Source organism: Mobula hypostoma, chromosome 15 (genome assembly GCF_963921235.1).
Source record: "Mobula hypostoma chromosome 15, sMobHyp1.1, whole genome shotgun sequence".
Classification (NCBI taxonomy): Eukaryota; Metazoa; Chordata; class Chondrichthyes; order Myliobatiformes; family Myliobatidae; genus Mobula; species Mobula hypostoma.
In genome coordinates, this window is record NC_086111.1 from 11189592 (window position 1) to 11261680 (window position 72089).

Here is a 72089-nt window from a genome sequence, read left to right on the forward strand (position 1 = left end):
AATTAACTTTCCACATGATTCTGAGTTGTGTGAAACTTGTTTCATGGCACTGCTCTGCAAGACAAAAAAGCTGTTTTCTCAGTGCACTCAATGAATGACATAACCAATAGAACACATTTCAGTTTCCCTACAAAGTACTGAGTGCAAACCTAATGGAAACATCTTAAATTAAGTTTGCACATGATTCTGAGTTGTGTAAAACTTGTTTCATGCCTCTACTCAGCCAGACAAAAAAGTGGTTTTCTCAGTGCTTACAATGCTTTGACTTTAGCAATGGTATCCATTTCAGTTTTCCACCATTGTACTCAGCGCAAACCAAATGGAAAAGCTTTAAATTAACTTTCCACATGATTCTGAGTTGTTTAAAACTTTTTTCATGCCTTTGCAATGCAAGACAAAAAAGTGGTTATCTCAGAGCATACAATGCTTTGAGATTAACAACAGTAGACATTCAGTTTTCCACCAAAGTACTGAATGGAAAACTAATGGAAACATCTTAAATTAACTTTCCACATGATTCTGAGTTGTGTGAAACTTGTTTCATGGCACTGCTCTGCAAGACAAAAAAGCTGTTTTCTCAGTGCACTCAATGAATGACATAACCAATAGAACACATTTCAGTTTCCCTACAAAGTACTGAGTGCAAACCTAATGGAAACATCTTAAATTAAGTTTGCACATGATTCTGAGTTGTGTAAAACTTGTTTCATGCCTCTACTCAGCAAGACAAAAAAGTGGTTTTCTCAGTGCAGACAATGCTCTGACATTAACAATGGTATACATTTCAGTTTTCCACCAATGCACTCAGTGCAAACCAAATGGAAATGCTTTAAATTAACTTTCCACATGATTCTGAGTTGTTTAAAACTTGTTTCATGCTTCTGCTCAGCAAGACAAAAAAGTGGTTTTCTCAGTGCATACAATGCTTTGACATTACCAACAGTATACATTTTAGTTTTCCACCAAAGTACTCAGTGCAAATCTAATGCAGACATCTTCAATTGACTTTCTACATGATTCTGAGTTGTTTAGAACTTGTTTCATGCCTCTACTCAGCCAGACAAAAAAGTGGTTTTCTCAGTGCAGACAATGCTGTGACATTAACAATGGTATACATTTCAGTTTTCCACCAATGCACTCAGTGCAAACCAAATGGAAATGCTTTAAATTAACTTTCCACATGATTCTGAGTTGTTTAAAACTTGTTTCATGCTTCTGCTCAGCAAGACAAAAAAGTGGTTTTCTCAGTGCATACAATGCTTTGACATTACCAACAGTATACATTTTAGTTTTAAACCAAAGTACTCAGTGCAAATCTAATGGAGACATCTTCAATTGACTTTCTACATGATTCTGAGTTGTTTAGAACTTGTTTCATGCCTTTATTCAGCAAGACAAAAAAGTGGTTTTCTCAGTGCATGCAATGCTGTGCCATTAACAATGGTATCCATTTCAGTTTTCCACCATTGTACTCAGTGCAAACCAAATGGAAACGCTTTAAATTAACTTTCCACATGATTCTGAGTTGTTTAAAACTTTTTTCATGCCTTTGCAATGCAAGACAAAAAAGTGGTTATCTCAGAGCATACAATGCTTTGAGATTACCAACAGTAGACATTCAGTTTTCCACCAAAGTACTGAACGGAAAACTAATGGAAACATCTTAAATTAACTTTCCACATGATTCTGAGTTGTGTGAAACTTGTTTCATGGCACTGCTCTGCAAGACAAAAAAGCTGTTTTCTCAGTGCACTCAATGAATGACATAACCAATAGAACACATTTCAGTTTCCCTACAAAGTACTGAGTGCAAACCTAATGGAAACATCTTAAATTAAGTTTGCACATGATTCTGAGTTGTGTAAAACTTGTTTCATGCCTCTACTCAGCCAGACAAAAAAGTGGTTTTCTCAGTGCTTACAATGCTTTGACTTTAGCAATGGTATCCATTTCAGTTTTCCACCATTGTACTCAGCGCAAACCAAATGGAAAAGCTTTAAATTAACTTTCCACATGATTCTGAGTTGTTTAGAACTTGTTTCATGCCTCTGCAATGCAAGACAAAAAAGTGGTTATCTCAGAGCATACAATGCTTTGAGATTACCAACAGTATACATTCAGTTTTCCACCAAAGTACTGAATGGAAAACTAATGGAAACATCTTAAATTAACTTTCCACATGATTCTGAGTTGTGTGAAACTTGTTTCATGGCACTGCTCTGCAAGGCAAAAAAGCTGTTTTCTCAGTGCACTCAATGAATGACATAACCAATAGAACACATTTCAGTTTCCCTACAAAGTACTGAGGGCAAACCTAATGGAAACATCTTCAATTAAGTTTGCACATCATTCTGAGTTGTGTAAAACTTGTTTCATGCCTGTACTCGCAAGACAAAAAAGTGGTTTTCTCAGTGCAGACAATGCTGTGACATTAACAATGGTATACATTTCAGTTTTCCACCAATGCACTCAGTGCAAACCAAATGGAAATGCTTTAAATTAACTTTCCACATGATTCTGAGTTGTTTAAAACTTGTTTCATGCTTCTGCTCAGCAAGACAAAACAGTGGTTTTCTCAGTGCATACAATGCTTTGACATTACCAACAGTATACATTTTAGTTTTCCACCAAAGTACTCAGTGCAAATCTAATGGAGACATCTTCAATTGACTTTCTACATGATTCTGAGTTGTTTAGAACTTGTTTCATGCCTTTATTCAGCAAGACAAAAAAGTAGTTTTCTCAGTGCATGCAATGCTGTGCCATTAACAATGGTATCCATTTCAGTTTTCCACCATTGTACTCAGTGCAAACCAAATGGAAACGCTTTAAATTAACTTTCCACATGATTCTGAGTTGTTTAAAACTTTTTTCATGCCTTTGCAATGCAAGACAAAAAAGTGGTTATCTCAGAGCATACAATGCTTTGAGATTAACAACAGTAGACATTCAGTTTTCCACCAAAGTACTGAATGGAAAACTAATGGAAACATCTTAAATTAACTTTCCACATGATTCTGAGTTGTGTGAAACTTGTTTCATGGCACTGCTCTGCAAGACAAAAAAGCTGTTTTCTCAGTGCACTCAATGAATGACATAACCAATAGAACACATTTCAGTTTCCCTACAAAGTACTGAGTGCAAACCTAATGGAAACATCTTAAATTAAGTTTGCACATCATTCTGAGTTGTGTAAAACTTGTTTCATGCCTCTACTCAGCCAGACAAAAAAGTGGTTTTCTCAGTGCTTACAATGCTTTGACTTTAGCAATGGTATACATTTCAGTTTTCCACCAATGCACTCAGTGCAAACCAAATGGAAATGCTTTAAATTAACTTTCCACATGATTCTGAGTTGTTTAAAACTTGTTTCATGCCTCTACTCAGTCAGACAAAAAAGTGGTTTTCTCAGTGCTTACAATGCTTTGACTTTAGCAATGGTATACATTTAAGTTTTCCACCAAAGTACTGAGTGCAAATCTAATGGAGACATCTTCAATTGACTTTCTACATGATTCTGAGTTGTTTAGAACTTGTTTCATGCCTCTACTCAGCCAGACAAAAAAGTGGTTTTCTCAGTGCAGACAATGCTCTGACATTAACAATGGTATACATTTCAGTTTTCCACCAATGCACTCAGTGCAAACCAAATGGAAATGCTTTAAATTAACTTTCCACATGATTCTGAGTTGTTTAAAACTTGTTTCATGCTTCTGCTCAGCAAGACAAAAAAGTGGTTTTCTCAGTGCTTACAATGCTTTGACATTACCAACAGTATACATTTTAGTTTTCCACCAAAGTACTCAGTGCAAATCTAATGCAGACATCTTCAATTGACTTTCTACATGATTCTGAGTTGTTTAGAACTTGTTTCATGCCTTTATTCAGCAAGACAAAAAAGTGGTTTTCTCAGTGCATGCAATGCTGTGCCATTAACAATGGTATCCATTTCAGTTTTCCACCATTGTACTCAGTGCAAACCAAATGGAAACGCTTTAAATTAACTTTCCACATGATTCTGAGTTGTTTAAAACTTTTTTCATGCCTTTGCAATGCAAGACAAAAAAGTGGTTATCTCAGAGCATACAATGCTTTGAGATTAACAACAGTATACATTCAGTTTTCCACCAAAGTACTGAACGGAAAACTAATGGAAACATCTTAAATTAACTTTCCACATGATTCTGAGTTGTGTGAAACTTGTTTCATGGCACTGCTCTGCAAGACAAAAAAGCTGTTTTCTCAGTGCACTCAATGAATGACATAACCAATAGAACACATTTCAGTTTCCCTACAAAGTACTGAGTGCAAACCTAATGGAAACATCTTAAATTAAGTTTGCACATGATTCTGAGTTGTGTAAAACTTGTTTCATGCCTCTACTCAGCCAGACAAAAAAGTGGTTTTCTCAGTGCAGACAATGCTTTGACTTTAGCAATGGTATACATTTCAGTTTTCCACCAATGCACTCAGTGCAAACCAAATGGAAATGCTTTAAATTAACTTTCCACATGATTCTGAGTTGTTTAAAACTTGTTTCATGCTTCTGCTCAGCAAGACAAAAAAGTGGTTTTCTCAGTGCATACAATGCTTTGACATTACCAACAGTATACATTTTAGTTTTCCACCAAAGTACTCAGTGCAAATCTAATGGAGACATCTTCAATTGACTTTCTACATGATTCTGAGTTGTTTAGAACTTGTTTCATGCCTTTATTCAGCAAGACAAAAAAGTGGTTTTCTCAGTGCATGCAATGCTGTGCCATTAACAATGGTATCCATTTCAGTTTTCCACCATTGTACTCAGTGCAAACCAAATGGAAACGCTTTAAATTAACTTTCCACATGATTCTGAGTTGTTTAAAACTTTTTTCATGCCTTTGCAATGCAAGACAAAAAAGTGGTTATCTCAGAGCATACAATGCTTTGAGATTACCAACAGTAGACATTCAGTTTTCCACCAAAGTACTGAATGGAAAACTAATGGAAACATCTTAAATTAACTTTCCACATGATTCTGAGTTGTGTGAAACTTGTTTCATGGCACTGCTCTGCAAGACAAAAAAGCTGTTTTCTCAGTGCACTCAATGAATGACATAACCAATAGAACACATTTCAGTTTCCCTACAAAGTACTGAGTGCAAACCTAATGGAAACATCTTAAATTAAGTTTGCACATCATTCTGAGTTGTGTAAAACTTGTTTCATGCCTCTACTCAGCCAGACAAAAAAGTGGTTTTCTCAGTGCTTACAATGCTTTGACTTTAGCAATGGTATCCATTTCAGTTTTCCGCCATTGTACTCAGCGCAAACCAAATGGAAAAGCTTTAAATTAACTTTCCACATGATTCCGAGTTGTTTAAAACTTTTTTCATGCCTTTGCAATGCAAGACAAAAAAGTGGTTATCTCAGAGCATACAATGCTTTGAGATTAACAACAGTAGACATTCAGTTTTCCACCAAAGTACTGAACGGAAAACTAATGGAAACATCTTAAATTAACTTTCCACATGATTCTGAGTTGTGTGAAACTTGTTTCATGGCACTGCTCTGCAAGACAAAAAAGCTGTTTTCTCAGTGCACTCAATGAATGACATAACCAATAGAACACATTTCAGTTTCCCTACAAAGTACTGAGTGCATCTTAAATTAAGTTTGCACATGATTCTGAGTTGTGTAAAACTTGTTTCATGCCTGTACTCAGCAAGACAAAAAAGTGGTTTTCTCAGTGCAGACAATGCTGTGACATTAACAATGGTATACATTTCAGTTTTCCACCAATGCACTCAGTGCAAACCAAATGGAAATGCTTTAAATTAACTTTCCACATGATTCTGAGTTGTTTAAAACTTGTTTCATGCTTCTGCTCAGCAAGACAAAAAAGTGGTTTTCTCAGTGCATACAATGCTTTGACATTACCAACAGTATACATTTTAGTTTTCCACCAAAGTACTCAGTGCAAATCTAATGGAGACATCTTCAATTGACTTTCTACATGATTCTGAGTTGTTTAGAACTTGTTTCATGCCTTTATTCAGCAAGACAAAAAAGTGGTTTTCTCAGTGCATGCAATGCTGTGCCATTAACAATGGTATCCATTTCAGTTTTTCACCATTGCACTCAGTGCAAACCAAATGGAAACGTTTTAAATTAACTTTCCACATGATTCTGAGTTGTTTAAAACTTTTTTCATGCCTTTGCAATGCAAGACAAAAAAGTGGTTATCTCAGAGCATACAATGCGTTGAGATTAACAACAGTATACATTCAGTTTTCTACCAAAGTACTGAATGGAAAACTAATGGAAACATCTTAAATTAACTTTCCACATGATTCTGAGTTGTGTGAAACTTGTTTCATGGCACTGCTCTGCAAGACAAAAAAGCTATTTTCTCAGTGCACTCAATGAATGACATAACCAATAGAACACATTTCAGTTTCCCTACAAAGTACTGAGTGCAAATCTAATGGAAACATCTTAAATTAAGTTTGCACATCATTCTGAGTTGTGTAAAACTTGTTTCATGCCTCTACTCAGCCAGACAAAAAAGTAGTTTTCTCAGTGCTTACAATGCTTTGACTTTAGCAATGGTATATATTTAAGTTTTCCACCAAAGTACTCAGTGCAAATCTAATGGAGACATCTTCAATTGACTTTCTACATGATTCTGAGTTGTTTAGAACTTGTTTCATGCCTCTATTCATCAAGACAAAAAAGTGGTTTTCTCAGAGCATACAATGCTTTGACATTACCAACAGTATACATTTCAGTTTTCCACCAAAGTACTGAGTGGAAAACTAATGCAAACATCTTAAATTACATTTCCACATGATTCTGAGTCCTGTAAAACTTCTTTCATGCCTCTACTCAGCCAGACAAAAAAGTGGTTTTCTCAGTGCTTACACTGCTTTGACTTTAGCAATGGTATACATTTAAGTTTTCCACCAAAGTACTGAGTGCAAATCTAATGGAGACATCTTCAATTGACTTTCTACATGATTCTGAGTTGTTTAGAACTTGTTTCATGCCTCTATTCATCAAGACAAAAAAGTGGTTATCTCAGAGCATACAATGCTTTGAGATTACCAACAGTATACATTCAGTTTTCCACCAAAGTACTGAATGGAAAACTAATGGAAACATCTTAAATTAACTTTCCACATGATTCTGAGTTGTGTGAAACTTGTTTCATGGCACTACTCTGCAAGACAAAAAAGCTGTTTTCTCAGTGCACTCAATGAATGACATAACCAATAGAACACATTTCATTTTCCCTACAAAGTACTGAGGGCAAACCTAATGGAAACATCTTAAATTAAGTTTGCACATGATTCTGAGTTGTGTGAAACTTGTTTCATGCCTGTACTCAGCAAGACAAAAAAGTGGTTTTCTCAGTGCAGACAATGCTGTGACATTAAGAATGGTATACATTTCAGTTTTCCACCAATGCACTCAGTGCAAACCAAATGGAAATGATTTAAATTAACTTTCCACATGATTCTGAGTTGTTTAAAACTTGTTTCATACTTCTGCTCAGCAAGACAAAAAAGTGGTTTTCTCAGTGCATACAATGCTTTGACATTACCAACAGTATACATTTTAGTTTTAAACCAAAGTACTCAGTGCAAATCTAATGGAGACATCTTCAATTGACTTTCTACATGATTCTGAGTTGTTTAGAACTTGTTTCATGCCTTTATTCAGCAAGACAAAAAAGTGGTTTTCTCAGTGCATGCAATGCTGTGCCATTAACAATGGTATCCATTTCAGTTTTCCACCATTGTACTCAGTGCAAACCAAATGGAAACGCTTTAAATTAACTTTCCACATGATTCTGAGTTGTTTAAAACTTTTTTCATGCCTTTGCAATGCAAGACAAAAAAGTGGTTATCTCAGAGCATACAATGCTTTGAGATTAACAACAGTAGACATTCAGTTTTCCACCAAACTACTGAATGGAAAACTAATGGAAACATCTTAAATTAACTTTCCACATGATTCTGAGTTGTGTGAAACTTGTTTCATGGCACTGCTCTGCAAGACAAAAAAGCTGTTTTCTCAGTGCACTCAATGAATGACATAACCAATAGAACACATTTCAGTTTCCCTACAAAGTACTGAGTGCAAACCTAATGGAAACATCTTAAATTAAGTTTGCACATCATTCTGAGTTGTGTAAAACTTGTTTCATGCCTCCACTCAGCCAGACAAAAAAGTGGTTTTCTCAGTGCTTACAATGCTTTGACTTTAGCAATGGTATACATTTCAGTTTTCCACCAATGCACTCAGTGCAAACCAAATGGAAATGCTTTAAATTAACTTTCCACATGATTCTGAGTTGTTTAAAACTTGTTTCATGCTTCTGCTCAGCAAGACAAAAAAGTGGTTTTCTCAGTGCATACAATGCTTTGACTTTAGCAATGGTATACATTTAAGTTTTCCACCAAAGTACTGAGTGCAAATCTAATGGAGACATCTTCAATTGACTTTCTACATGATTCTGAGTTGTTTAGAACTTGTTTCATGCCTCTACTCAGCCAGACAAAAAAGTGGTTTTCTCAGTGCAGACAATGCTCTGACATTAACAATGGTATACATTTCAGTTTTCCACCAATGCACTCAGTGCAAACCAAATGGAAACATCTTAAATTAACTTTCCACATGATTCTGAGTTGTTTAAAACTTGTTTCATGCTTCTGCTCAGCAAGACAAAAAAGTGGTTTTCTCAGTGCATACAATGCTTTGACATTACCAACAGTATACATTTTAGTTTTCCACCAAAGTACTCAGTGCAAATCTAATGGAGACATCTTCAATTGACTTTCTACATGATTCTGAGTTGTTTAGAACTTGTTTCATGCCTTTATTCAGCAAGACAAAAAAGTAGTTTTCTCAGTGCATGCAATGCTGTGACATTAACAATGGTATACATTTCAGTTTTCCACCAATGCACTCAGTGCAAACCAAATGGAAATGCTTTAAATTAACTTTCCACATAATTCTGAGTTGTTTAAAACTTTTTTCATGCCTTTGCTCAGCAAGACAAAAAAGTGGTTTTCTCAGTGCATACAATGCTTTGACATTAACAACAGTAGACATTCAGTTTTCCACCAAAGTACTGAATGGAAAACTAATGGAAACATCTTAAATTAACTTTCCACATGATTCTGAGTTGTGTGAAACTTGTTTCATGTGTTACGTACCCCGTAACTGGGTTGCCAAACCGGCAGAAATGGATCACTCAGTTGGAGTCTGGAATACTAGAACTAAGGAAGTTTTATTAAAGAAACAAGCAACACAGTAATCGAAAGGATAATAAATGCAACAATTCAACAATGATAACCACACATGTGCACAGAATTAAGATAACAGCATCAATCAAGCTCTATCGTTGTCTAGGGGTAAATGACCAATTTCAAAATGACTCAAAGTTCAGTTCGCAGTAATCGTTGCCATGGCGATGGACAAGGTGGGGGAAGAGAGACAGAGAGAACAACTCATCATTCAGCACAGCTTCACTCACAGACCAGCGAGATTGCTCACGAGCAACTTTTGGGCGGGTCCTTGGTGATGTCACCTGAGGTCACCGACTGTGACCCCTCCTCCAGATGCGGTCGATCCTCTGCAGTGAACCCCGCACCCAGGCAAGGGCGGACACACACCGGGTTCCCGCTGATCGTACCTTTCCACCCTGTGCGTTGTCCGGTACTTCTCACCACTCGTGAGAGGCGCACCGCTTCCAGGGTCTCGTTACCTCGGGTGGCGTGTGTGTCCGTCTTAGCGAACCTGTCCCTTTTTATCCCCCTGCTGGGGTATCGCCTGTCCATCACTTCAAACAGTTCAGGGTTCAAAGGGGGGAGCCGCTCCAGACAGCTCTCCCTCCCACATCCCTTCATTACACATCTCCAGACGCTGCTCCATTGTTCCTTATCTCTCCTTCCCCTGAGGGCAGGTGGCAGACCAACTGCTGATGCCACTGATGCTAGCCCAGGCCAGTAAACATCTTAATTTTATGTGTATTCTCGTAACACTTCCCCCCTTTAAGGATTTTTACCGGGAGGTAAAAATTACAAACATGACTACATTATCTGATACATACACAATATACATCTTTAACAGTTCTTTAGCTAATACAGAGAATTTGAAGCTGTCAACACCTTGACAGACAGTCATCACATTTTCTGTTCCTTTTACACGTGTTATTAATAATCCCTTAGACCAGGCTCCAACTCAGCAAATTTCATAGTGGCCAAAAACACTGATGAATTGCGACCAATGTAACCTCTCATTTGGTTTTGTCCTGGACCACAACAACAAGGGTCGTCCCATTCCGACTCAATTTTCTCTCGCAAGGGCTTAGTAGGAGGGGGACGGGTATTGACCGCAGAGTTATTGCAAAACTTCCTGCAGTACCCCACCATCTCCAAAAGCCTTCTGAGGGCCCTCTTGTCTGTCGGGGTTGGGAGGTCAGCGATAGCCTGCACTGTAGCTTGCATCACTGCCAGCTGCCCCTGTGTCACCACAATTCCCAGGTCAGTGACATTCGTGTGGCCGAATTCATTTTTTCCAAGGTTCACTATCAAGCTGGCTTCAGACAGCCGTGTTAAATTGCCAATACACACCTCTGTGTTCATCAGCCCTTTAGTCACTGAATTACTCGAAAAATATGGGTGTTGTTTACTTGGCTGCCCTATTGTAACCACAATCGCCCAACATCCCAGTTCTTTGCATTTCCTCGGGACAATCAAACACATAGGTGCGAGTCGTTTAATTACTCCTTCGGGGATTAAGGGAGAGACCTTATCAGTAGACCTGGCCAAAACAATAGCCTTCTCCCATCTGACCGATCCCATCCTAATCTTTTCAAAATGGTTTTTTTCTCTTAGCAGGGGGCCCCTAGCTTCATTGATTTCCACGCTAACACCGACTAGGTTTGTTAGCATATCAAAAGCCGGTGACCGTCTCAGTTCGCGTCGGTCATGATCAATAACATTTTTCCCCCTGGGCAGCCGGTAACTCTCTTTCATGATTCCACCAACTGTTTCCTCCAGCACCGCAAAATGTCCACCGGGGGGTACCTCGTGGGCCATATTAAAAACCTCATCCCCATAACTCTTTTGCACCACCCCCCATTCCTCATCTGCGGGTACTGTACTTGATTTCCCTTTCTTCCTTAGCACTTCCTCCTCCGCACAATAGCTTGTCAAGGCTGTGTCAGAGAGAGCGGTCTCGGCAAAAACCATCAGCCCCTCGTCTCGCTCCGGCGTCTGCACAAATTCTTTCCTGGCTACTGCTACGTCCGTCCCAGCTCCCTCACTACCTCTTATCTCACTACACCCTGTCTCATACAAGGTTGGCAGAAATGTTTCAGCCAAATTCACCATCGCGGGCGGGGCCTCCATGCTGGCAGGCTGACCCGTCAATCTCACGACTGGGAACACGATTCCTCCGGCGATGTCATTACCGAGCAAGACTTCCACGTCTTTCATCGGTAATTCGGACCTCACCCCGACCGTGACTAGTCCAGAGACCAGGTTGCTCTGTAAGTGTATCTGGTGCAAAGGGACTGACTCTGTCCCTTCCCCAACACCTTTGACCTCTACCTCCCCAGTCTGGGTCTCTGAGCTAAACTCTAATACACTCTTCAGTATTAGTGACTGACACGCTCCCGTGTCTCTCCAGATCCGCACTGGAACTGGTTTTAACCTCTCCTTCACTGACACCAGTCCAGTCGAGATAAACCTCTCGCGCCCTTCCTGGACTTTTTCAGACCTGTCCTTCCCTCGCGGTTCGCTTAACAGCTCAATACAGCCATTCAAAATTTCCGCTTTTCCTTTCCCCGTCTCCTTCCTTGGGGCAAAGCACCTGGACGCAAAGTGTCCGACTTTCCCACAATTATAACAGACGACCCCAGGAGACTTCCTACCAGACTGCTCCCGGTCTACCTTATCCTTTTCACGAGTCCCCGGCTTACTTTCTGACTTTTCCGGTGGACTCTCCCCGCCGTCCTGACTACCCTTCTGGTAGCCTTTACTCGGGGCAACCTTCATTTTATGCGTCAACGCATACTCATCCGCTAACTTAGCAGTTGCGGCTAACGTGGCTGCCTCTTTCTCATCGAGGTAGGGTCTCATACCCTCAGGGACACAACCTTTAAACTGCTCAATCAGAATCAGTTGCAGCAGTCTGTCATAATCCCCCTCTACCCCTTTCGAGGCGCACCAACGCTCACAATATGTTTGCATCTCACGAGCAAACTCCAAATACGTGCGGTCCCACCGCTTCCTCGCATTCCGGAACCTCTGCCGGTATGCCTCCGGGACCAACTCATAAATCCTGAGGATGGCCTCCTTCACCACCTCATACTTCTGGGCATCTTCCGGGGATAAAGCGGAGTAAGCTTGTTGGGCTTTCCCTTTCAGTACACTCTGAAGTAAAACAACCCACTTATCCCTCGGCCAGTCCTGACTTATAGCTACTTTTTCGAAGTGGATAAAGTACCGATCCACATCGGTATCGTCAAATGGGGGAACCAGCCTAACCTCCTGGGTCGCCCGGAACCCTCCACCTTGGTTCGGCACGAGCCCCTGCTCGGCCCTTATCTTTAACTTCTCCAGCTCAAATTCCCTTTCCCTCTGTTTCTCCTCTCTCTCCAACTGTCTGTCCCTCTCTCTCTCTTCTCTCTCCAACTGTCTTTCTCTCTCTTGCCTTTCTACCTCTTTCTCTTTCTCCTGCCTTTCTAACTGCTTCTCTTCGTGTTCTAACTGCCGTACCCGGAACTCGTGCTCGAGTCTCAGTTTTTCAAGCTGTACCTGTACCGCGTCTCCAGCAGGTTTTTCAATAGACACCTCCCCCAGCTCACCTTGGGGAAACACACCTTTAGATACATAGTGCTCTACAATAGCTCTGTGTATCTCCTCTCTCCTCATTGTCGACTTCACCTTAGCAAGATTCACCCGTTTTGCCACAGCTATCAATTCCGATTTCCTGGCATCCTCTAATGCCTCCAAGGTCGGCGCCTTTATAAATTCCTCAACCTCCATTTCTGCTGTTTGTCTTTTCTTTCTTTCGGGAATTTTAACCCAATCAATTTACTCCGTCCCAAATTTAGCGTTCAAAATCGCGGACGAGAACCCCACTTATGTTACGTACCCCGTAACTGGGTTGCCAAACCAGCAGAAATAGATCACTCAGTTGGAGTCTGGAGTACTAGAACTAAGAAAGTTTTATTAAAGAAACAAGCAACACAGTAATCGAAAGGATAATAAATGCAACAATTCAACAATGATAACCACACATGTGCACAGAATTAAGATAACAGCATCAATCAAGCTCTATCGTTGTCTAGGGGTAAATGACCAATTTCAAAATGACTCAAAGTTCAGTTCGCAGTAATCGTTGCCATGGCGATGGACAAGGTGGGGGAAGAGAGACAGAGAGAACAACTCATCATTCAGCACAGCTTCACTCACAGACCAGCGAGATTGCTCACGAGCAACTTTTGGGCGGGTCCTTGGTGATGTCACCTGAGGTCACCGACTGTGACCCCTCCTCCAGATGCGGTCGATCCTCTGCAGTGAACCCCGCACCCAGGCAAGGGCGGACACACACCGGGTTCCCGCTGATCGTACCTTTCCACCCTGTGCGTTGTCCGATACTTCTCACCACTCGTGAGAGGCGCACCGCTTCCAGGGTCTCGTTACCTCGGGTGGCGTGTGTGTCCGTCTTAGCGAACCTGTCCCTTTTTATCCCCCTGCTGGGGTATCGCCTGTCCATCACTTCAAACAGTTCAGGGTTCAAGGGGGGAGCCGCTCCAGACAGCTCTCCCTCCCACATCCCTTCATTACACATCTCCAGACGCTGCTCCATTGTTCCTTATCTCTCCTTCCCCTGAGGGCAGGTGGCAGACCAACTGCTGATGCCACTGATGCAAGCCCAGGCCAGCAAACATCTTAATTTTATGTGTATTCTCGTAACACATGGCACTGCTCTGCAAGACAAAAAAGCTGTTTTCTCAGTGCACTCAATGAATGACATAACTAATAGAACACATTTCAGTTTCCCTACAAAGTACTGAGTGCAAACCTAATGGAAACATCTTAAATTAAGTTTGCACATGATAGTGAGTTGTGTAAAACTTGTTTCATGCCTGTACTCAGCAAGACAAAAAAGTGGCTTTCTCAGTGCAGACAATGCTGTGACATTAACAATGGTATACATTTCAGTTTTCCACCAATGCACTCAGTGCAAACCAAATGGAAATGCTTTAAATTAACTTTCCACATGATTCTGAGTTGTTTAAAACTTGTTTCATACTTCTGCTCAGCAAGACAAAAAAGTGGTTTTCTCAGTGCATACAATGCTTCGACATTACCAACAGTATACATTTTAGTTTTCCACCAAAGTACTCAGTGCAAATCTAATGGAGACATCTTCAATTGACTTTCTACATGATTCTGAGTTGTTTAGAACTTGTTTCATGCCTTTATTCAGCAAGACAAAAAAGTGGTTTTCTCAGTGCATGCAATGATGTGCCATTAACAATGGTATCCATTTCAGTTTTCCACCATTGTACTCAGTGCAAACCAAATGGAAATGCTTTAAATTAACTTTCCACATGATTCTGAGTTGTTTAAAACTTGTTTCATGCCTTTGCAATGCAAGACCAAAAAGTGGTTTTCTCAGAACATACAATGCTTTGAGATTACCAACAGTATACATTTCAGTTTTCCACCAAAGTACTGAGTGGAAAACTAATGGAAACATCTTAAATTAACTTTCCACATGATTCTGAGTTGTGTGAAACTTGTTTCATGGCACTGCTCTGCAAGACAAAAAAGCTGTTTTCTCAGTGCACTCAATGAATGACATAACCAATAGAACACATTTCAGTTTCCCTACAAAGTACTGAGTGCAAACCTAATGGAAACATCTTAAATTAAGTTTGCACATCATTCTGAGTTGTGTAAAACTTGTTTCATGCCTCTACTCAGCCAGACAAAAAAGTGGTTTTCTCAGTGTATACAATGCTTTGACATTACCAATGGTATACATTTAAGTTTTCCACCAAAGTACTGAGTGCCAATCTAATGGAGACATCTTAAATTGACTTTCTACATGATTCTGAGTTGTTTAGAACTTGTTTCATGCCTCTATTCATCAAGACAAAAAAGTGGTTTTCTCAGTGCATGCAAAGCTGTGACATTAACAATGGTATCCATTTCAGTTTTCCACCAATGTACTCAGTGCAAACCAAATGGAAACGCTTTAAATTAACTTTCCACATGATTCTGAGTTGTTTAAGACTTTTTTCATGCCTTTGCAATGCAAGACAAAAAAGTGGTTGTCTCAGAGCATACAATGCTTTGAGATTACCGATAGTGTACATTCAGTTTTCCACCAAAGTACTGAATGGAAAACTAATGGAACCATCTTAAATTAACTTTACACATGATTCTGAGTTGTTTAAAACTTGTTTCATGCCTCTGCTCAGCAAGACAAAAAAGTGGTTTTCTCAGAGCATACAATGCTTTGACATTACCAACAGTATACATTTCAGTTTTCCACCAAAGTACTGAGTGGAAAACTAATGGAAACATCTTAAATTAACTTTCCACATGATTCTGAGTTGTGTAAAACTTGTTTCATGCCGCTACTCAGCCAGACAAAAAAGTGGTTTTCTCAGTGCATACAATGCTGTGACATTAACAATGGTATACATTTCAGTTTTCCACCAATGCACTCAGTGCAAATCTAATGGAGACATCTTCAATTGACTTTCTACATGATTCTGAGTTGTTTAGAACTTGTTTCATGCCTTTATTCAGCAAGACAAAAAAGTGGTTTTCTCAGTGCATGCAATGCTGAGCCATTAACAATGGTATCCATTTCAGTTTTCCACCATTGTACTCAGTGCAAACCAAATGGAAACGCTTTAAATTAACTTTCCACATGATTCTGAGTTGTTTAAAACTTGTTTCATGCTTCTGCTCAGCAAGACAAAAAAGTGGTTTTCTCAGTGCATACAATGCTTTGACATTACCAACAGTATACATTCAGTTTTCCACCAAAGTACTGAATGGAAAACTAATGGAAACATCTTAAATTAACTTTCCACATGATTCTGAGTTGTGTGAAACTTGTTTCATGGCACTGCTCTGCAAGACAAAAAAGCTGTTTTCTCAGTGCACTCAATGAATGACATAACCAATAGAACACATTTCAGTTTCCCTACAAAGTACTGAGTGCAAACCTAATGGAAACATCTTAAATTAAGTTTGCACATGATTCTGAGTTGTGTAAAACTTGTTTCATGCCTCTACTCAGCCAGACAAAAAAGTGGTTTTCTCAGAGCATACAATGCTTTGACATTAACAATGGTAGACATTTCAGTTTTCCACCAAAGTACTGAGTGAAAATCTAATGGAGACATCTTCAATTAACTTTCTACATGATTCTGAGTTGTTTAAAACTTGTTTCATGCCTCTACTCAGCAAGACAAAAAAGTGGTTTTCTCAGTGCATACAATGCTGTGACATTAACAATGGTATACATTTCAGTTTTCCACCAATGTACTCAGTGCAAACCAAATGGAAACGCTTTAAATTAACTTTCCACATGATTCTGAGTTGTTTAAAACTTTTTTCATGCCTTTGCAATGCAAGACAAAAAAGTGGTTTTCTCAGAGCATACAATGCTTTGACATTACCAACAGTATACATTCAGTTTTCCACCAAAGTACTGAATGGAAAACTAATGGAACCATCTTAAATTAACTTTACACATGATTCTGAGTTGTGCAAAACTTGTTTCATGCCTCTGCTCAGCAAGACAAAAAAGTGGTTTTCTCAGAGCATACAATGCTTTGACATTACCAACAGTATACATTTCAGTATTCCACCAAATTACTGAGTGGAAACCAAATGGAACCATCTTAAATTAACTTTCCACATGATTCTGAGTTGTGTAAAACTTGTTTCATGCCTCTACTCAGCCAGACAAAAAAGTGGTTTTCTCAGTGCAGACAATGCTGTGACATTAACAATGGTATACATTTCAGTTTTCCACCAATGCACTCAGTGCAAACCAAATGGAAATGCTTTAAATTAACTTTCCACATGATTCTGAGTTGTTTAAAACTTGTTTCATGCTTCTGCTCAGCAAGACAAAAAAGTGGTTTTCTCAGTGCATACAATGCTTTGACATTACCAACAGTATACATTTTAGTTTTCCACCAAAGTACTCAGTGCAAACCTAATGGAAACATCTTAAATTAAGTTTGCACATGATTCTGAGTTGTGTAAAACTTGTTTCATGCCTCTACTCAGCAAGACAAAAAAGTGGTTTTCTCAGTGCAGACAATGCTGTGACATTAACAATGGTATACATTTCAGTTTTCCACCAATGCACTCAGTGCAAACCAAATGGAAATGCTTTAAATTAACTTTCCACATGATTCTGAGTTGTTTAAAACTTGTTTCATGCTTCTGCTCAGCAAGACAAAAAAGTGGTTTTCTCAGTGCATACAATGCTTTGACATTACCAACAGTATACATTCAGTTTTCCACCAAAGTACTGAATGGAAAACTAATGGAAACATCTTAAATTAACTTTCCACATGATTCTGAGTTGTGTGAAACTTGTTTCATGGCACTGCTCTGCAAGACAAAAAAGCTGTTTTCTCAGTGCACTCAATGAATGACATAACCAATAGAACACATTTCAGTTTCCCTACAAAGTACTGAGTGCAAACCTAATGGAAACATCTTAAATTAAGTTTGCACATGATTCTGAGTTGTGTAAAACTTGTTTCATGCCTCTACTCAGCAAGACAAAAAAGTGGTTTTCTCAGTGCAGACAATGCTGTGACATTAACAATGGTATACATTTCAGTTTTCCACCAATGCACTCAGTGCAAACCAAATGGAAATGCTTTAAATTAACTTTCCACATGATTCTGAGTTGTTTAAAACTTGTTTCATGCCTCTGCTCAGCAAGACAAAAAAGTGGTTTTCTCAGTGCATACAATGCTTTGACATTACCAACAGTATACATTCAGTTTTCCACCAAAGTACTGAATGGAAAACTAATGGAAACATCTTAAATTAACTTTCCACATGATTCTGAGTTCTGTAAAACTTGTTTCATGGCCCTGCTCTGCAAGACAAAAAAGCTGTTTTCTCAGTGCACTCAATGATTTGACATAACCAATAGAACACATTTCAGTTTCCCTACAAAGTACTGAGTGCAAACCTAATGGAAACATCTTAAATTAAGTTTGCACATGATTCTGAGTTGTGTAAAACTTGTTTCATGCCTCTACTCAGCCAGACAAAAAAGTGGTTTTCTCAGTGCATACAATGCTTTGACATTACGAACAGTATAAATTTTAGTTTTCCACCAAAGTACTCAGTGAAACCTAATCGACGCACCTTAAATTAACTTTCCACATGATTCTGAGTTGTTTAAAACTTGTTTCATGCCTTTATTCAGCAAGACAAAAAAGTGGTTTTCTCAGTGCATGCAATGCTGTGACATTAACAATGGTATCCATTTCAGTTTTCCACCAATGTACTCAGTGCAAACCAAATGGAAACGCTTTAAATTAACTTTCCACATGATTCTGAGTTGTTTAAAACTTTTTTCATGCCTTTGCAATGCCAGACAAAAAAGTGGTTTTCTCAGAGCATACAATGCTTTGACATTACCAACAGTATACATTTCAGTTTTCCACCAAAGTACTGAGTGGAAACCTAATGGAACCATCTTAAATTAACTTTCCACATGATTCTGAGTTGTTTAAAACTTGTTTCATGCCTCTGCTCAGCAAGACAAAAAAGTGGTTTTCTCAGAGCATACAATGCTTTGACATTACCAACAGTATACATTTCAGTATTCCACCAAATTACTGAGTGGAAACCAAATGGAACCATCTTAAATTAACTTTCCACATGATTCTGAGTTGTGTAAAACTTGTTTCATGCCGCTACTCAGCCAGACAAAAAAGTGGTTTTCTCAGTGCATACAATGCTGTGACATTAACAATGGTATACATTTCAGTTTTCCACCAATGCACTCAGTGCAAACCAAATGGAAATGCTTTAAATTAACTTTCCACATGATTCTGAGTTGTTTAAAACTTGTTTCATGCCTCTGCTCAGCAAGACAAAAAAGTGGTTTTCTCAGTGCATACAATGCTTTGACATTACCAACAGTATACATTTTAGTTTTCCACCAAAGTACTCAGTGCAAATCTAATGGAGACATCTTCAATTGACTTTCTGCATGATTCTGAGTTGTTTAGAACTTGTTTCATGCCTTTATTCAGCAAGACAAAAAAGTGGTTTGCTCAGTGCATGCAATGCTGTGACATTAACAATGGTATCCATTTCAGTTTTCCACCATTGTACTCAGTGCAAACCAAATGGAAACGCTTTAAATTAACTATCCACATGATTATTAGTTGTTTAAAACTTTTTTCATGCCTTTGCAATGCCAGACAAAAAGGTGGTTTTCTCAGAGCATACAATGCTTTGACATTACCAACAGTATACATTTCTGTTTTCCACCAAAGTACTGAGTGGAAAACTAATGGAAACATCTTAAATTTACTTTCCACATGATTCTGAGTTGTGTAAAACTTGTTTCATGCCACTGCTCTGCAAGACAAAAAAGCTGTTTTCTCAGTGCACTCAATGAATGACATAACCAATAGAACACATTTCAGTTTCCCTCCAAAGTATTGAGTGCAAACCTAATGCAAACATCTTAAATTAAGTTTGCACCTGATTCTGAGTTCTGTAACACTTGTTTCATGTCTTTACTCAGCCAGACAAAAAAGTGGTTTTCTCGGTGCATACAATGCTGTGACATTAACAATGGTATACATTTCAGTTTTCCACCAATGCACTCAGTGCAAACCAAATGGAAATGCTTTAAATTAACTTTCCACATGATTCTGAGTTGTTTAAAACTTGTTTCATGCCTCTGCTCAGCAAGACAAAAAAGTGGTTTTCTCAGTGCATACAATGCTTTGACATTACCAACAGTATACATTCAGTTTTCCACCAAAGTACTGAGTGGAAACCTAATGGAAACATCTTAAATTAAGTTTGCACATGATTCTGAGTTGTGTAAAACTTGTTTCATGCCTCTGCTCAGCAAGACAAAAAAGTGGTTTTCTCAGTGCTGTTTGACCTTAGCAATGGTATACATTTTAGTTTTCCACCAAAGTACTGAGTGCAAACCTAATGGAAACATCTTAAATTAACTTTCTACATGATTCTGAGTTGTTTAAAACTTGTTTCATGCCTCTGCTCAGCAAGACAAAAAAGTGGTTTTCTCAGAGCATACAATGCTTTGACATTACCAACAGTATACATTTCTGTTTTCCACCAAAGTACTGAGTGGAAAACTAATGGAAACATCTTAAATTAACTTTCCACATGATTCTGAGTTGTTTAAAACTTGTTTCATGCCTCTACTCAGCCAGACAAAAAAGTGGTTTTCTCAGTGCATACAATGCTGTGACATTAACAATGGTATACATTTCAGTTTTCCACCAATGTACTCAGTGCAAACCAAATGGAGACGCTTTAAATTAACTTTGCACATGATTCTGAGTTGTTTAAAACTTGTTTCATGCCTCTGCTCAGCAAGACAAAAAAGTGGTTTTCTCAGTGCATACAATGCTTTGACATTAACAACAGTATACATTTTAGTTTTCCACCAAAGTACTGAGTGCAAACCTAATGGAAACATCTTAAATTAACTTTCTACATGATTCTGAGTTGTTTAAAACTTGTTTCATGCCTCTGCTCAGCAAGACAAAAAAGTGGTTTTCTCAGTGCATACAATGCTTTGACAATTCCAACAGTATACATTTTAGTTTTCCACGAAAGTACTCAGTGCAAACCTAAGGGAGATATCTTCAATTGACTTTCTACATGATTCTGAGTTGTTTAGAACTTGTTTCATGCCTTCTATTCAGCAAGACAAAAAAGTGGTTTTCTCAGTGCATACAATGCTGTGACATTAACAATGGTATCCATTTCAGTTTTCCACCATTGTACTCAGTGCAAACCAAATGGAAACGCTTTAAATTAACTTTCCACATGATTCTGAGTTGTTTAAAACTTGTTTCATGCCTCTACTCAGCCAGACAAAAAAGTGGTTTTCTCAGTGCAAACAATGCTGTGACATTAGCAATGATATACATTTCAGTTTTCCACCAAAGTACTGAATGGAAAACTAATGGAAACATCTTAAATTAACTTTCCACATGATTCTGAGTTGTGTGAAACTTGTTTCATGGCACTGCTCTGCAAGACAAAAAAGCTGTTTTCTCAGTGCACTCAATGATTTGACATAACCAATAGAACACATTTCAGTTTCCCGACAAAGTACTGAGTGCAAACCTAATGGAAACATCTTAAATTAAGTTTGCACATGATTCTGAGTTGTTTAAAACTTGTTTCATGCCACTACTCAGCAAGACAAAAAAGTGGTTTTCACAGAGCATACAGTGCTTTGACATTACCAACAGTATACATTTCTGTTTTCCACCAAAGTACTGAGTGGAAAACTAATGGAAACATCTTAAATTTACTTTCCACATGATTCTGAGTTCTGTAAAACTTGTTTCATGCCTCTGCTCAGCCAGACAAAAAAGTGGTTTTCTCAGAGCACACAATGCTTTGATATCAGCAAGAGTATACATTTTAGTTTTCCACCAAAGTACTGAGTGCAAACCTAAGAGAAACATCTTCAATTGACTTTCTACATGATTCTGAGTTGTTTAAAACTATTTTCATGCCTTTGCAATGCCAGACAAAAAAGTGGTTTTCTCAGAGCATACAATGCTTTGACATTACCAACAGTATACATTTCAGTTTTCCACCAAAGTACTGAATGGAAAACTAATGGAAACATCTTAAATTAACTTTCCACATGATTCTGAGTTGTGTAAAACTTGTTTCATGGCACTGCTCTGCAAGACAAAAAAGCTGTTTTCTCAGTGCACTCAATGAATGACATAACCAATAGAACACATTTCAGTTTCCCTACAAAGTACTGAGTGCAAACCTAATGGAAACATCTTAAATTAAGTTTGCACATGATTCTGAGTTGTTTAAAACTTGTTTCATGCCTCTGCTCAGCAAGACAAAAAAGTGGTTTTCTCAGAGCATACAATGCTTTGACATTACCAACAGTATACATTTCAGTTTTCCACCAATGCACTCAGTGCAAACCAAATGCAAACGCTTTAAATTAACTTTCCACATGATTCTGAGTTGTTTAAAACTTGTTTCATGCCTCTACTCAGCCAGACAAAAAAGTGGTTTTCTCAGTGCATACAATGCTTTGACATTACGAACAGTATAAATTTTAGTTTTCCACCAAAGTACTCAGTGCAAACCTAATGGACGCACCTTAAATTAACTTTCCACATGATTCTGAGTTGTGTAAAACTTGTTTCATGCCTTTATTCAGCAAGACAAAAAAGTGGTTTTCTCAGTGCATGCAATGCTGTGACATTAACAATGGTATCCATTTCAGTTTTCCACCATTGTACTCAGTGCAAACCAAATGGAAACGCTTTAAATTAACTTTCCACATGATTCTGAGTTGTTTAAAACTTTTTTCATGCCTTTGCAATGCCAGACAAAAAAGTGGTTTTCTCAGAGCATACAATGCTTTGACATTACCAACAGTATACATTTCTGTTTTCCACCAAAGTACTGAGTGGAAAACTAATGGAAACATCTTAAATTAACTTTCCACATGATTCTGAGTTCTGTAAAACTTGTTTCATGGCCCTGCTCTGCAAGACAAAAAAGCTGTTTTCTCAGTGCACTCAATGATTAGACATAACCAATAGAACACATTTCAGTTTCCCGACCAAGTACTGAGTGCAAACCTAATGGAAACATCTTAAATTAAGTTTGCACATGATTCTGAGTTGTTTAAAACTTGTTTCATGCCTCTGCTCAGCAAGACAAAAAAGTGGTTTTCTCAGTGTATACAATGCTGAGACATTAACAACAGTATACATTTTAGATTTCCACCAAAGTACTGAGCGGAAACTAATGGAAACACCTTAAATTAACTTTCCACATGATTCTGAGTTGTTTAAAACTTGTTTCATGCCTTTATTCAGCAAGACAAAAAAGTGGTTTTCTCAGTGCATGCAATGCTGTGACATTAACAATGGTATACATTTCAGTTTTCCACCAATGTACTCAGTGCAAACCAAATGGAAACGCTTTAAATTAACTTTGCACATGATTCTGAGTTGTTTAAAACTTTTTTCATGCCTTTGCAATGCCAGACAAAAAAGTGGTTTTCTCAGAGCATACAATGCTTTGACATTACCAACAGTATACATTTCAGTTTTCCACCAAATTACTGAGTGGAAACCAAATGGAACCATCTTAAATTAACTTTCCACATGATTCTGAGTTGTGTAAAACTTGTTTCATGCCTCTGCTCAGCAAGACAAAAAAGTGGTTTTCTCAGAGCATAAAGTGCTTAGACATTACCAACAGTATACATTTCAGTATTCCACCAAATTACTGAGTGGAAACCAAATGGAACCATCTTAAATTAACTTTCCACATGATTCTGAGTTGTGTAAAACTTGTTTCATGCCGCTACTCAGCCAGACAAAAAAGTGGTTTTCTCAGTGCATACAATGCTGTGACATTAACAATGGTATACATTTCAGTTTTCCACCAATGTACTCAGTGCAAACCAAATGGAGACGCTTTAAATTAACTTTGCACATGATTCTGAGTTGTTTAAATCTTGTTTCATGTCACTACTCAGCCAGACAAAAAAGTGGTTTTCTCAGAGCATACAATGCATTGACATTACCAACAGTATACATTTCAGTTTTCCACCAAAGTACTGAGTGGAAACCTAATGGAAACATCTTCAATTGACTTTCTACATGTTTCTGACTTGTTTAAAACTTCTTCCATGCCTTCTACTCAGCAAGACAAAAAAGTGGTTTTCTCAGTGCATTCAATGCTGTGACATTAACAATGGTATCCATTTCAGTTTTCCACCATTGTACTCAGTGCAAACCAAATGGAAACGCTTTAAATTAACTTTCCACATGATTCTGAGTTGTTTAAAACTTTTTTCATGCCTTTGCAATGCAAGACAAAAAAGTGGTTTTCTCAGAGCATACAATGCTTTGACATTACCAACAGTATACATTCAGTTTTCCACCAAAGTACTAAATGGAAAACTAATGGAAACACCTTAAATTAACTTTCCACATGATTCTGAGTTGTGTAAAACTTGTTTCATGCCACTGCTCTGCAAGACAAAAAAGCTGTTTTCTCAGTGCACTCAATGATATGAAATCACCAATAGAACACATTTCAGTTTCCCTCCAAACTACTGAGTGCAAACCTAATAGAAACATCTTCAATTGACTTTCTACATGATTCTGAGTTGTGTAAAACTTGTTTCATGCCGCTACTCAGCCAGACAAAAAAGTGGTTTTCTCAGTGCATACAATGCTGTGACATTAACAATGGTATACATTTCAGTTTTCCACCAATGTACTCAGTGCAAACCAAATGGAGACGCTTTAAATTAACTTTGCACATGATTCTGAGTTGTTTAAAACTTGTTTCATGCCTCTGCTCAGCAAGACAAAAAAGTGGTTTTCTCAGAGCATACAATGCTTTGACATTACCAACAGTATACATTCAGTTTTCCACCAAAGTACTAAATGGAAAACTAATGGAAACATTTAAATTAACTTTCAACATGATTCTGAGTTGTGTGAAACTTGTTTCATGCCACTGATCTGCAAGACAAAAAAGCTGTTTTCTCAGTGCACTCAATGATTTGACATCACCAATAGAACACATTTCAGTTTCCCTCCAAACTACTGAGTGCAAACCTAATGGAAACATCTTAAATTAAGTTTGCACATGATTCTGAGTTGTTTAAAACTTGTTTCATGCCTCTACTCAGCAAGACAAAAAAGTGGTTTTCTCAGAGCATACAATGCATTGACATTACCAACAGTATACATTTCAGTTTTCCACCTAATTACTGAGTCGAAACCTAATGGAAACATCTTAAATTAACTTTCCACATGATTCTGAGTTGTTTAAAACTTGTTTCATGCCTCTACTCAGCAAGACAAAAAAGTGGTTTTCTCAGTGCATACAATGCTTTGACATTAGCAATAGTATACATTTTAGTTTTCCACCAAAGTACTCAGTGCAAACCAAATGGAAACACTTTAAATTAACTATCCACATGATTATTAGTTGTTTAAAACTTTTTTCATGCCTTTGCAATGCCAGACAAAAAGGTGGTTTTCTCAGAGCATACAATGCTTTGACATTACCAACAGTATACATTCAGTTTTCCACCAAAGTACTAAATGGAAAACTAATGGAAACATCTTAAATTTACTTTCCACATGATTCTGAGTTCTGTAAAACTTGTTTCATGGCCCTGCTCTGCAAGACAAAAAAGCTGTTTTGTCAGTGCACTCAATGATTTGACATAACCAAATGAACACATTTCAGTTTCCCTCCAAAGTACTGAGTGCAAACCTAATGGAAACATCTTAAATTAAGTTTGCACATGATTCTGAGTTGTTTAAAACTTGTTTCATGCCTGTACTCAGCAAGACAAAAAAGTGGTTTTCTCAGTGCATACAATGCTGTGACATTAACAATGGTATACATTTCAGTTTTCCACCAATGCACTCAGTGCAAACCAAATGGAAACGCTTTAAATTAACTTTCCACATGATTCTGAGTTGTTTAAAACTTGTTTCATGCCTCTACTCAGCCAGACAAAAAAGTGGTTTTCTCAGTGCATACAATGCTTTGACATTACGAACAGTATAAATTTTAGTTTTCCACCAAAGTACTCAGTGAAACCTAATCGACGCACCTTAAATTAACTTTCCACATGATTCTGAGTTGTGTAAAACTTGTTTCATGCCTCTACTCAGCCAGACAAAAAAGTGGTTTTCTCAGTGCATACAATGCTGTGACATTAACAATGGTATACATTTCAGTTTTCCACCAATGTACTCAGTGCAAACCAAATGGAGACGCTTTAAATTAACTTTGCACATGATTCTGAGTTGTTTAAAACTTTTTTCATGCCTTTGCAATGCCAGACAAAAAAGTGGTTTTCTCAGAGCATACAATGCTTTGACATTACCAACAGTATACATTCAGTTTTCCACCAAAGTACTCAGTGGAAACCTAATGGAAACATCTTAAATTAAGTTTGCACATGATTCTGAGTTGTTTAAAACTTGTTTCATGCCTCTGCTCAGCAAGACAAAAAAGTGGTTTTCTCAGAGCATACAATGCTTTGACATTACCAACAGTATACATTTCAGTTTTCCACCAAAGTACTGAATGGAAAACTAATGGAAACATCTTAAATTTACTTTCCACATGATTCTGAGTTCTGTAAAACTTGTTTCATGGCCCTGCTCTGCAAGACAAAAAAGCTGTTTTCTCAGTGCACTCAATGATTTGACATTACCAATAGAACACATTTCAGTTTCCCTCCAAAGTACTGAGTGCAAACCTAATGGAAACATCTTAAATTAAGTTTGCACATGATTCTGAGTTGTTTAAAACTTGTTTCATGCCACTACTCAGCAAGACAAAAAAGTGGTTTTCTCAGAGCATAAAGTGCTTAGACATTACCAACAGTATACATTTCAGTATTCCACCAAATTACTGAGTGGAAACCAAATGGAACCATCTTAAATTAACTTTCCACATGATTCTGAGTTGTGTAAAACTTGTTTCATGCCGCTACTCAGCCAGACAAAAAAGTGGTTTTCTCAGTGCATACAATGCTGTGACATTAACAATGGTATACATTTCAGTTTTCCACCAATGTACTCAGTGCAAACCAAATGGAGACGCTTTAAATTAACTTTGCACATGATTCTGAGTTGTTTAAAACTTTTTTCATGCCTTTGCAATGCCAGACAAAAAAGTGGTTTTCTCAGAGCATACAATGCTTTGACATTACCAACAGTATACATTTCAGTTTTCCACCAAATTACTGAGTCGAAACCTAATGGAACCATCTTAAATTAACTTTGCACATGATTCTGAGTTGTTTAAAACTTGTTTCATGCCTCTGCTCAGCAAGACAAAAAAGTGGTTTTCTCAGAGCATACAATGCTTTGACATTACCAACAGTATACATTTTAGTTTTCCACCAAAGTACTGAGTGGAAACCTAATGGACGCATCTTAAATTAACTTTCCACATGATTCTGAGTTGTGTAAAACTTGTTTCATGCCGCTACTCAGCCAGACAAAAAAGTGGTTTTCTCAGTGCATACAATGCTGTGACATTAACAATGGTATACATTTCAGTTTTCCACCAATGTACTCAGTGCAAACCAAATGGAAATGCTTTAAATTAACTTTCCACATGATTCTGAGTTGTGTAAAACTTGTTTCATGCCGCTACTCAGCCAGACAAAAAAGTGGTTTTCTCAGTGCATACAATGCTTTGACATTACGAACAGTATAAATTTTAGTTTTCCACCAAAGTACTCAGTGAAACCTAATGGAGACATCTTCAATTGACTTTCTACATGATTCTGAGTTGTTTAGAACTTGTTTCATGCCTTTATTCAGCAAGACAAAAAAGTGGTTTTCTCAGTGCATGCAATGCTGTGCCATTAACAATGGTATCCATTTCAGTTTTCCACCATTGTACTCAGTGCAAACCAAATGGAGACGCTTTAAATTAACTTTGCACATGATTCTGAGTTGTTTAAAACTTTTTTCATGCCTTTGCAATGCCAGACAAAAAAGTGGTTTTCTCAGAGCATACAATGCTTTGACATTACCAACAGTATACATTTCAGTTTTCCACCAAAGTACTGAGTGGAAAACTAATGGAAACATCTTAAATTTACTTTCCACATGATTCTGAGTTCTGTAAAACTTGTTTCATGGCCCTGCTCTGCAAGACAAAAAAGCTGTTTTGTCAGTGCACTCAATGATTTGACATAACCAAATGAACACATTTCAGTTTCCCTCCAAAGTACTGAGTGCAAACCTAATGGAAACATCTTAAATTAAGTTTGCACATGATTCTGAGTTGTTTAAAACTTGTTTCATGTCACTACTCAGCAAGACAAAAAAGTGGTTTTCTCAGAGCATACAATGCATTGACATTACCAACAGTATACATTTCAGTTTTCCACCTAATTACTGAGTCGAAACCTAATGGAAACATCTTAAATTAAGTTTCCACATGATTCTCAGTTGTTTAAAACTTGTTTCATGCCTCTGCTCAGCAAGACAAAAAAGTGGTTTTCTCAGTGCATACAATGCTGTGACATTAACAATGGTATACATTTCAGTTTTCCACCAATGTACTCAGTGCAAACCAAATGGAGACGCTTTAAATTAACTTTGCACATGATTCTGAGTTGTTTAAAACTTTTTTCATGCCTTTGCAATGCCAGACAAAAAAGTGGTTTTCTCAGAGCATACAATGCATTGACATTACCAACAGTATACATTTCAGTTTTCCACCAAATTACTGAGTCGAAACCTAATGGAACCATCTTAAATTAAGTTTGCACATGATTCTGAGTTGTTTAAAACTTGTTTCATGCCTCTGCTCAGCAAGACAAAAAAGTGGTTTTCACAGAGCATACAGTGCTTTGACATTACCAACAGTATACATTTCTGTTTTCCACCAAAGTACTGAGTGGAAAACTAATGGAAACACCTTAAATTAACTTTCCACATGATTCTGAGTTGTGTAAAACTTGTTTCATGCCACTGCTCTGCAAGACAAAAAAGCTGTTTTCTCAGTGCACTCAATGATTTGACATTACCAATAGAACACATTTCAGTTTCCCTCCAAAGTACTGAGTGCAAACCTAATGGAAACATCTTAAATTAAGTTTGCACATGATTCTGAGTTATTTAAAACTTGTTTCATGCCTCTGCTCAGCAAGACAAAAAAGTGGTTTTCTCAGAGCATAAAGTGCTTAGACATTACCAACAGTATACATTTCAGTATTCCACCAAATTACTGAGTGGAAACCAAATGGAACCATCTTAAATTAAGTTTCCACATGATTCTGAGTTGTTTAAAACTTGTTTCATGCCTCTGCTCAGCAAGACAAAAAAGTGGTTTTCTCAGTGCATACAATGCTGTGACATTAACAATGGTATACATTTCAGTTTTCCACCAATGTACTCAGTGCAAACCAAATGGAGACGCTTTAAATTAACTTTGCACATGATTCTGAGTTGTTTAAAACTTTTTTCATGCCTTTGCAATGCCAGACAAAAAAGTGGTTTTCTCAGAGCATACAATGCTTTGACATTACCAACAGTATACATTCAGTTTTCCACCAAAGTACTGAGTGGAAAACTAATGGAAACATCTTAAATTAACTTTCCACATGATTCTGAGTTGTGTAAAACTTGTTTCATGCCTCTGCTCAGCAAGACAAAAAAGTGGTTTTCTCAGAGCATACAATGCTTTGACATTACCAACAGTATACATTTCAGTATTCCACCAAATTACTGAGTGGAAACCAAATGGAACCATCTTAAATTAACTTTCCACATGATTCTGAGTTGTGTAAAACTTGTTTCATGCCGCTACTCAGCCAGACAAAAAAGTGGTTTTCTCAGTGCATACAATGCTGTGACATTAACAATGGTATACATTTCAGTTTTCCACCAATGCACTCAGTGCAAACCAAATGGAAATGCTTTAAATTAACTTTCCACATGATTCTGAGTTGTTTAAAACTTGTTTCATGCCTCTGCTCAGCAAGACAAAAAAGTGGTTTTCTCAGTGCATCCAAAGCTGAGACATTAGCAACAGTATACATTTTAGTTTTCCACCAAAGTACTCAGTGCAAACTAATGGAAACATCTTAAATTAACTTTCCACATGATTCTGAGTTGTTTAAAACTTGTTTCATGCCTTTATTCAGCAAGACAAAAAAGTGGTTTTCTCAGTGCATGCAATGCTGTGCCATTAACAATGGTATCCATTTCAGTTTTCCACCATTGTACTCAGTGCAAACCAAATGGAAACGCTTTAAATTAACTTTGCACATGATTCTGAGTTGTTTAAAACTTTTTTCATGCCTTTGCAATGCCAGACAAAAAAGTGGTTTTCTCAGAGCATACAATGCTTTGACATTACCAACAGTATACATTCAGTTTTCCACCAAAGTACTAAATGGAAAACTAATGGAAACATCTTAAATTAACTTTCCACATGATTCTGAGTTCTGTAAAACTTGTTTCATGGCCCTGCTCTGCAAGACAAAAAAGCTGTTTTCTCAGTGCACTCAATGATTTGACATAACCAAATGAACACATTTCAGTTTCCCTACAAAGTACTGAGTGCAAACCTAATGGAAACATCTTAAATTAAGTTTGCACATGATTCTGAGTTGTTTAAAACTTGTTTCATGCCTCTGCTCAGCAAGACAAAAAAGTGGTTTTCTCAGAGCATACAATGCTTAGACATTACCAACAGTATACATTTCAGTATTCCACCAAATTACTGAGTGGAAACCAAATGGAAACATCTTCAATTGACTTTCTACATGATTCTGAGTTGTTTAAAACTTCTTTCATGCCTTCTACTCAGCAAGACAAAAAAGTGGTTTTCTCAGTGCATACAATGCTGTGACATTAACAATGGTATACATTTCAGTTTTCCACCAATGTACTCAGTGCAAACCAAATGGAGACGCTTTAAATTAACTTTGCACATGATTCTGAGTTGTTTAAAACTTTTTTCATGCCTTTGCAATGCCAGACAAAAAAGTGGTTTTCTCAGAGCATACAATGCTTTGACATTACCAACAGTATACATTCAGTTTTCCACCAAAGTACTAAATGGAAAACTAATGGAAACATCTTAAATTAACTTTCCACATGATTCTGAGTTGTGTAAAACTTGTTTCATGCCTCTGCTCAGCAAGACAAAAAAGTGGTTTTCTCAGAGCATACAATGCTTTGACATTACCAACAGTATACATTTCAGTTTTCCACCAAATTACTGAGTGGAAACCTAATGGAACCATCTTAAATTAACTTTCCACATGATTCTGAGTTGTGTAAAACTTGTTTCATGCCGCTACTCAGCCAGACAAAAAAGTGGTTTTCTCAGTGCATACAATGCTTTGACATTAGCAATAGTATACATTTTAGTTTTCCACCAAAGTACTCAGTGAAACCTAATGGACACATCTTAAATTAAGTTTGCACATGATTCTGAGTTGTTTAAAACTTGTTTCATGCCTCTGCTCAGCAAGACAAAAAAGTGGTTTTCTCAGAGCATACAATGCTTTGACATTACCAACAGTATACATTCAGTTTTCCACCAAAGTACTAAATGGAAAACTAATGGAAACATTTAAATTAACTTTCAACATGATTCTGAGTTGTGTGAAACTTGTTTCATGCCACTGATCTGCAAGACAAAAAAGCTGTTTTCTCAGTGCACTCAATGATTTGACATCACCAATACAACACATCTCAGTTTCCCTCCAAACTGCTGAGTGCAAACGTAATAGAAACATCTTAAATTAAGTTTGCACATGATTCTGAGTTGTTTAAAACTTGTTTCATGCCTCTGCTCAGCAAGACAAAAAAGTGGTTTTCACAGAGCATACAGTGCTTTGACATTACCAACAGTATACATTTCTGTTTTCCACCAAAGTACTGAGTGGAAAACTAATGGAAACATCTTAAATTTACTTTCCACATGATTCTGAGTTCTGTAAAACTTGTTTCATGGCCCTGCTCTGCAAGACAAAAAAGCTGTTTTGTCAGTGCACTCAATGATTTGACATTAGCAATAGTATACATTTCAGATTTCCACCAAAGTACTGAGTGCAAACCGAATGGAAACATTTTAAATTAACTTTCCACATGATTCTGAGTTGTTTAAATCTTGTTTCATGTCACTACTCAGCAAGACAAAAAAGTGGTTTTCTCAGAGCATACAGTGCTTTGACATTACCAACAGTATACATTTCAGTTTTCCACCAAATTACTGAGTGAAACCTAATGGACGCATCTTAAATTAACTTTCCACATGATTCTGAGTTGTGTAAAACTTGTTTCATGCCTCTGCTCAGCAAGACAAAAAAGTGGTTTTCTCAGAGCATAAAGTGCTTAGACATTACCAACAGTATACATTTCAGTATTCCACCAAATTACTGAGTGGAAACCAAATGGAACCATCTTAAATTAACTTCCCACATGATTCTGAGTTGTGCAAAACTTGTTTCATGCCTCTGCTCAGCCAGACAAAAAAGTGGTTTTCTCAGTGCACACAATGCTTCGATATCAGCAATAGAATAAATTTTAGTTTTCCACCCAAGTACTGAGTGCAAACCTAATGGAAACATCTTAAATTAACTTTCCACATGATTCTGAGTTGTTTAAAACTTGTTTCATGCCTCTACTCAGCCAGACAAAAAAGTGGTTTTCTCAGTGCATACAATGCTTTGACATTAACAACAGTATACATTTTAGTTTTCCACCAAAGTACTCAGTGCAAATCTCATGCAGACATCTTCAATTGACTTTCTACATGATTCTGAGTTGTTTTGAGACTTGTTTCATGCCTCTATTCATCAAGACAAAAAAGTGGATTTCTCAGTGCATACAATGCTTTGACATTACCAACAGTATACATTCAGTTTTCCACCAAAGTACTAAATGGAAAACTAATGGAAACATTTAAATTAACTTTCAACATGATTCTGAGTTGTGTGAAACTTGTTTCATGCCACTGCTCTGCAAGACAAAAAAGCTGTTTTCTCAGTGCACTCAATGAATGACATAACCAATAGAACACATTTCAGTTTCCCTACAAAGTACTGAGTGCAAACCTAATGGAAACATCTTAAATTAAGTTTGCACATGATTCTGAGTTGTGTAAAACTTGTTTCATGCCTCTGCTCAGCCAGACAAAAAAGTGGTTTTCTCAGTGCTTACAATGCTTTGACTTTAGCAATGGTATACATTTAAGTTTTCCACCAAAGTACTGAGTGCAAATCTAATGGAGACATCTTCAATTGACTTTCTACATGATTCTGAGTTGTTTAGAACTTGTTTCATGCCTCTATTCATCAAGACAAAAAAGTGGTTTTCTCAGAGCATACAATGCTTTGACATTACCAACAGTATACATTTCAGTTTTCCACCAAAGTACTGAATGGAAAACTAATGGAAACATCTTAAATTAACTTTCCACATGATTCTGAGTTGTGTGAAACTTGTTTCATGGCACTGCTCTGCAAGACAAAAAAGCTGTTTTCTCAGTGCACTCAATGAATGACATAACCAATAGAACACATTTCAGTTTCCCTACAAAGTACTGAGTGCAAACCTAATGGAAACATCTTAAATTAAGTTTGCACATGATTCTGAGTTGTGTAAAACTTGTTTCATGCCTGTACTCAGCAAGACAAAAAAGTGGTTTTCTCAGAGCAGACAATGCTGTGACATTAACAATGGTATACATTTCAGTTTTCCACCAATGCACTCAGTGCAAACCAAATGGAAATGCTTTAAATTAACTTTCCACATGATTCTGAGTTGTTTAAAACTTGTTTCATGCTTCTGCTCAGCAAGACAAAAAAGTGGTTTTCTCAGTGCATACAATGCTGTGACATTAACAATGGTATACATTTCAGTTTTCCACCAATGTACTCAGTGCAAACCAAATGGAACCGCTTTAAATTAACTGTCCACATGATTCTGAGTTGTTTAAGACTTTTTTCATGCCTTTGCAATGCAAGACAAAAAAGTGGTTTTCTCAGAGCATACAATGCTTTGACATTACCAACAGTATACATTCAGTTTTCCACCAAACTACTGAATGGAAAACTAATGGAAACATCTTAAATTAACTTTACACATGATTCTGAGTTGTGCAAAACTTGTTTCATGCCTCTGCTCAGCAAGACAAAAAAGTGGTTTTCTCAGAGCATACAATGCTTTGACATTACCAACAGTATACATTTCAGTTTTCCACCAAAGTACTGAGTGGAAAACTAATGGAAACATCTTAAATTAACTTTCCACATGATTCTGAGTTGTGTAAAACTTGTTTCATGCCGCTACTCAGCCAGACAAAAAAGTGGTTTTCTCAGTGCATACAATGCTGTGACATTAACAATGGTATACATTTCAGTTTTCCACCAAAGCACTCAGTGCAAACCAAATGGAAATGCTTTAAATTAACTTTCCACATGATTCTGAGTTGTTTAAAACTTGTTTCATGCTTCTGCTCAGCAAGACAAAAAAGTGGTTTTCTCAGTGCATACAATGCTTTGACATCAGCAACAGTATACATTTTAGTTTTCCACCAAAGTACTCAGTGCAAATCTAATGGAGACATCTTCAATTGACTTTCTACATGATTCTGAGTTGTTTAGAACTTGTTTCATGCCTTTATTCAGCAAGACAAAAAAGTGGTTTTCTCAGTGCATGCAATGCTGTGCCATTAACAATGGTATCCATTTCAGTTTTCCACCATTGTACTCAGTGCAAACTAAATGGAACCGCTTTAAATTAACTTTCCACATGATTCTGAGTTGTTTAAAACTTTTTTCATGCCTTTGCAATGCAAGACAAAAAAGTGGTTTTCTCAGTGCATACAATGCTGTGCCATTAACAACAGTATACATTTCAGTTTTCCACCAAACTACTGAATGGAAAACTAATGGAAACATCTTAAATTAACTTTACACATGATTCTGAGTTGTGTGAAACTTGTTTCATGGCACTGCTCTGCAAGACAAAAAAGCTGTTTTCTCAGTGCACTCAATGAATGACATAACCAATAGAACACATTTCAGTTTCCCTACAAAGTACTGAGTGCAAACCTAATGGAAACATCTTAAATTAAGTTTGCACATGATTCTGAGTTGTGTAAAACTTGTTTCATGCCTCTACTCAGCCAGACAAAAAAGTGGTTTTCTCAGTGCTTACACTGCTTTGACATTAGCAATGGTATACATTTAAGTTTTCCACCAAAGTACTGAGTGCAAATCTAATGGAGACATCTTCAATTGACTTTCTACATGATTCTGAGTTGTTTAGAACTTGTTTCATGCCTCTATTCATCAAGACAAAAAAGTGGTTTTCTCAGTGCATGCAAAGCTGTGACATTAACAATGGTATCCATTTCAGTTTTCCACCAATGTACTCAGTGCAAACCAAATGGAAACGCTTTAAATTAACTTTCCACATGATTCTGAGTTGTTTAAGACTTTTTTCATGCCTTTGCAATGCAAGACAAAAAAGTGGTTTTCTCAGAGCACACAATGCTTTGAGATTACCAACAGTATACATTCAGTTTTCCACCAAAGTACTGAATGGAAAACTAATGGAAACATCTTAAATTAACTTTATACATAATTCTGAGTTGTGCAAAACTTGTTTCATGCCTCTGCTCAGCAATACAAAAAAGTGGTTTTCTCAGAGCATACAATGCTTTGACATTAACAACAGTATACATTTCAGTTTTCCACCAACGTACTGAGTGGAAAACTAATGCAAACATCTTAAATTTACTTTCCACATGATTCTGAGTCCTGTAAAACTTATTTCAGGCCTCTACTCAGCCAGACAAAAAAGTGGTTTTCTCAGTGCTTACAATGATTTGACTTTAGCAATGGTATACATTTAAGTTTTCCACCAAAGTACTGATTGCAAATCTAATGGAGACATCTTCAATTGACTTTCTACATGATTCTGAGTTGTTTAGAACTTGTTTCATGCCTCTATTCATCAAGACAAAAAAGTGGTTATCTCAGAGCATACAATGCTTTGAGATTACCAACAGTATACATTCAGTTTTCCACCAAAGTACTGAATGGAAAACTAATGGAAACATCTTAAATTAACTTTCCACATGATTCTGAGTTGTGTGAAACTTGTTTCATGGCACTGCTCTGCAAGACAAAAAAGCTGTTTTCTTCGTGCACTCAATGAATGACATAACCAATAGAACACATTTCAGTTTCCCTACAAAGTACTGAGTGCAAACCTAATGGAAACATCTTAAATTAAGTTTGCACATCATTCTGAGTTGTGTAAAACTTGTTTCATGCCTCTAATCAGCCAGACAAAAAAGTAGTTTTCTCAGAGCATACAATGCTTTGACATACCAACAGTATACATTTCAGTTTTCCACCAAAGTACTGAGTGGAAAACTAATGCAAACATCTTAAATTTACTTTCCACATGATTCTGAGTCCTGTAAAACTTCTTTCATGCCTCTGCTCAGCCAGACATAAAAGTGGTTTTCTCAGTGCACACAATGCTTTGATATCAGCAATAGTATACATTTTACTTTTCCACCAAAGTACTGAGTGCAAACCTAAGAGAAACATCTTCAATTGACTTTCTACATGATTCTGAGTTGTCTAAAACTTTTTTCATGCCATTGCAATGCAAGACAAAAAAGTGGTTTTCTCAGAGCATACAATGCTTTGAGATTACACACAGTATACATTCAGTTATCCACCAAAGTACTGAATGGAAAACTAATGGAAACATCTTAAATTAAATTTCCACATGATTCTGAGTTGTTTAAAACTTGTTTCATGGCACTGCTCTGCAAGACAAAAAAGCTGTTTTCTCAGTGCATACAATGCTTTGACATTACCAACAGTATACATTTTCGTTCTCCACCAAAGTACTCAGTGCAAATCTAATGGAGACATCTTCAATTGACTTTCTACATGATTCTGAGTTGTTTAGAACTTGTTTCATGCCTTTATTCAGCAAGACAAAAAAGTGGTTTTCTCAGTGCATGCAATGCTGTGCCATTAACAATGGTATCCATTTTAGTTTTCCACCATTGTACTGAGTGCAAACCAAATGGAACCGCTTTAAATTAACTTTCCACATGATTCTGAGTTGTTTAAAACTTTTTTCATGCCTTTGCAATGCAAGACAAAAAAGTGGTTATCTCATAGCATACAATGCTTTGAGATTAACAACAGTAGACATTCAGTTTTCCACCAAAGTACTGAATGGAAAACTAATGGAAACATCTTAAATTAACTTTCCACATGATTCTGAGTTGTGCAAAACTTGTTTCATGCCTCTGCTCAGCAAGACAAACAAGTGGTTTTCTCAGAGCATACAATGCTTTGACATTACCAACAGTATACATTTCAGTTTTCCACCAAAGTACTGAGTGGAAAACTAATGCAAACATCTTAAATTTACTTCCCACATGATTCTGAGTCCTGTAAAACTTGTTTCATGCCTCTACTCAGCCAGACAAAAAAGTGGTTTTCTCAGTGCTTACAATGCTGTGACATTAACAATGGTATACATTTCAGTTTTCCACCAATGCACTCAGTGCAAACCAAATGGAAATGCTTTAAATTAACTTTCCACATGATTCTGAGTTGTTTAAAACTTGTTTCATGCTTCTGCTCAGCAAGACAAAAAAGTGGTTTTCTCAGTGCATACAATGCTTTGATATCAGCAACAGTATACATTTTAGTTCTCCACCAAAGTACTCAGTGCAAATCTAATGGAGACATCTTCAATTGACTTTCTACATGATTCTGAGTTGTTTAGAAATTGTTTCATGCCTTTATTCAGCAAGACAAAAAAGTGGTTTTCTCAGTGCATGCAATGCTGTGCCATTAACAATGGTATCCATTTCAGTTTTCCACCATTGTACTCAGTGCAAACCAAATGGAACCGCTTTAAATTAACTTTCCACATGATTCTAAGTTGTTTAAAACTTTTTTCATGCCTTTGCAATGCAAGACAAAAAAGTGGTTATCTCATAGCATACAATGCTTTGAGATTAAAAACAGTAGACATTCAGTTTTCCACCAAAGTACGGAATGGAAAACTAATGGAAACATCTTAATTTAACTTTCCACATGATTCTGAGTTCTGTGAAACTTGTTTCATGGCACTGCTCTGCAAGACAAAAAAGCTGTTTTCTCAGTGCACTCAATGAATGACATAACCAATAGAACACATTTCAGTTTCCCTACAAAGTACTGAGTGCAAACCTAATGGAAACATCTTAAATTAAGTTTGCACATGATTCTGAGTTGTGTAAAACTTGTTTCATGCCTCTACTCAGCCAGACAAAAAAGTGGTTTTCTCAGTGCTTACACTGCTTTGACTTTAGCAATGGTATACATTTAAGTTTTCCACCAAAGTACTGAGTGAAAATCTAATGGAGACATCTTCAATTGACTTTCTACATGATTCTGAGTTGTTTAGAACTTGTTTCATGCCTTTATTCAGCAAGACAAAAAAGTGGTTTTCTCAGTGCATGCAATGCTGTGCCATTAACAATGGTATCCATTTCAGTTTTCCACCATTGTACTCAGTGCAAACTAAATGGAACCGCTTTAAATTAACTTTCCACATGATTCTGAGTTGTTTAAAACTTTTTTCATGCCTTTGCAATGCAAGACAAACAAGTGGTTATCTCATAGCATACAATGCTTTGAGATTAACAACAGTAGACATTCAGTTTTCCACCAAAGTACTGAATGGAAATGTAATGGAAACATCTTAATTTAACTTTCCACATGATTCTGAGTTGTGTGAAACTTGTTTCATGGCACTGCTCTGCAAGACAAAAAAGCTGTTTTCTCAGTGCACTCAATGAATGACATAACCAACTGAACACATTTCAGTTTCCCTACAAAGTACTGAGTGCAAACCTAATGCAAACATCTTAAATTAAGTTTGCACATGATTCTGAGTTGTGTAAAACTTGTTTCATGCCTGTACTCAGCAAGACAAAAAAGTGGTTTTCTCAGTGCAGACAATGCTGTGACATTAACAATGGTATACATTTCAGTTTTCCACCAATGCACTCAGTGCAAACCAAATGGAAATGCTTTAAATTAACTTTCCACATGATTCTGAGTTGTTTTAAACTTGTTTCATGCTTCTGCTCAGCAAGACAAAAAAGTGGTTTTCTCAGTGCATACAATGCTTTGACATTACCAACAGTATACATTTTAGTTTTCCACCAAAGTACTCAGTGCAAATCTAATGGAGACATCTTCAATTGACTTTCTACATGATTCTGAGTTGTTTAGAACTTGTTTCATGCCTGTATTCAGCAAGACAAAAAAGTGGTTTTCTCAGTGCATGCAATGCTGTGCCATTAACAATGGTATCCATTTCAGTTTTCCACCAATATACTCAGTGCAAACCAAATGGAAACGCTTTAAATTAACTTTCCACATGATTCTGAGTTGTTTAAGACTTTTTTCATGCCTTTGCAATGCAAGACAAAAAAGTGGTTGTCTCAGAGCATACAATGCTTTGAGATTACCAACAGTATACATTCAGTTTTCCACCAAAGTACTGAATGGAAAACTAATGGAACCATCTTAAATTAACTTTACACATGATTCTGAGTTGTGCAAAACTTGTTTCATGCCTCTGCTCAGCAAGACAAACAAGTGGTTTTCTCAGAGCATACAATGCTTTGACATTACCAACAGTATACATTTCAGTTTTCCACCAAAGTACTGAATGGAAAACTAATGGAAACATCTTAATTTAACTTTCCACATGATTCTGAGTTCTGTGAAACTTGTTTCATGGCACTGCTCTGCAAGACAAAAAAGCTGTTTTCTCAGTGCACTCAATGAATGACATAACCAATAGAACACATTTCAGTTTCCCTACAAAGTACTGAGTGCAAACCTAATGGAAACATCTTAAATTAAGTTTGCACATGATTCTGAGTTGTGTAAAACTTGTTTCATGCCTCTACTCAGCCAGACAAAAAAGTGGTTTTCTCAGTGCTTACACTGCTTTGACTTTAGCAATGGTATACATTTAAGTTTTCCACCAAAGTACTGAGTGAAAATCTAATGGAGACATCTTCAATTGACTTTCTACATGATTCTGAGTTGTTTAGAACTTGTTTCATGCCTCTATTCATCAAGACAAAAAAGTGGTTTTCTCAGTGCATGCAAAGCTGTGACATTAACAATGGTATCCATTTCAGTTTTCCACCAATGTACTCAGTGCAAACCAAATTGAAACGCTTTAAATTAACTTTCCACATGATTCTGAGTTGTTTAAGACTTTTTTCATGCCTTTGCAATGCAAGACAAAAAAGTGGTTGTCTCAGAGCATACAATGCTTTGAGATTACCAACAGTATACATTTCAGTTTTCCACCAAAGTACTGAATGGAAAACTAATGGAACCATCTTAAATTAACTTTACACATGATTCTGAGTTGTGCAAAATTTGTTTCATGCCTCTGCTCAGCAAGACAAACAAGTGGTTTTCTCAGAGCATACAATGCTTTGACATTACCAACAGTATACATTTCAGTTTTCCACCAAAGTACTGAGTGGAAAACTAATGCAAACATCTTAAATTTACTTCCCACATGATTCTGAGTCCTGTAAAACTTCTTTCATGCCTCTACTCAGCCAGACAAAAAAGTGGTTTTCTCAGTGCTTACAATGCTGTGACATTAACAATGGTATACATTTCAGTTTTCCACCAATGCACTCAGTGCAAACCAAATGGAAATGCTTTAAATTAACTTTCCACATGATTCTGAGTTGTTTAAAACTTGTTTCATGCTTCTGCTCAGCAAGACAAAAAAGTGGTTTTCTCAGTGCATACAATGCTTTGATATCAGCAACAGTATACATTTTAGTTCTCCACCAAAGTACTCAGTGCAAATCTAATGGAGACATCTTCAATTGACTTTCTACATGATTCTGAGTTGTTTAGAAATTGTTTCATGCCTTTATTCAGCAAGACAAAAAAGTGGTTTTCTCAGTGCATGCAATGCTGTGCCATTAACAATGGTATCCATTTCAGTTTTCCACCATTGTACTCAGTGCAAACCAAATGGAAACGCTTTAAATTAACTTTCCACATGATTCTGAGTTGTTTAAAACTTTTTTCATGCCTTTGCAATGCAAGACAAAAAAGTGGTTATCTCATAGCATACAATGCTTTGAGATTAACAACAGTAGACATTCAGTTTTCCACCAAAGTACTGAATGGAAAACTAATGGAAACATCTTAATTTAACTTTCCACATGATTCTGAGTTGTGTGAAACTTGTTTCATGGCACTGCTCTGCAAGACAAAAAAGCTGTTTTCTCAGTGCACTCAATGAATGACATAACCAATAGAACACATTTCAGTTTCCCTACAAAGTACTGAGTGCAAACCTAATGGAAACATCTTAAATTAAGTTTGCACATGATTCAGAGTTGTGTAAAACTTGTTTCATGCCTCTACTCAGCCAGACAAAAAAGTGGTTTTCTCAGTGCTTACACTGCTTTGACTTTAGCAATGGTATACATTTAAGTTTTCCACCAAAGTAATGAGTGAAAATCTAATGGAGACATCTTCAATTGACTTTCTACATGATTCTGAGTTGTTTAGAACTTGTTTCATGCCTCTATTCATCAAGACAAAAAAGTGGTTTTCTCAGTGCATGCAAAGCTGTGACATTAACAATGGTACCCATTTCAGTTTTCCACCAATGTACTCAGTGCAAACCAAATTGAAACGCTTTAAATTAACTTTCCACATGATTCTGAGTTGTTTAAGACTTTTTTCATGCCTTTGCAATGCAAGACAAAAAAGTGGTTGTCTCAGAGCATACAATGCTTTGAGATTACCAACAGTATACATTCAGTTTTCCACCAAAGTACTGAATGGAAAACTAATGGAACCATCTTAAATTAACTTTACACATGATTCTGAGTTGTGCAAAACTTGTTTCATGCCTCTGCTCAGCAAGACAAACAAGTGGTTTTCTCAGAGCATACAATGCTTTGACATTAACAACAGTATACATTTCAGTTTTCCACCAAAGTACTGAGTGGAAAACTAATGCAAACATCTTAAATTTACTTCCCACATGATTCTGAGTTGTGTGAAACTTGTTTCATGGCACTGCTCTGCAAGACAAAAAAGCTGTTTTCTCAGTGCACTCAATGAATGACATAACCAATAGAACACATTTCAGTTTCCCTACAAAGTACTGAGTGCAAACCTAATGGAAACATCTTAAATTAAGTTTGCACATGATTCTGAGTTGTGTAAAACTTGTTTCATGCCTCTACTCAGTCAGACAAAAAAGTGGTTTTCTCAGTGCTTACACTGCTTTGACTTTAGCAATGGTATACATTTAAGTTTTCCACTAAAGTAATGAGTGAAAATCTAATGGAGACATCTTCAATTGACTTTCTACATGATTCTGAGTTGTTTAGAACTTGTTTCATGCCTCTATTCATCAAGACAAAAAAGTGGTTTTCTCAGTGCATGCAAAGCTGTGACATTAACAATGGTACCCATTTCAGTTTTCCACCAATGTACTCAGTGCAAACCAAATTGAAACGCTTTAAATTAACTTTCCACATGATTCTGAGTTGTTTAAGACTTTTTTCATGCCTTTGCAATGCAAGACAAAAAAGTGGTTGTCTCAGAGCATACAATGCTTTGAGATTACCAACAGTATACATTCAGTTTTCCACCAAAGTACTGAATGGAAAACTAATGGAACCATCTTAAATTAACTTTACACATGATTCTGAGTTGTGCAAAACTTGTTTCATGCCTCTGCTCAGTAAGACAAAAAAGTGGTTTTCTCAGAGCATACAATGCTTTGACATTACCAACAGTATACATTTCAGTTTTCCACCAAAGTACTGAGTGGAAAACTAATGCAAACATCTTAAATTTACTTTCCACATGATTCTGAGTCCTGTAAAACTTCTTTCATGCCTCTACTCAGCCAGACAAAAAAGTGGTTTTCTCAGTGCTTACAATGCTGTGACATTAACAATGGTATACATTTCAGTTTTCCACCAATGCACTCAGTGCAAACCAAATGGAAATGCTTTAAATTAACTTTCCACATGATTCTGAGTTGTTTAAAACTTGTTTCATGCTTCTGCTCAGCAAGACAAAAAAGTGGTTTTCTCAGTGCATACAATGCTTTGATATCAGCAACAGTATACATTTTAGTTCTCCACCAAAGTACTCAGTGAAAATCTAATGGAGACATCTTCAATTGACTTTCTACATGATTCTGAGTTGTTTAGAACTTGTTTCATGCCTTTATTCAGCAAGACAAAAAAGTGGTTTTCTCAGTGCATGCAATGCTGTGCCATTAACAATGGTATCCATTTCAGTTTTCCACCATTGTACTCAGTGCAAACCAAATGGAACCGCTTTAAATTAACTTTCCACATGATTCTGAGTTGTTTAAAACTTTTTTCATGCCTTTGCAATGCAAGACAAAAAAGTGGTTATCTCATAGCATACAATGCTTTGAGATTAACAACAGTAGACATTCAGTTTTCCACCAAAGTACTGAATGGAAAACTAATGGAAACATCTTAATTTAACTTTCCACATGATTCTGAGTTGTGTGAAACTTGTTTCATGGCACTGCTCTGCAAGACAAAAAAGCTGTTTTCTCAGTACACTCAATGAATGACATAACCAATAGAACACATTTCAGTTTCCCTACAAAGTACTGAGTGCAAACCTAATGGAAACATCTTAAATTAAGTTTGCACATGATTCTGAGTTGTGTAAAACTTGTTTCATGCCTCTACTCAGCCAGACAAAAAAGTGGTTTTCTCAGTGCTTACACTGCTTTGACTTTAGCAACGGTATACATTTAAGTTTTCCACCAAAGTACTGAGTGCAAATCTAATGGAGACATCTTCAATTGACTTTCTACATGATTCTGAGTTGTTTATAACTTGTTTCATGCCTCTATTCATCAAGACAAAAAAGTGGTTTTCTCAGTGCATGCAAAGGTGTGACATTAACAATGGTATCCATTTCAGTTTTCCACCAATGTACTCAGTGCAAACCAAATGGAAACGCTTTAAATTAACTTTCCACATGGTTCTGAGTTGTTTAAGACTTTTTTCATGCCTTTGCAATGCAAGACAAAAAAGTGGTTGTCTCAGAGCACACAATGCTTTGAGATTACCAACAGTATACATTCAGTTTTCCACCAAAGTACTGAATGGAAAACTAATGGAAACATCTTAAATTAACTTTATACATAATTCTGAGTTGTGCAAAACTTGTTTCATGCCTCTGCTCAGCAATACAAAAAAGTGGTTTTCTCAGAGCATACAATGCTTTGACATTAACAACAGTATACATTTCAGTTTTCCACCAACGTACTGAGTGGAAAACTAATGCAAACATCTTAAATTTACTTTCCACATGATTCTGAGTCCTGTAAAACTTATTTCATGCCTCTACTCAGCCAGACATAAAAGTGGTTTTCTCAGTGCACACAATGCTTTGATATCAGCAATAGTATACATTTTACTTTTCCACCAAAGTACTGAGTGCAAACCTGAGAGAAACATCTTCAATTGACTTTCTACATGATTCTGAGTTGTCTAAAACTTTTTTCATGCCATTGCAATGCAAGACAAAGAAGTGGTTTTCTCAGAGCATACAATGCTTTGAGATTAACAACAGTATACATTCAGTTATCCACCAAAGTACTGAATGGAAAACTAATGGAACCATCTTAAATTAACTTTACACATGATTCTGAGTTGTTTAAGACTTTTTTCATGCCTTTGCAATGCAAGACAAAAAAGTGGTTGTCTCAGAGCATACAATGCTTAGAGATTACCAACAGTATACATTCAGTTTTCCACCAAAGTACTGAATGGAAAACTAATGGAACCATCTTAAATTAACTTTACACATGATTCTGAGTTGTGCAAAACTTGTTTCATGCCTCTGCTCAGCAAGACAAAAAAGTGGTTTTTTCAGTGCACACAATGCTTTGATATCAGCAATAGTATACATTTTACTTTTCCACCAAAGTACTGAGTGCAAACCTAAGAGAAACATCTTCAATTGACTTTCTACATGATTCTGAGTTGTTTAAAACTTGTTTCATGCTTCTGCTCAGCAAGACAAAAAAGTGGTTTTCTCAGTGCATACAATGCTTTGACATTACCAACAGTATACATTTTAGTTCTCCACCAAAGTACTCAGTGCAAATCTAATGCAGACATCTTCAATTGACTTTCTACATGATTCTGAGTTGTTTTGAGACTTGTTTCATGCCTCTATTCATCAAGACAAAAAAGTGGTTATCTCAGAGCATACAATGCTTTGAGATTAACAACAGTAGACATTCAGTTTTCCACCAAAGTACTGAATGGAAAACTAATGGAAACATCTTAAATTAACTTTCCACATGATTCTGAGTTGTGTGAAACTTGTTTCATGGCACTGCTCTGCAAGACAAAAAAGCTGTTTTCTCAGTGCACTCAATGAATGACATAACCAATAGAACACATTTCAGTTTCCCTACAAAGTACTGAGTGCAAACCTAATGGAAACATCTTAAATTAAGTTTGCACATGATTCTGAGTTGTGTAAAACTTGTTTCATGCCTCTACTCAGCCAGACAAAAAAGTGGTTTTCTCAGTGCTTACAATGCTTTGACTTTAGCAATGGTATACATTTAAGTTTTCCACCAAAGTACTGAGTGCAAATCTAATGGAGACATCTTCAATTGACTTTCTACATGATTCTGAGTTGTTTAGAACTTGTTTCATGCCTCTATTCATCAAGACAAAAAAGTGGCTATCTCAGAGCATACAATGCTTTGAGATTAACAACAGTAGACATTCAGTTTTCCACCAAAGTACTGAATGGAAAACTAATGGAAACATCTTAAATTAACTTTCCACATGATTCTGAGTTGTGTGAAACTTGTTTCATGGCACTGCTCTGCAAGGCAAAAAAGCTGTTTTCTCAGTGCACTCAATGAATGACATAACCAATAGAACACATTTCAGTTTCCCTACAAAGTACTGAGTGCAAACCTAATGGAAACATCTTAAATTAAGTTTGCACAGGATTCTGAGTTGTGTAAAACTTGTTTCATGCCTGTACTCAGCAAGGCAAAAAAGTAGTTTTCTCAGAGCAGACAATGCTGTGACATTAACAATGGTATACATTTCAGTTTTCCACCAATGCACTCAGTGCAATCCAAATGGAAATGCTTTAAATTAACTTTCCACATGATTCTAAGTTGTTTAAAACTTGTTTCATGCTTCTGCTCAGCAAGACAAAAAAGTGGTTTTCTCAGTGCATGCAATGCTGTGCCATTAACAATGGTATCCATTGCAGTTTTCCACCATTGTACTCAGTGCAAACCAAATGGAACCGCTTTAAATTAACTGTCCACATGATTCTGAGTTGTTTAAAACTTTTTTCATGCCTTTGCAATGCAAGACAAAAAAGTGGTTATCTCATAGCATACAATGCTTTGAGATTAACAACAGTAGACATTCAGTTTTCCACCAAAGTACTGAATGGAAAACTAATGGAAACATCTTAAATTAACTTTCCACATGAATCTGAGTTGTGTGAAACTTGTTTCATGGCACTGCTCTGCAAGACAAAAAAGCTGTTTTCTCAGTGCACTCAATGAATGACATAACCAATAGAACACATTTCAGTTTCCCTACAAAGTACTGAGTGCAAACCTAATGGAAACATCTTAAATTAAGTTTGCGCATGATTCTGAGTTGTGTAAAACTTGTTTCATGCCTCTACTCAGCCAGACAAAAAAGAGGTTTTCTCAGTGCTTACAATGCTTTGACTTTAGCAACGGTATACATTTAAGTTTTCCACCAAAGTACTGAGTGCAAATCTAATGGAGACATGTTCAATTGACTTTCTACATGATTTTGACTTGTTAGAACTTGTTTCATGCCTCTATTCATCAAGACAAAGAAGTGGTTTTCTCAGTGCATGCAAAGCGGTGACATTAACAATGGTATCCATTTCAGTTTTCCACCAATGTACTCAGTGCAAACCAAATGGAAACGCTTTAAATTAACTTTCCACATGATTCTGAGTTGTTTAAGACTTTTTTCATGCCTTTGCAATTGAAGACAAAAAAGTGGTTGTCTCAGAGCATACAATGCTTTGCGATTACCAACAGTATACATTCAGTTTTCCACCAAAGTACTGAATGGAAAACTAATGGAACCATCTTAAATTAACTTTACACATGATTCTGAGTTGTGCAAAACTTGTTTCATGCCTCTGCTCAGCAAGACAAAAAAGTGGTTTTCTCAGAGCATACAATGCTTTGACATTACCAACAGTATACATTTTAGTTTTCCACCAAAGTATTCAGTGCAAATCTAATGGAGACATCTTCAATTGACTTTCTACATGATTCTGAGTTGTTTAGAACTTGTTTCATGCCTCTATTCATCAAGACAAAAAAGTGGTTATCTCAGAGCATACAATGCTTTGAGATTACCAACAGTATACATTCAGTTTTCCACCAAAGTACTGAATGGAAAACTAATGGAAACATCTTAAATTAACTTTCCACATGATTCTGAGTTGTGTGAAACTTGTTTCATGGCACTGCTCTGCAAGACAAAAAAGCTGTTTTCTCAGTGCACTCAATGAATGACATAACCAATAGAACACATTTCAGTTTCCCTACAAAGTACTGAGTGCAAACCTAATGGAAACATCTTAAATTAAGTTTGCACATGATTCTGAGTTGTGTAAAACTTGTTTCATGCCTCTACTCAGCCAGACAAAAAAGTGGTTTTCTCAGTGCAGACAATGCTGTGACATTAACAATGGTATACATTTCAGTTTTCCACCAATGCACTCAGTGCAAACCAAATGGAAATGCTTTAAATTAACTTTCCACATGATTCTGAGTTGTTTAAAACTTGTTTCATGCTTCTGCTCAGCAAGAGAAAAAAGTGGTTTTCTCAGTGCACACAATGCTTTGACACCATAATAGTATACATTTTACTTTTCCACCAAAGTACTGAGTGCAAACCTAAGAGAAACATCTTCAATTGACTTTCTACATGATTCTGAGTTGTTTAGAACTTGTTTCATGCCTGTATTCAGCAAGACAAAAAAGTGGTTTTCTCAGTGCATGCAAAGCTGTGACATTAACAATGGTATCCATTTTAGTTTTCCACCAATGTACTCAGTGCAAAAAAAATGGAAACGCTTTAAATTAACTTTCCACATGATTCTGAGTTGTTTAAAACTTCTTTCATGCCTTTGCAATGCAAGACAAAAAACTGGTTATCTCACAGCATACAATGCTTTGAGATTACCAACAGTATACATTCAGTTTTCCACCAAAGTACTGAATGGAAAACTAATGGAAACATCTTAAGTTAACTTTCCACATGATTCTGAGTTGTGTGAAACTTGTTTCATGGCACTGCTCTGCAAGACAAAAAAGCTGTTTTCTCAGTGCACTCAATGAATGACATAACCAATAGAACACATTTTAGTTTCCCTACAAAGTACTGAGTGCAAACCTAATGGAAACATCTTAAATTAAGTTTGCACATGATTCTGAGTTGTGTAAAACTTGTTTCATGCCTCTACTCAGCCAGACAAAAAAGTGGTTTTCTCAGTGCAGACAATGCAGTGACATTAACAATGGTATACATTTCAGTTTTCCACCAATGCACTCAGTGCAAACCAAATGGAAATGCTTTAAATTAACTTTCCACATGATTCTGAGTTGTTTAAAACTTGTTTCATGCTTCTGCTCAGCAAGACAAAATTGGTTTTCTCAGTGCATACAATGCTTTGACGTAACCAACAGTATACATTTTAGTTTTCCACCAAAGTACTCAGTTTAAATCTAATGGAGACATCTTCAATTGACTTTCTACATGATTCTGAGTTGTTTAGAACTTGTTTCATGCCTTTATTCAGCAAGACAAAAAAGTGGTTTTCTCAGTGCATGCAATGCTGTGCCATTAACAATGGTATCCATTTCAGTTTTCCACCATTGTACTCAGTGCAAACCAAATGGAAACGCTTTAAATTAACTTTCCACATGATTCTGAGTTGTTTAAAACTTTTTTCATGCCTTTGCAATGCAAGACAAAAAAGTGGTTATCTCATAGCATACAATGCTTTGAGATTACCAACAGTATACATTCAGTTTTCCACCAAAGTACTGAATGGAAAACTAATGGAAACATCTTAAATTAACTTTCCACATGATTCTGAGTTGTGTGAAACTTGTTTCATGGCACTGCTCTGCAAGACAAAAAAGCTGTTTTCTCAGTGCACTCAATGAATGACATAACCAATAGAACACATTTCAGTTTCCCTACAAAGTACTGAGTGCAAACCTAATGGAAACATCTTAAATTAAGTTTGCACATGATTCTGAGTTGTGTAAAACTTGTTTCATGCCTCTACTCAGCCAGACAAAAAAGTGGTTTTCTCAGTGCTTACAATGCTTTGACTTTAGCAATGGTATACATTTAAGTTTTCCACCAAAGTACTGAGTTGAAATCTAATGGAGACATCTTCAATTGACTTTCTACATGATTCTGAGTTGTTTAGAACTTGTTTCATGCCTCTATTCATCAAGACAAAAAAGTGGTTTTCTCAGTGCATGCAAAGCTGTGACATTAACAATGGTATCCATTTCAGTTTTCCACCAATGTACTCAGTGCAAACCAAATGGAAACGCTTTAAATTAACTTTCCACATGATTCTGAGTTGTTTAAGACTTTTTTCATGCCTTTGCAATGCAAGACAAAAAAGTGGTTGTCTCAGAGCATACAATGCTTTGAGATTACCAACAGTATACATTCAGTTTTCCACCAAAGTACTGAATGGAAAACTAATGGAACCATCTTAAATTAACTTTACACATGATTCTGAGTTGTGCAAAACTTGTTTCATGCCTCTGCTCAGCAAGACAAAAAAGTGGTTTTCTCAGAGCATACAATACTTTGACATTACCAACAGTATACATTTCAGTTTTCCACCAAAGTACTGAGTGGAAAACTAATGCAAACATCTTAAATTTACTTTCCACATGATTCTGAGTCCTGTAAAACTTCTTTCATGCCTCTCCTCAGCCAGACAAAAAAGTGGTTTTCTCAGTGCTTACAATGCTTTGACTTTAGCAATGGTATACATTTAAGTTTTCCACCAAAGTACTGAGTGCAAATCTAATGGAGACATCTTCAATTGACTTTCTACATGATTCTGAGTTGTTTAGAACTTGTTTCATGCCTCTATTCATCAAGACAAAAAAGTGGTTATCTCAGAGCATACAATGCTTTGAGATTACCAACAGTATACATTCAGTTTTCCACTAAAGTACTGAATGGAAAACTAATGGAACCATCTTAAATTAACTTTACACATGGTTCTGAGTTGTGCAAAACTTGTTTCATGCCTCTGCTCAGCCAGACAAAAAAGTGGTTTTCTCAGAGCATACAATGCTTTGACATTACCAACAGTGTACATTTCAGTTTTCCACCAAAGTACTTAGTGGAAAACTAATGCAAACATCTTAAATTTACTTTCCACATGATTCTGAGTCCTGTAAAACTTCTTTCATGCCTCTGCTCAGCCAGACATAAAAGTGGTTTTTTCAGTGCACACAATGCTTTGATATCAGCAATAGTATACATTTTACTTTTCCAACAAAATACTGAGTGCAAACCTAAGAGAAACATCTTCAATTGACTTTCTACATGATTCTGAGTTGTCTAAAACTTTTTTCATGCCTTTGCAATGCAAGACAAAAAAGTGGTTTTCTCAGAGCATACAATGCTTTGAGATTACCCACAGTATACATTCAGTTATCCACCAAAGTACTGAATGGAAAACTAATGGAAACATCTTAAATTAAATTTCCACATGATTCTGAGTTGCGTGAAACTTGTTTGATGGCACTGCTCTGCAAGACAAAAAAGCTGTTTTCACAGTGCACTCAATGAATGACATAACCAATAGAACACATTTCAGTTTCCCTACAAAGTACTGAGTGAAAACCTAATGGAAACATCTTAAATTAAGTTTGCACATGATTCTGAGTTGTGTAAAACTTGTTTCATGCCTCTACTCAGCCAGACAAAAAAGTGGTTTTCTCAGTGCATACAATGCTTTGATATCAGCAATAGTATACATTTTACTTTTCCACCAAAGTACTGAGTGCAAACCTAAGAGAAACATCTTCAATTGACTTTCTACATGATTCTGAGTTGTTTAGAACTTGTTTCATGCCTGTATTCAGCAAGAGAAAAAAGTGGTTTTCTCAGTGCATACAAAGCTGTGACATTAACAATGGCATCCATTTCAGTTTTCCACCAATGTACTCAGTGCAAACCAAATGGAAACGCTTTAAATTAACTTTCCACATGATTCTGAGTTGTTTAAAACTTTTTTCATGCCTTTGCAATGCAAGACAAAAAAGTGGTTATCTCAGAGCATACAATGCTTTGAGATTACCAACAGTATACATTCAGTTTTCCACCAAAGTACTGAATGGAAAACTAATGGAAACATCTTAAATTAACTTTCCACATGATTCTGAGTTGTGTGAAACTTGTTTCATGGCACTGCTCTGCAAGACAAAAAAGCTGTTTTCTCAGTGCACTCAATGAATGACATAACCAATAGAACACATTTCAGTTTCCCTACAAAGTACTGAGTGCAAACCTAATGGAGACATCTTAAATTGACTTTCTACATGATTCTGAGTTGTTTAGAACTTGTTTCATGCCTCTACTCAGCCAGACAAAAAAGTGGTTTTCTCAGTGCAGACAATGCTGTGACATTAACAATGGTATACATTTCAGTTTTCCACCAATGCACTCAGTGCAAACCAAATGGAAATGCTTTAAATTAACTTTCCACATGATTCTGAGTTGTTTAAAACTTGTTTCATGCTTCTGCTCAGCAAGACAAAAAAGTGGTTTTCTCAGTGCATACAATGCTTTGACATTACCAACAGTATAAATTTTAGTTTTCCACCAAAGTACTCAGTGCAAATCTAATGGAGACATCTTCAATTGACTTTCTACATGATTCTGAGTTGTTTAGAACTTGTTTCATGCCTTTATTCAGCAAGACAAAAAAGTGGTTTTCTCAGTGCATGCAATGCTGTGCCATTAACAATGGTATCCATTTCAGTTTTCCACCATTGTACTCAGTGCAAACCAAATGGAAACGCTTTAAATTAACTTTCCACATGATTCTGAGTTGTTTAAAACTTTTTTCATGCCTTTGCAATGCAAGACAAAAAAGTGGTTATCTCAGAGCATACAATTCTTTGAGATTACCAACAGTATACATTCAGTTTTCCACCAAAGTACTGAATGGAAAACTAATGGAAACATCTTAAATTAACTTTCCGCATGATTCTGAGTTGTGTGAAACTTGTTTCATGGCACTGCTCTGCAAGACAAAAAAGCTGTTTTCTCAGTGCACTCAATGAATGACATAACCAAAAGAACACATTCCAGTTTCCCTACAAAGTACTGAGTGCAAACCTAATGGAAAAATCTTAAATTAAGTTTGCACATGATTCTGAGTTGTGTAAAATTTGTTTCATGCCTGTACTCAGCAAGACAAAAAAGTGGTTTTCTCAGTGCAGACAATGCTGCGACATTAACAATGGTATACATTTCAGTTTTCCACCAATGCACTCAGTGCAAACCAAATGGAAATGCTTTAAATTAACTTTCCACATGATTCTGAGTTGTTTAAAACTTGTTTCATGCTTCTGCTCAGCAAGACAAAAAAGTGGTTTTCTCAGTGCATACAATGCTTTGACATTACCAACAGTATACATTTTTGTTTTCCACCAAAGTACTCAGTGCAAATCTAATGGAGACATCTTCAATTGACTTTCTACATGATTCTGAGTTGTTTAGAACTTGTTTCATGCCTTTATTCAGCAAGACAAAAAAGTGGTTTTCTCAGTGCATGCAATGCTGTGCCCTTAACAATGGTATCCATTTCAGTTTTCCACCATTGTACTCAGTGCAAACCAAATGGAAACATCTTAAATTAACTTTCCACATGATTCTGAGTTGTGTGAAACTTGTTTCATGGCACTGCTCTGCAAGACAAAAAAGCTGTTTTCTCAGTGCACTCAATGAATGACATAACCAATAGAACACATTTCAGTTTCCCTACAAAGTACTGAAAACCTAATGGAAACATCTTAAATTAAGTTTGCACATGATTCTGAGTTGTGTAAAACTTGTTTCATTCCTCTACTCAACAAGACAAAAAAGTGGTTTTCTCAGTGCATACAATGCTTTGACATTAGCAATGGTATACATTTAAGTTTTCCATCAAAGTACTGAGTGCCAATCTAATGGAGACATCTTCAATTGACTTTCTACATGATTCTGAGTTGTTTAGAACTTGTTTCATGCCTGTATTCAGCAAGACAAAAAAGTGGTTTTCTCAGTGCACACAATGCTTTGATATCAGCAATAGTATACATTTTACTTTTCCACCAACGTACTGAGTGCAAACCTAAGAGAAACATGTTCAATTGACTTCCTCCATGATTCTGAGTTGTTTAGAACTTGTTTCATGCCTGCATTCAGCAAGACAAAAAAGTGCTTTTCTCAGTGCATGCAAAGCTGTGACATTAACAATGGTATCCATTTCAGTTTTCCACCAATGTACTCAGTGCAAACCAAATGGAAACGCTTTAAATTAACTTTCCACATGATTCTGAGTTGTTTAAAACTTTTTTCTTGCCTTTGCAGTGCAAGACAAAAAAGTGGCTATCTCAGAGCATACAATGCTTTGAGATTAACAACAGTAGACATTCAGTTTTCCACCAAATTACTGAATGGAAAACTAATGGAAACATCTTAAATTAACTTTCCACATGATTCTGAGTTGTGTGAAACTTGTTTCATGGCACTGCTCTGCAAGACAAAAAAGCTGTTTTCTCAGTGCACTCATGCTTTGACATTACCAACAGTATACATTTCAGTTTTCCACTAAAGTACTCAGTGGAAAACTAATGCAAACATCTTAAATTTACTTTCCACATGAGTCTGAGTCCTGTAAAACTTCTTTCATGCCTCTGCTCAGCCAGACATAAAAGTGGTTTTCTCAGTGCACACAATGCTTTGATATCAGCAATAGTATACATTTTACTTTTCCACCAAAGTACTGAGTGCAAACCTAAGAGAAACATCTTCAATTGACTTTCTACATGATTCTCAGTTGTCTAAAACTTTTTTCAAGCCTTTGCAATGCAAGACAAAAAAGTGGTTTTCTCAGAGCATACAATGCTTTGAGATTACCCACAGTATACATTCAGTTATCCGCCAAAGTACTGAATGGAAAACTAATGGAAACATCTTAAATTAACTTTCCACATGATTCTGAGTTGTTTAGAACTTGTTTCATGCCTGTATTCAGCAAGACAAAAAAGTGGTTTACTCAGTGAATGCAAAGCTGTGACATTAACAATGGTATCCATTTCAGTTTTCCACCAATGTACTCAGTGCAAACCAAATGGAAACGCTTTAAATTAACTTTCCACATGATTCTGAGTTCTTTAAAACTTTTTTCATGCCACTGATCTGCAAGACAAAAAAGCTGTTTTCTCAGTGCACTCAATGAATGACATAACCAATAGAACACATTTCAGTTTCCTTACAAAGTACTGAGTGCAAACCTAATGGAAACATCTTAAATTAAGTTTGCACAGGATTCTGAGTTGTGTAAAACTTGTTTCATGCCTCTACTCAGCCAGACAAAAAAGTGGTTTTCTCAGTGCAGACAATGCTGTGACATTAACAATGGTATACATTTCAGTTTTCCACCAATGCACTCAGTGCAAACCAAATGGAAAAGCTTTAAATTAACTTTCCACCTGATTCTGAGTTGTTTAAAACTTGTTTCATGCTTCTGCTCAGCAAGACAAAAAAGTGGTTTTCTCAGTGCATACAATGCTTTGACATTACCAACAGTATACATTTTAGTTTTCCACCAAAGTACTCAGTGCAAATCTAATGGAGACATCTTCAATTGACTTTCTACATGATTCTGAGTTGTTTAGAACTTGTTTCATGCCTCTATTCATCAAGACAAAAAAGTGGTTTTCTCAGTGCATGCAAAGCTGTGACATTAACAATGGTATGCATTTCAGTTTTCCACCAATGTACTGAGTGCAAACCAAATGGAAACGCTTTAAATTAACTTTCCACATGATTCTGAGTTGTTTAAGACTTTTTTCATGCCTTTGCAATGCAAGACAAAAAAGTGGTTGTCTCAGAGCATACAATGCTTTGAGATTACCAACAGTATACATTCAGTTTTCCACCAAAGTACTGAATGGAAAACTAATGGAACCATCTTAAATTTACTTTCCACATGATTCTGAGTCCTGTAAAACTTCTTTCATGCCTCTACTCAGCCAGACAAAAAAGTGGTTTTCTCAGGGCTTACAATGCTTTGACTTTAGCAATGGTATACATTTAAGTTTTCCACCAAAGTACTGAGTGCAAACCTAAGAGAAACATCTTCAATTGACTTTCGACATGATTCTGAGTTGTTAAAAACTTTTCTCATGCCTTTGCAATGCAAGACAAAAAAGTGGTTATCTCAGAGCATACAATGCTTTGAGATTAACAACAGTAGACATTCAGTTCTCCACAAAGTACTGAATGGAAAACTAATGGAAACATCTTAAATTGACTTTCCACATGATTCTGAGTTGTGTGAAACTTGTTTCATGGCACTGCTCTGCAAGACAAAAAAGCTGTTTTCTCAGTGCACTCAATGAATGACATAACCAATAGAACACATTTTAGTTTCCCTACAAAGTACTGAGTGCAAACCTAATGGGAAAATCTTAAATTAAGTTTGCACATGATTCTGAGTTGTGTAAAACTTGTTCATGCCTCTCCTCAGCCAGACAAAAAAGTGGTTTTCTCAGTGCAGACAATGCTGTGACATTAACAATGGTATACATTTCAGTTTTCCACCAATGCACTCAGTGCAAACCAAATGGAAATGCTTTAAATTAACTTTCCACATGATTCTGAGTTGTTTAAAACTTGTTTCATGCTTCTGCTCAGCAAGACAAAAAAGTGGTTTTCTCAGATCATACAATGCTTTGACATTACCAACAGTATACATTTCAGTTTTCCACCAAAGTACTGAGTGGAAAACTAATACAAACATCTTAAATTTACTTTCCACATGATTCTGAGTCCTGTAAAACTTTTTTCATGCCTTTGCAATGCAAGACAAAAAAGTGGTTTTCTCAGAGCATACAATGCTTTGAGATTACCCACAGTATACATTCAGTTATCCACCAAAGTACTGAATGGAAAACTAATGGAAACATCTTATATTAACTTTCCACATGATTCTGAGTTGTGTTAAACTAATTTCATGGCACTGCTCTGCAAAACAAAAAAGCTGTTTTCTCAGTGCACTCAAAGAATGACATAACCAATCGAACACATTTCAGTTTCCCTACAAAGTACTGAGTGCAAACCTAATGGAAACATCTTAAATTAAGTTTGCACATGATTCTGAGTTGTGTAAAACTTGTTTTATGCCTGCACTCAGCAAGACAAAAAAGTGGTTTTCTCAGTGCATACAATGCTTTGACATTACCAACAGTATACATTTTAGTTTTCCACCAAAGTACTCAGTGCAAATCTAATGGAGACATCTTCAATTGACTTTCTACATGATTCTGAGTTGTTTAGAACTTGTTTCATGCCTTTATTCAGCAAGACAAAAAAGTGGTTTTCTCAGTGCATGCAATGCTGTGCCATTAACAATGGTATCCATTTCAGTTTTCCACCATTGTACTCAGTGCAAACCAAATGGAAACGCTTTAAATTAACTTTCCACATGATTCTGAGTTGTTTAAAACTTTTTTCATGCCTTTGCAATGCAAGACAAAAAAGTGGTTATCTCAGAGCATACAATGCTTTGAGATTGACAACAGTAGACATTCAGGTTTCCACCAAAGTACTGAATGGAAAACTAATGGAAACATCTTAAATTAACTTTCCACATGATTCTGCGTTGTGTGAAACTTGTTTCATGGCACTGCTCTGCAAGACAAAAAAGCTGTTTTCTCAGTGCACTCAATGAATGACATAACCAATAGAACACATTTCAGTTTCCCTACAAAGTACTGAGTGCAAACCTAATGGAAACATCTTAAATTAAGTTTGCACATGATTCTGAGTTGTGTAAAACTTGTTTCATGCCTCTACTCAGCCAGACAAAAAAGTGGTTTTCTCAGTGCTTACAATGCTTTGACTTTAGCAATGGTATACATTTAAGTTTTCCACCAAAGTACTGAGTGCAAATCTAATGGAGACATCTTCAATTGACTTTCTACATGATTCTGAGTTGTTTAGAACTTGTTTCATGCCTTTATTCAGCAAGACAAAAAAGTGGTTTTCTCAGTGCATGCAATGCTGTGCCATTAACAATGGTATCCATTTCAGTTTTCCACCAATGTACTCAGTGCAAACCAAATGGAAACGCTTTAAATTAACTTTCCACATGATTCTGAGTTGTTTCAGACTATTTTCATGCCTTTGCAATGCAAGACAAAAAAGTGGTTGTCTCAGAGCATACAATGCTTTGAGATTACCAACAGTACACATTCAGTTTTCCACCAAAGTACTGAATGGAAAACTAATGGAACCATCTTAAATTAACTTTACACATGATTCTGAGTTGTGTAAAACTTGTTTCATGCCTCTGCTCAGCAAGAGAAAAAAGTGGTTTTCTCAGAGCATACAATGCTTTGACATTACCAACAGTATACATTTCAGTTTTCCACCAAAGTAATGAGTGGAAAACTAATGCAAACATCTTAAATTTACTTTCCACATGATTCTGAGTCCTGTAAAACTTCTTTCATGCCTCTGCTCAGCCAGACATAAAAGTATTTTTCTCAGTGCACACAATGCTTTGATATCAGCAATAGTATACATTTTACTTTTCCACCAAAGTACTGAGTGGAAACCTAAGAGAAACATCTTCAATTGACTTTCTACATGATTCTGAGTTGTCTAAAACTTTTTTCATGCCTTTGCAATGCAAGACAAAAAAGTGGTTTTCTCAGAGCATACAATGCTTTGAGATTACCCACAGTATACATTCAGTTATCCACCAAAGTACTGAATGGAAAACTAATGGAAACATCTTATATTAACTTTCCACATGATTCTGAGTTGTGTTAAACTAATTTCATGGCACTGCTCTGCAAAACAAAAAAGCTGTTTTCTCTGCACTCAATGAATGACATAACCAATAGAACACATTTCAGTTTCCCTACAAAGTACTGAGTGCAAACCTAATGGAAACATCTTAAATTAAGTTTGCACATCATTCTGAGTTGTGTAAAACTTGTTTCATGCCTCCACTCAGCCAGACAAAAAAGTGGTTTTCTCAGTGCAAACAATGCTTTGACATTAGCAATGGTATACATTTAAGTTTTCCATCAAAGTACTGAGTGCCAATCTAATGGAGACATCTTCAATTGACTTTCTACATGATTCTGAGTTGTTTAGAACTTGTTTCATGCCTGTATTCAGCAAGACAAAAAAGTGGTTTTCTCAGTGCACACAATGCTTTGATATCAGCAATAGTATACATTTTACTTTTCCACCAAAGTACTGAATGGAAAACTAATGGAACCATCTTAAATAAACTTTACACATGATTCTGAGTTGTGCAAAACTTGTTTCATGCCTCTGCTCAGCAAGACAAAAAAGTGGTTTTCTCAGAGCATGCAATGCTTTGACATTAGCAACAGTATACATTTCAGTTTTCCACCAAAGTACTGAATGGAAAACTAATGAAACATCTTAAATTAACTTTCCGCATGATTCTGAGTTGTGTGAAACTTGTTTCATGACACTGCTCTGCAAGACAAAAAAGCTGTTTTCTCAGTGCACTCAATGAATGACATAACCAATAGAACACATTTCAGTTTCCCTACAAAGTACTGAGTGCAAACCTAATGGAAACATCTTAAATTAAGTTTGCACATGATTCTGAGTTGTGTAAAACTTGTTTCATGCCTGTACTCAGCAAGACAAAAAAAGCAATAGTGTACATTTCAGTTTTCCACCAAAGTACTGAGTGCAAACCTAATGGAAACATTTTAAATTAACTTTCCATATCATTCTGAGTTGTTTAAAAGTTGTTTCATGCTTCTGCTCAGCAAGACAAAAAAGTGCTTTTCTCAGTGCATACAATGCTTTGATATCAGCAGTAGTATGCATTTTACTTTTCCACCAAAGTACTGAGTGCATCCCTAAGAGAAACATCTTCCATTGACTTTCTACATGATTCTGAGTTGTTTAAAACTTCTTTCATGCCTCTACTCAGCAAGACAAAAAAGTGGTTTTCTCAGTGCATACAATGCTGTGACATTAAAAGTAGTATAAATCGCAATTTTACTCTAAGGTACTGACTGCAAACCTGATGGAAACATCTGAACTTAACTCTCCATATGATTCTGAGTTGTTTGAGAGCTGTTTTATCATTGACTCTTTAGAGAAAAAAGTGGTTTTCTCAGTGCATACAGTGCATTGACATTAAAAGAAGTATACATTTCAATTTTACTCAAAGGTACTTACTGCAAACCTGCTGGAAACATCTGCACGTAAGTCGACGTATGTTTCTGAGTTGTTTGAGACCTGTTTTATCATTCAGCTCTTCAAGATAAAGAAGTGGTTTTCTCAGGGCACACAGTGCATTGACATTAAAAGAGTTATACATTTCAATTTTATTCAAAGGTACTGACTGCAAACCTAGCTCCCCATATGACTCTGAGTTGTGTGAGACCTGTTTTATGATTCAGCTCTTCAAGATAAAAAAGTGGTTTTCTCAGTGCATACACTGATTCGACATTAAAAGAAGTATAGATTTCAATTTTACTCCATAGCACGGAATGGAAACCTGATGGAAGCATCTGAACCTAACTCCCTATTGATTCTGAGTTGTTTGAGACCTGTTTCATCATTGACCTCTTCAAGATAAAAAGTGGATTTCTCAGTGCATACAGTGCTTTGATAATAAAAGAAGTATAGATCTCAATTTTACTCAATAGTACTAACCGCAAACCTGATTGAAACATTGGAACCTAGCTCCCCATATGACTCTGAGTTGTGTGAGACCTGTTTTATCATTGAGTTCTTCAAGATAAAAAAGTGGTTTTCTCAGTCCATACAGTGCATTGACATTAAAAGAAGTATACATTTCAATTTTATTCAAAGGTACTGACTGCAAATCTGATGGAAACATCTGAACTGAACTTCCCATCTCATTCTGAGTTGTTTGAGAGCTGGTTAATCAGTGAGATGTTCAAGATAAAATAGTTGATTTCTCAGTGCATACACTGCTTTGACATTAAAAGTAGTATAAATTGCAATTTTACTCAAAGGTACTGACTGCAAACCTGATTGAAACATCTGAACTTAACTCTCCATATGATTCTGAGTTGTTTGAGAGCTGTTTTATCATTGAGCTCTTTAAAGAAAAAAGTGGTTTTCTCAGTGCATACAGTGCATTAACATTAAAAGAAGTATACATTTCAATTTTATTCAAAGGTACTTACTGCAAACCTGCTGGAAACATCTGAACACAACTCCACGTACGTTTCTGAGTTGTTTGAGACCTGTTTTATCATTCAGCTCTTCAAGACAAAAAAAATGGTTTTCTCAGTGCATACAGTGCATTAACATTAAAAGAAGTATACCTTTCATTTATACTCAAAGGTACTTACGGCAAACCTGATGGAAACATCTGAACTAAACTCCCTATCTCATTCTGAGTTGTTTGAGACCTGTTTTATCACGGAGATGTTCAATATAAAAAATTTGTTTTCTCAGAGCATGCAGTGCATTGACATTAAAAGAAGTTTACATTTCAATATCACTCAAAGGTACAGGCTGCAAACCTGATGGAAACATCTGAAATTAACTCCCTATATGATTCGGAGTTGTTTGAGACCTGTTTTATCATTGACCTCTTCAAGATAAAAAGTGGATTTCTCAGTGCATACAGTGCTTTGATAATAAAAGAAGTATAGATCTCAATTTTACTCAATAGTACTAACCGCAAACCTGATTGAAACATTGGAACCTAGCTCCCCATATGACTCTGAGTTGTGTGAGAAATGTTTTATCATTGAGTTCTTCAAGATAAAAAAGTGGTTTTCTCAGTGCATACAGTGCATTGACATTAAAAGAAGTATACATTTCAATTTTATTCAAAGGTACTGACTGCAAATCTGATGGAAACATCTGAACTGAACTTCCCATCTCATTCTGAGTTGTTTGAGAGCTGATTAATCAGTGAGATGTTCAAGATAAAATAGTTGATTTCTCAGTGCATACACTGCTTTGACATTAAAAGTAGTATAAATTGCAATTTTACTCAAAGGTACTGACTGCAAACCTGATTGAAACATCTGAACTTAACTCTCCATATGATTCTGAGTTGTTTGAGAGCTGTTTTATCATTGAGCTCTTTAAAGAAAAAAGTGGTTTTCTCAGTGCATACAGTGCATTAACATTAAAAGAAGTATACATTTCAATTTTATTCAAAGGTACTTACTGCAAACCTGCTGGAAACATCTGAACACAACTCCACGTACGTTTCTGAGTTGTTTGAGACCTGTTTTATCATTCAGCTCTTCAAGACAAAAAAAATGGTTTTCTCAGTGCATACAGTGCATTAACATTAAAAGAAGTATACCTTTCATTTATACTCAAAGGTACTTACGGCAAACCTGATGGAAACATCTGAACTAAACTCCCTATCTCATTCTGAGTTGTTTGAGACCTGTTTTATCATGGAGATGTTCAATATAAAATATTTGTTTTCTCAGAGCATGCAGTGCATTGACATTAAAAGAAGTTTACATTTCAATATCACTCAAAAGTCCTGGCTGCAAACCTGATGGAAACATCTGAAATTAAGTCCCCATATGATTTGGAGCTGTTTGAGACCTTTTTTATCACTAAGCTGTTAAAGGTAAAAAAGTTAATTTCTCAGTGCATAAACTGATTCGATATTAAAAGAAGTATAGATTTCAATTTTACTCAATAGTACTGAATGGAACCTGATGGAAACATCTAAACCTAACTCCCCAGATGATTCTGAGTTGTTTGAGACCTGTTTTATCATTGAGCTCTTCAAGATAAAAAGTGGATTTCTCAGTGCATACAGTGCTTTGATAATAAAAGAAGTATAGATCTCTATTTTACTCAATAGTACTAACCGCAAACCTGATTGAAACATTGGAACCTAGCTCCCCATATGACTCTGAGTTGTGTGAGACCTGTTTTATCTCTGAGTTCTTCAAGATAAAAAAGTGGTTTTCTCAGTGCATACAGTGCATTGACATTAAAAGAAGTATACATTTCAATTTTATTCAAAGGTACTGACTGCAAACCTAGCTCCCCATATGACTCTGAGTTGTGTGAGACCTGTTTTATCATTGAGTTCTTCAAGATAAAAAAGTGGTTTTCTCAGAGCATACAGTGCATTGACATTAAAAGAAGTTTACATTTCAATATCACTCAAAAGTCCTGGCTGCAAACCTGATGGAAACATCTGAAATTAAGTCCCCATATGATTCGGAGGTTTGAGACCTTTTTTATCACTAAGCTGTTGAAGGTAAAAAAGTTAATTTCTCAGTGCATAAACTGATTCGATATTAAAAGAAGTATAGATTTCAATTTTACTCAATAGTACTGAATGGAACCTGATGGAAACATCTAAACCTAACTCCCCAGATGATTCTGAGTTGTTTGAGACCTGTTTTATCATTGATCTCTTCAAGATAATAAGTGGATTTCTCAGTGCATACAGTGCTTTGATAATAAAAGAAGTATAGATCTCTATTTTACTCAATAGTACTAACCGCAACCCTGATTGAAACATTGGAACCTAGCTCCCCATATGACTCTGAGTTGTGTGAGACCTGTTTTATCATTGAGTTCTTCAAGATAAAAAAGTGGTTTTCTCAGTGCATACAGTGCATTGACATTAAAAGAAGTATACATTTCAATTTTATTCAAAGGTACTGACTGCAAACCTAGCTCCCCATATGACTCTGAGTTGTGTGAGACCTGTTTTATCATTGAGTTCTTCAAGATAAAAAAGTGGTTTTCTCAGTCCATACAGTGCATTGACATTAAAAGAAGTATACATTTCAATTTTATTCAAAGGTACTGACTGCAAATCTGATGGAAACATCTGAACTGAACTTCCCATCTCATTCTGAGTTGTTTGAGAGCTGATTAATCAGTGAGATGTTCAAGATAAAATAGTTGATTTCTCAGTGCATACACTGCTTTGACATTAAAAGTAGTATAAATTGCAATTTTACTCAAAGGTACTGACTGCAAACCTGATTGAAACATCTGAACTTAACTCTCCATATGATTCTGAGTTGTTTGAGAGCTGTTTTATCATTGAGCTCTTTAAAGAAAAAAGTGGTTTTCTCAGTGCATACAGTGCATTGACATTAAAAGAAGTATACATTTCAATTTTATTCAAAGGTACTTACTGCAAACCTGCTGGAAACATCTGAACACAACTCCACGTACGTTTCTGAGTTGTTTGAGACCTGTTTTATCATTCAGCTCTTCAAGACAAAAAAAAAATGGTTTTCTCAGTGCATACAGTGCATTAACATTAAAAGAAGTATACCTTTCATTTATACTCAAAGGTACTTACGGCAAACCTGATGGAAACATCTGAACTAAACTCCCTATCTCATTCTGAGTTGTTTGAGACCTGTTTTATCACGGAGATGTGCAATATAAAAAATTTGTTTTCTCAGAGCATGCAGTGCATTGACATTAAAAGAAGTTTACATTTCAATATCACTCAAAAGTCCTGGCTGCAAACCTGATGGAAACATCTGAAATTAAGTCCCCATATGATTCGGAGCTGTTTGAGACCTTTTTTATCACTAAGCTGTTGAAGGTAAAAAAGTTAATTTCTCAGTGCATAAACTGATTCGATATTAAAAGAAGTATAGATTTCAATTTTACTCAATAGTACTGAATGGAACCTGATGGAAACATCTAAACCTAACTCCCCAGATGATTCTGAGTTGTTTGAGACCTGTTTTATCATTGAGCTCTTCAAGATAAAAAGTGGATTTCTCAGTGCATACAGTGCTTTGATAATAAAAGAAGTATAGATCTCTATTTTACTCAATAGTACTAACCGCAAACCTGATTGAAACATTGGAACCTAGCTCCCCATATGACTCTGAGTTGTGTGAGACCTGTTTTATCTCTGAGTTCTTCAAGATAAAAAAGTGGTTTTCTCAGTGCATACAGTGCATTGACATTAAAAGAAGTATACATTTCAATTTTATTCAAAGGTACTGACTGCAAACCTAGCTCCCCATATGACTCTGAGTTGTGTGAGACCTGTTTTATCATTGAGTTCTTCAAGATAAAAAAGTGGTTTTCTCAGAGCATACAGTGCATTGACATTAAAAGAAGTTTACATTTCAATATCACTCAAAGGTACTAACTGCAAACCTGATGGAAACATCTGAAATTAACTCCCCATATGATTTGCAGCTGTTTGAGACCTGTTTTATCACTGAGCTGTTGAAGGTAAAAAAGAGGTGCAGTCGTTTCAGGCCGAGACCCTTAGTCAGGACTAACTGAAGGAAATGTGAGTAAGGGATTTGAAAGTTGGAGGGGGAGGGAGAGATCCAAAATGATAGGAGAAGACAGGAGGAGGAGGGATAGAGCCAAGAGCTGGACAGATGTAAGGCAAAAGGGGATACGAGAGGATAATGGGACAGGTGGTCCGGGAAAAAAGACAAGGGGGGGAGGACCCAGAGGATGGGCAAGAGGTATATTCAGAGGGACAGAGGGAGAAAAACGAGAGTGAGAGAAAGAATGTGTGCATAAAAATAAGTAACAGATGGGGTACGAAGGGGAGGTGGGGCCGTAGCAGAAGTTAGAGAAGTCGATGTTCGTGCCATCAATCAGGTTGGAGGCTACCCTGATGGAATATAAGGTGTTGTTCCTCCAACCTGAGTGTGGCTTCATCTTTACAGGAGAGGAGGCCGTGGATAGACATGTCAGAATGGGAATGGGATGTGGAATTAAAATGTGTGGCCACTGGGAGATCCTGCTTTCTCTGGTGGACAGAGCGTAGATGTTCAGCAAAGCGGTCTCCCAGTCTGCGTCGGGTCTCGCCAATATATAAAAGGCCACATCGGGAGCACCGGACGCAGTATATCACCCCAGTCGACTCACAGGTGAAGTGTTGCCTCACCTGGAAGGACTGTTTGGGGCCCTGAATGGTGGTAAGGGAGGAAGTGTAAGGGCATGTGTAGCACTTGTTCCGCTTACACGGATAAGTGCCAGGAGGGAGATAAGTGGGGAGGGATGGGGGGCACGAATGGACAAGGGAGTTGCGTAGGGAGTGATCCCTGCGGAATGCAGAGAGACGGGGGGAGGGAAAGATGTGCTTAGTGGTGGGATCCCGTTGGAGGTGGCGGAAGTTACGGAGAATAATATGTTGGACCCGGCGGCTGGTGGGGTGGTAGGTGAGGACCAGGGGAACCCTATTCCTAGTGGGGTGGCGGGAGGATGGAGTGAGAGCAGATGTACGTGAAATGGGGGAGATGCGTTTGAGAGCAGAGTTGATGGTGGAGGAAGGGAAGCCCCTTTCTTTAAAAAAGGAAGACATCTCCCTCGTCCTAGAATGAAAAACCTCATCCTGAGAGCAGATGCGGCGGAGGCGGTGGAATTGCGAGAAGGGGGTGGCATTTTTGCAAGAGACAGAGTGAGAAGAGGAATAGTCCAGATAGCTGTGAGAGTCAGTAGGCTTATAGTAGACATCAGTGGATAAGCTGTCTCCAGAGACAGAGACAGAAAGATCTAGAAAGGGGATGGAGGTGTCGGAAATGGACCAGGTAAACTTGAGGGCAGGGTGAAAGTTGGAGGCAAAGTTAATAAAGTCAATGAGTTCTGCATGCGTGCAGGAAGCAGCGCCAATGCAGTCGTCGATGTAGCGAAGGAAAAGTGGGGGACAGATACCAGAATAGGCATGGAACATAGATTATTCCACAAACCCAACTAAAAGGCAGGCATAGCTAGGACCCATACGGGTGCCCATAGTTTGGAGGAAGTGGGAGGAGCCAAAGGAGAAATTATTAAGAGTAAGGACTAATTCCGCTAGACGGAGCAGAGTGGTGGTAGAGGGGAACTGATTAGGTCTGGAATCCAAAAAGAAGCGTAGAGCTTTCAGAACTTCCTGATGGGGGATGGAAGTATATCGGGACTGGACATCCATGGTGAAAATAAAGCGGTGGGGGCCAGGGAACTTAAAATCATCGAAAAGTTTCAGAGCATGAGAAGTGTCACGAACATAGGTCGGAAGGGATTGAACAAGGTGTGATAAAACCGTGTCGAGGTATGCAGAAACGAGTTCGGTGGGGCAGGAGCAAGCTGAGACAATAGGTCGGCCAGGACAGCCAGGTTTGTGGATCTTGGGTAGGAGGTAGAAACGGGAAGTACGGGGTGTGGGAACTATAAGGTTGGTAGCAGTAGATGGGAGATCCCCTGAGCGGATAAAGTCGGTGATGGTGTGGGAGACAATGGCCTGGTGCTCCACAGTGGGGTCACCATCGAGGGGTAAATAAGAGGAGGTATCCGCGAGTTGTCGCTGTGCCTCGGCAAGGTAGAGGTCAGTACGCCAGACTACAACAGCACCCCCCTTATCGGCGGGTTTAATAATAAGGTTAGGATTAGTGCGGAGAGAGTGGAGAGCAGAGCGTTCCGAAGGATTGAGGTTGGAATGGGGACAAGGTGCGGTGAAGTCGAGACGGTTGATGTCCCGTCTGCAATTAGCGATAAAGAGATCCAGAGCAGGCAGAAGACCAGGGGGGAGGGGGGAGGCTGGGGGTGTCAATGGAGAGGGGAGGGTTGGGGTGAGAGGGAGATGGAGCCTCCGAGGGCCCAGGAGCTGACGGTGGGATCTGAGGAAGACGGGGCTGCGGAGTGGTGGTGGGGGAAGGGGAGACAGGAGTCACAACAGCAGCACATAAAGACCCGGCCTGGAGCTCAAGGCTGTAATCTTGAGAGCTGGGTCAGAGGGGGGAGGGGGGTGGCTGGGGGTGTCAGTGGAGAGCGCAGGGTTGCGGTGAGAGGAAGATGGAGCCTCTGAGTACCCAGGAGCTGACGATGGGATCTGAACGAGACGGGATTGCAGAGTATTGGTGGGGGAATGGGAGACGGGAGTCACAATAGCAGCACATAAAGACCCGGCATGGAGTTCAAGGCTGGAGTCGCAGTTGGTGGTTGCGCAATCGCTGTGAAGGTGGCCATGGGCGTTGCTGGAGTCCGGGTTTTGAATATGCCCTGAGGTGTTGCAGCTGGCGAGATCAATGGCAGATGCCGCATTCTGAAGTTCATGCCTGCTAGCTTCAGGTCCAGCAGGCTCTGGAGTCCGTAGATATAGGATCTTGCGATCTTTGCCTAACATGACAAAGTCAAAAAAACGGTGATTGCAGGCGTGAATCCGATGGAGGATGAAATAACGGGTAGGACTATTACAGACGGCGAAGAAAGTGTCCCGAAGGTGTGGAAGGGTCTGGGATAGAGACACCAAATACCTCCTCATGGCGGAGAGAGTCGCCTTCAGAGCTTGGTGGAAGAAGTGGCGAGAGGCAGAGTCAATAAAATGTGAGTACCTGGGATCCTCAGAAGGTCCAAATTGAGAGGCTTGGAAACGAATCCTAAAGCAACTGGAGTAAGTTGGCGATGGAGGCACGTTCCAAGAAAGGATATATGGCTGTGATAGCGAGTCTGAGTCAAAGTGTGGTCGAAAAGTTGAAGAGCCGAAGAAATTACAGATGGGGAGCAGTGAGAGATGGTTTCACTGAACTCCCGTCGAAGAGAGGATCTAAACTTCTTCGGTGTAGGCATCACCAGAAGAGGCTTCGCAGTAGTTAAATTAAACGCAAACAACAGGAATTCTGCAGATGCTTGGAAATTCAAACAACACACATCAAAGTTGCTGGTGAACGCAGCGGCCAGGCAGCATCTGTAGGAAGAGGTGCAGTCGACGTTTCAGGCCGAGACCCTTCGTCAGGGCTAACTGAGGGAAGAGTAAGGGATTTGAAAGTTGGAGGGGGAGGGGGAGATCCAAAATGATAGGAGAAGACAGGAGGGGGAGGGATAGAGCCAAGAGCTGGACAGGTGATAGGCAAAAGGGGATGCGAGAGGCTCATGGGACAGGAGGTCCGGGAAGAAAGACAAGCGGGGGGGACCCAGAGGATGGGCAAGAGGTATATTCAGAGGGACAGAGGGAGAAAAGGGAGAGTGAGAGAAAGAATGTGTGCATAAAAATAAGTAACAGATGGGGTACGAGGGGGCGGTGGGGCCTTAGCGGAAGTTAGAGAAGTCGATGTTCATGCCATCAGGTTGGAGGCTACCCAGACGGAATATAAGGTGTTGTTCCTCCAACCTGAGTGTGGCTTCATCTTTACAGTAGAGGAGGCCGTGGATAGACATGTCAGAATGGGAATGGGATGTGGAATTAAAATGTGTGGCCACTGGGACATCCTGCTTTCTCTGGCGGACAGAGCGTAGATGTGCAGCAAAGTCTCCCAGTCTGCGTCGGATTTCGCCAATATATAAAAGCCTAACTCCCCATATGATTCTGAGATGTTTGAGACCAGCTTTATCATTGAGGTCTTCAAGATAAAAAAGTGGTTTTCTCAGTGCGTACAGTGCATTGACATTGAAAGAAGTATAGATTTCAATTTTACTCAAAGGTACTTACTGCAAACCTGATGGAAACATCTGAAGGTAACTCACCATAGGATTCTGAGTTGTTTGAGACCTGTTTTATCACAGAGGTCTTTAAGACAAAAAAAGATGTTTTCTCAGTGCATGCAGTGCATTGACATTAAAAGAAGTATAGATTTCAATTTTACTCAATAGTACTGAATGGAACCTGATGGAAACATCTGAACCTAACTCCCGAGATGATTCTGAGTTGTTTGAGACCTGTTTTATCATTGAACTCTTCAAGATAAAAAGTGGATTTCTCAGTGCATACAATGCTTTGATAATAAAAGAAGTAAAGATCTCAATTTTACTCAGTAGTACTAACCGCAAACCTGATTGAAACATCGGAACTTAACTCCCCTTATGATTCAGAGTTGTTTGAGATCTGTTTTATCACTGAGCTGTTCAACATAAAAATGTAGTTATCTCAGTGCATACAGTACATTGACATTTAAAGAAGTATACATTTCAATTTTACTCCAAAGTACTGACTGGAAACCTGATGGAAACATCCCCACCTAACTCCCCATATGACTCTGAGTTGTGTGAGACCTGTTTTATCATTGAGTTCTTCAAGATAAAAAAGTGGTTTTCTCAGTGCATACAGTGCATTGACATTAAAAGAAGTATACACTTCAATTTTATTCAGAGGTATTGACTGCATATCTGATGGAAACATCTGAACTGAACTTCCCGTCTCATTCTGAGTTGTTTGACAGCTGATTGATCAGTGAGATGTTCAAGATAATATAGTTGATTTCTCAGTGCATACACTTCTTTCACATTAAAAGAAGTACAGAATTCAATTTTACTCAGAAGTACTGACTGCAAACCTGATGGAAACATCTGAAGGTAACTCCCCATAGGATTCTGAGTTGTTTGAGAGCTGTTTTATCATTGAGCTCTTTAAAGAAAAACGTGGTTTTCTCAGTGCATGCAGTGATATGACATTAAAAGAAGTATACATCTCAATTTTACTCAAATGTACTGACTAGAAACCTTATGGAAACATCTGCACTTAACTCCCACATATGATTCTGAGATGTTTCAGACCTGTTTTATCACTGAGGTGTTCAAGATAAAAATTTTGTTTTCTCAGTGCATACAGTGCGTTGACATTAAAAGAAGTATACATTTCAAATTTACTCAAAGGCGCTTACTGCAAACCGGCTGGAAACATCTGCACCTGACTCCGCATATGTTTCTGAGTTGTTTGAGACCTGTTTTATCATTCAGCTCTTCAAGATAAAAAAAGTGGTTTTCTCAGGGCACACAGTGCTTTGACATTAAAAGTAGTAAATATTGTACTTTTACTCAAAGGTACTGACTGCAAACCTGATGGAAACGTCTGAACTAAACTCCCTATATGATTCTGAGTTGTTTGAGACGTGTTTTATCACGGAGGTGTTCAAGATAAAAAAATGGTTTTCTCAGTGCATACAGAGCATTGACATTAAAAGAAGTATACATTCCAATTATTCTCAAAGGTACTTACTGCAAACCTGATGGAAACATCTGAACTAAACTCCCTATATGATTCTGAGTTGTATGAGACATGTTTTATCACGGAGGTGTTCAATATAAAAATTTTGTTTTCTCAGAGCATACAGTGTATTGACATTAAAAGAAGTTTACATTTCAATATCACTCAAAGGTACTGACTGCAAACCTAATGGAAACATCTGAAATTAACTCCCTATATGATTCGCAGCTGTTTGAGACCTGTTTTATCACTGAGCTGTTGAAGGTAAAAAAGTTGTTTTCTCAGTGCATACAGTGGTTTGACATTAAAAGGAGTATACACTTCAATTTTACTCAAAGGTAGTTACTGCAAACCTGATGGAAACATCTGCACCTAACTCGCCATATGATTCTGAGTTTCTTGAGAGCTGTTTATCATTGAGCTGATCAAGGTAAAAAAGTGGTTTTCTCAGTGTGTACATTGCATTAACATTAAAAGAAGTAGACATTTCAATTTTACTCAAAGGTACTTACTGCAAACCTGATGGAAACATCTGAAATGTTCCCCATATGATTCGAAGTTTCTTGAGAGCTGTTTATCATTGAGCTGTTCAAGATAAAAAAGTTGATTTATCAGTGCATAAACTGATTCGATATTAAAAGAAGTATAGATTTCAATTTTACTCGATTGTACTGAATGGAACATGATGGAAACTTCTGAACCTAGCTCCCCAGATGATTCTGAGTTGTTTGAGACCTGTTTTATCATTGAGCTCTTCAAGATAAAAAGTGGATTTCTCAGTGCATACAGTGCTTTGACAATAAAAGAAGTATAGTTCTCAATTTTAATCATTAGTACTAACCGCAAACCTGATTGAAACATCGGAACTTAACTCCCCATATGATTCTGAGTTGTTTGAGACCTGTTTTATCACTGAGCTGTTGAACATAAAAATGTAGTTATCTCAGTGCATACAGTGCATTGACATTTATAGAAGTATACATTTCAATGTTACTCAAAAGTACTGACTGCAAACCTGATGGAAACATGTGAACTAAATTCCCTATATGATTCTGAGTTGTTTGAGACCTGCTTTATCACGGAGGTGTTCAATATAAAAATTTTGTTTTCTCAGAGCATACAGTGGTTTGACATTAAAAGGAGTATACACTTCAATTTTACTCAAAGGTACTTACTGCAAACCTAATGGAAACATCTGCACCTAACTACCCATATGATTCTGAGTAGTTTGAGAGCTGTTTTATCATTGAGCTCTTTAAAGAAAAAAGTGGTTTTCTCAGTGCATGCAGTGATATGACATTAACAGACGTATACATCTCAATTTTACTCAAATCTACTGACTAGAAACCTTATGGAAGCATCTGCACTTAACTCCCCCATATGATTCTGAGTTGTTTGAAACCTGTTTTATCACTGAGGTGTTCAAGATAAAAATGTTGCTTTCTCAGTGTATACAGTGCATTGACATTTAAAGAAGTATACATTTCAAATTTACTCAAAGGCGCTTACTGCAAACCTGCTTGAAACATCTGCACCTAACTCCGCATATGTTTCTGAGTTGTTTGGCACCTGTTTTATCATTCAGCTCTACAAGATTAAAAAAGTGGTTTTCTCAGGGCACACAGTGCTTTGACATTAAAAGTAGTAAATATTGCAATTTTTCTCAAAGGTACTGACTGCAAACCTGATGGAAACATCTGAACTTAACGATCCATATGATTCTGAGTTTCTTGAAAGCTGTTTTATCACGGAGGTGTTCAATATAAAAAAGTTGTTTTCTCAGAGCATACAGTGCATTGACATTAAAAGAAGTTTACATTTCAATATCACTCAAAGGTACTGACTGCAAACCTGATGGAAACATCTGAAATTAA